The sequence below is a fragment of the Melanaphis sacchari genome, unplaced genomic scaffold (assembly GCF_002803265.2).
Source record: "Melanaphis sacchari strain LSU unplaced genomic scaffold, SCAv2.0 Contig22_pilon_pilon, whole genome shotgun sequence".
NCBI classification, from domain to species: domain Eukaryota; kingdom Metazoa; phylum Arthropoda; class Insecta; order Hemiptera; family Aphididae; genus Melanaphis; species Melanaphis sacchari.
Window position 1 is genome coordinate 2,459,372 of NW_020271107.1, and position 72,089 is coordinate 2,531,460.

At 27.6% G+C, this 72,089-nt stretch overlaps 1 protein-coding gene across 3 annotated transcripts; it reads right to left on the reverse strand.

The window, feature by feature from the left end:
- Nucleotides 1–2,778: 2,778 nt before the first annotated feature.
- On the reverse strand, nt 2,779–27,724 carry LOC112594299. Of its 3 annotated transcripts, none has more exons than XM_025339009.1 (7): nt 23,061–23,183; nt 17,151–17,741; nt 16,259–16,437; nt 16,003–16,169; nt 14,373–14,664; nt 14,172–14,299; nt 2,779–3,790 (listed from the first exon to the last, which is right to left on the reverse strand). In XM_025339009.1, the coding sequence occupies exons 2-7, from the start codon at nt 17,548–17,550 to the stop codon at nt 3,553–3,555; spliced, it is 1,404 nt and encodes a 467-aa protein (XP_025194794.1). In that variant the 5' UTR covers nt 17,551–17,741; nt 23,061–23,183; the 3' UTR covers nt 2,779–3,552. The 3 variants fall into 3 exon arrangements, with proteins under 3 accessions (XP_025194794.1, XP_025194795.1, XP_025194796.1); XM_025339010.1 differs by having other exon boundaries at nt 22,680–23,183; XM_025339011.1 differs by lacking the exons at nt 17,151–17,741; nt 23,061–23,183 and adding an exon at nt 27,202–27,724.
- Nucleotides 27,725–72,089: the final 44,365 nt, after the last annotated feature.

The window sequence follows — 72,089 nt, forward strand, 5'->3', positions numbered from 1 at the left end:
AATCGTTTATCAAAACAATATTGTTTTTTTTTCTTTTTTTAATTTAGAAGTATTTAGTTATTAGCGAAAGATAAAATGTTAACGTACACTTTTGAAGTTTACTTGATTCCGGAACAAGTGGCCGTCCTAAAAAATTTTGTCGGGACAATGGGACGCTGTATTCGAAACCGACACGCAGGGATATAACCCCACGACTTCAGAGTTAATAATATTTTATGATTATTGCGCCACTAATAACTCTGATCAATAACTATAATCGTCGTATCCGCGAGGTTAGGTTTAAACGTTTAATTAAATACCAATAATTGCAGTAAATGTTTATGGTCACACCACAAGCTATGATGATTGGTCATTTCATCCAATTCGTGGTTATATTATTCGCAATGCACGACTTTTAATATTATTTCGTATTTTCGTGTAAATTTCACGTAGGAGATATGAGTTTAGGAGGCATTTATTACAATCACTATATAACCGCGATAGAATACACGATTTATCACTCCCAAGTACAGTGTTTCAATATTATTAATATATTTTTTAATCAACTGTCCAATGGCATAAAAGTCGTGTCTTATTAACATTCATTCTTACTATCATATTATCCATTTCTCATAAATTTACAATAATTTACATCGTGTTATACAGAGTAGATTATCTAGTAATAGACACTCGGCATATTAAATAAGTGATGTAACTACACAACATTTAATATAACACATAGGCATCTAAAAAAGTACGAAACTATTGAAATTTACATGCATTAAATAATTGCACCTAAATTAAATTAAATTTATCAGCTGTTTTTATTGTTTAGTCACTGGTTTGTGTAATAATTAAAACCAAGGGTATCTAATTGTCGATAACGTCAATTATAAATTAATTTCAATTAATGTTGGATTAAATCAATAAGAAAATACAACTAATAATGACAGACGAGTAAAATACGGTCCCAGAAAAACATATTTGATAGGTCCTCAAATATGTTTTTTGTTTTAAATACTCGATATATTAAGTGATTTCTTTTTTTATGGTATTAATGTATAGGTATTAATTTTACAGTTTTATAGAACATAATATTGTTTTGCTATCAAGTTAGTTTTTATGAAACAAAAATTGTATATTGTTTTATCTAATAAATCACCTTTTTTTTTTTTTAACGTCTTTGTCTTCACATCAATATTAATTATTCAATGCATTTTTCTCTACGTCCATAAAAAATATGATATAGTCATAATATGGATGACATACGTAACTACATAAGTAACGATATGTATTAAAAAATATTCTCGATCAATATTGATTAGGACTGCAATACTCGAGGTTTTCCGAATAGCGGGTTTTAGTTTCTGCGAAAAAAAAAACAGTAATATTTGTGTAAAACAACTGTTTTATTTTATTGATGAATTACATTGTAAGTAAAATAAAAAAAATCCCTTTACTCAAACGCCAATATCGTTCAATATTCATAGTACGTAAAACGATTTTGATATTATTTATTTATATAATATTTAAGTACAAGTATTATACGGACAACTGACATGTGTCACAACGTCACGACTATATACTTATATTTACGTATGCTTGATTTACGCGTTGCGAAATTACAATAATAAATTAGTCAAAATATGATAATTATTACAATATTATTCAAAAATACAGTTAATAATAATAAATTCAGTTACAAATAATATTATTTTATGTTACCGTCGCTGCAGTGCGCGACTAAAAAAATGCAGTATACCTTATTATACACATTACACATAGAAAAAACTTAGGTTTAGACATTAAAATATATCTATTCATTAACATATATGATATTTATTCATAAATGCTATCTGCGCCCACAAATATATTATATAATATATATTTGCAATTTCGATATAGTCAATAATATTGCACTATAATAGCTCTTGGCTAAACGTTACAATAACAGGCGGTTTAATATTGTACTAAATCGATTAAATATTATATATTTAATTTTGATATATTATATATCTATTTAATTGTACATGTTATATGCTGTATACGCGATGGTGTCCGTTCTTACGGATGAACGTTGTTGTAACGAGGTGTATAATAAAATGTATATAACAAAACAAAAAATTAAAATAATGAGACTAGAAAAATCATAAAAAAATTGAGATAAAAATATCGCCATCGATAAATAATAATAAAATAATATATATTCATGATATATTGTGGGAGTAGAAAGAGTGAATAATATTATTTAATAATCATAATACATATACACGTCATAGCACTGACGAAAAAATGGTTTTACTCTAGAGTACATATAAAATATTGTATTAATATTTATTCAGTTTAATAACTATATTATACTCATATATAATATTATTAATATTAACTACTCACGCGTATTATATTATACATAAATACTACGAAATAATGTTCTTGTTCATTCCCAATAAATATTTAGGTACAATAATATTATATTCAACTTGATTCTTCAATCGTAAACTTACGTCTAAAATAAAAAATATGATCACCGAATAAGATTGTCATCGAATTATTGTGTTACATCTTATATAGAATGTATTTTGACAGAAACGATTATGCGTCGATCCGTGTTGTGGAAGACATAAACATTTTAAATCACTATTTAAACAAATCAAATTGGGTGAAAAAAACAATCTCGTTTCGACAAGAATATTATTATTAGGATTTTAACTTTGTACTCTGAATATAATGTTAAAGTGGTAACATGCGGCGTACATAAAAAAAAAACAATGGATAACTATAATAAATGGTAATTAAAAAAAATAACATTCGGAAAACTACATCCTCATACTTTAACAGCGACGACGGAGTGGATTGGAAACCTCAGTGTGTTCCACACACGATACTAAAAAAATGTTTTGACTTGATAATAAGTACTATCGAGTGCGTAAGATTGAAATTTTAAGTATAATATATACAGATATAAATAGATTTTTTTTACAAGAATTCTCATACTTAAAAAAAAAAAAAAAACATCAGTATATAGTAAAATCAATCGATCGTCACAACAAAGTAATATTGGTCTGGATAAAAAAAACCAAAATAAACTATAAAAACAAATTGAAACTATCGAATAACTGTTGACCTCATTTGACAAATAACCTATGTAAATAGGTATATTATTATATGATGATAAAAATAAGCGCTTAAAGATTCGCATTAATTGCAAATATTCGTTCTAAACGATATCCAATAAAAAACAGTAATATCATTCAAAATATACATTAGAATAATAATTTAAAAAAAAAAAAGAAAAAAATATTTAATTTTTTAATATATATGTATATATAGTTAAGGTAAATTATAATTGTTAGGAATGTTGTTGATTTTGATGAGAGGACATGTAATATGGTGGGTCGGATGAGAGTGAAAACATCGTATAGCGCGTGCGCTATACTATCCTCTCAAACGATCAATTACCGAACCGTCGTCCCCGCTTTTGACGGCGATGATGAAATAACAAATAATATTTATAGGTAATTATGTACAAAAACAATTCGGAAGGAGTGATGTCGAATTTCGGTGTTCCGAGAATCACGTTGGCGGCGGACCGTTCATGTACCGGAGACCTAACGCGAACGACCACTTGTAGTTGTTCTGTAGGTCACAGCACTGAGGTTCCAGCCAGCCGATCGAGCACAAGATCATGACTGCCAGGTAGAACGGCACAGCAATCCGAAGCGTGCGCCAGAGTAGTGCGGTGTTGTCTTTGATCTTCTTATTGAGAGGCGTTTCCGCAATTGTTTCCTCCGCCGCTACGTCCGCGTCGACACTGCAAAAAAACAAAACATAAGAATACGTCAGTTAGTTGACATGGGAAAATTCAAATAATGCCTACATTTTTAGAGTATAAGTAATTAACTATAGGTACATATAATTTTCTACATGGATATAGTGAATGTTTTAACAACTTTTCATCACAGCATTGTTTTCTAGATTTTTAAGAATTAAAATGTACTTCCTATAAAAAGTTATAATAGGTATATCATATAATATATATATTATCACAACATATATATGTTACATTGAGATATTGTAGATCCAAATTAAATATTTCTATAATAAAATAATTAACAATAAACATATGCTATTTTATGGATTAATGCTATTGAATGACGTAATATTATTATCACATTTGTAGAATATAATGACTAATGAGTATACACAGCACTATTTCGTTAGTAAAAAAAATTATAATTATAATAAGATAATAATTTATTCTAAAGGGCATACAATTCGTTTTCATGATTTTAAAATATATGAATTTGTATAATGAGGACATTTTATGGTAAATTTAATCGTATACATATTATACTATTATATATATACATTGTACATACGTAATACAATAAGTGTTCTAAAAATACGCACGAGTTGTATACTTTACGTTGACTTTGCTTACCACACGGTAGTGTCTAATTATTAATTTTCTGCGCGTTTCATAACTGTACCACTAAAATACGGCGGGAGCATAAAAAATTAAAAGACTGATTAAACGCAATTCGTATATATAAGTACTCAAAATACGATATGAAAACGTCGGTTTCTGTTCGTGAAAATATTGAATAGGAGCAATAATAATATTAAATAAATGAAATTTCGGAAACATAGCATACTAGTAACACTATATAAACGCCGTTTGTTTTATTATTTAACTGTACACATTTTCTTGATGTGGTTGTAATATGTGCGTTTCGTATTTGCATATTACATTTATTTACATATATTCGTACCATATGATTGAAATCCAAGACCACACAGTATGTATAGCTTTTTAACGATTCAACGAATTTCACAAAAGTATGTTTATAAATTCAGGGCTTTAAAATAAATACATTCGGTTTTTGTTACATAATTAAATAAAATCAAAATGTATTTTTGAATACTTATAATAAACTGCATATATTTTAAACTATTTTACAGTATTTTAATAATTTATAAAGAAAAATAATTGCTTGTGTTTTAAATTCGTAACCCTAGTCTTAGAAATGGATTTATTCGTAGTCTTGACGTTAAAAAATATGTCGCGTAACATACTTACTCCCGTCATACAATGCTGTGTTAAACTAGGTGCAGCATCACTGTAATTAATAGAAGTAATGGCTAATAATAACTAATGAGTTATTAAAGAAGACATTTATTACACGAGGAAGGTTTTTATAGCATGAAAACAGATTTAATTTTGATCTGAAAAAATGTTGATGGTTTTATTTGACAAATTTCAAAATTAGGAAAATCGACCGATCAAGTATGCATTATGAAATAATTCTTCTGTATATTAAATTCTATGTAATATAGAAGCATTATGAGTAATGAGTATTATTATAATTGAAATTATAATGTAGGTTAGTGTTTATAGTTTGAGCGATTAGATTAGAACTATTAACAGAATATTCCAGGCCTTTTTATAACAGAGTACCTAGTAATTTATTAACTAGATAAAATACAGTTTATTGGCGATAGTTTTTATATTATAATTAATTACAATAATAACATAAATAATAAATTCGTTTCAGATACTCTAATAATACGTCAATTATTAACGTTATATACGTATACAAACTGAAGTATCAATATATTTAATAAAACGATAGTGCTATGCGATGACATAAATGAATGAAAACAATATACCTACAATAGTTAATAGTTATATAAATATTATTTTCTTTCACGTAGACGGTTCACGGTCATCCGAAACGACGATTTTTAAGGTCGACGAGTTTATGTAGGTGTATAGGCCGTGACGTTGTGAAAAAACGACACGACTGAATTACTGAAGAGATAAAACGAATTATACGATTGTAGTTGGTAGGATTAATTCCCTAAAGAGAAATGGTAAGAAAAATAGTAAATACATATATAAGACTTAATCTAACCTACCGAGATGTTTAAAATATTGAGAATTTACTACAAGAAATTAGCTTCAATATTGAAGTATATTTTCTATTTCAAGACGTGACATCAGACAAAAAAAAAAAAAGCCAATATATTGACTTAAATTCATAAGTATGTTATAAATATTGACAGAAGTAACAAGTGATATGATACTTCTATAAATTTAATTAAATAAATTGTTAACAAATAGCATAATATTAATCATTATCTAATTTTGATATATCGTTAACAAAGTTCAAAATTTTTAGCGAGGGGATCGTCAAGGGTAAATGGAAAATAAGGGTGAGTAAAGATTGGTCAATTCCCTTTATAAAATCGTCTTATCTAGACTAATATTATATTATACAGTATTTGCAGATTACAAATTTTCAAAAAAATCCACGGATACTTGTGTTTAAATTTTTTATAATTCCGGTAATATACTAGTTTCAAATATTGTTCATCCCCATTATTGGAGTTTAATGATTATATATAATATTTAATTATTTTCATATACGCAGTATACATAAAACATACGGACAACGGTCTCAAAAACAAACCCAAGGTTAATGTGGGACGAGCATAACATGTGATAATACATAAGTATGTTTAATATTATGAACACGAAGGTCTTCACGTAGGTTTTTGTCTTAGATTACGGGTATAATTGATTAAGGTCACGAACACAGAGAAATGACACCCATACTGGTCTTCTTCGCGGAGTGTATTACACACACACACACACACACACATATTAAATAACTGAATGTAGTATTATACTTATTAGTTATTACCCTGAAATAATAATTATTGAATGGATGATATTATATAGTATAAAGACTGTCTTAAGATTGTATATACTTAAAATTTATTAAATAAGTATGGACTATGCACAAAAACTCTTAAATATGCAAAAAAAAAAAATAATAATAAGTAATTTAAAATGAAAAAATACGAAAATGTTTTCTAAAAAAAACATATAAAAAAAAAATATTTTGTAGATGATAATGCAATGGTATCTAAAAGTGATGTAATATAAATTTTGAATTAACTAGATAACAAGTAGCAAAAAGAAAAAACATGCAAATGCTTTAAGAGCTTTAGCACAAATTATAGTATTGTTATAAAATGTTCATTAAGATATTCTAAATGAGATAAAAGACCTCACCCTTTAGTTTTTATATAAAAATTGCAGTATCATTACTGACTACGGATAGTCATATCATGAAATTGTTAGTTCGGTTGTCGTCAATTTTTACAGGACGAACCCAATTGTCGTAGACGAACTGTAATTACTTGAAGTAATAATACAGAGAACAGTTGGGAGGCAACACAGAAGTGGGCTGTGTGCAGTACAGTCGTGGTTCATATAATGTATTATATTATGTAGGAACCTGTTTGATATATATATATATATTATTATTAATAATAATATTATTACATGATAAACAACCAATATTGTCGCACATTCTAATGTCATGACCTACATCGTCCGGAGTAAGAGAACGGGTTATGATCGAATATTAATATTAAAATAAAAAATAACTAATTAATCAATTAAAAATATAGATATTCTAAATATTATAATTTTTAAAAATGTTTAAACTGTGAAATAATGATAAAATATGAAAATTAATTAATTTCAGCTGTCTTTTTATGTTCTACAAAATGGTTATTTTTGTTCCCAATGTGAAAATCCTAAAAATCTCTCGATAATAAAACTCTTTACTTGATTTTGTAACTTTAGTAGATACCAAAAATAAGACGTTTTAATAAGACGGTACTTTCGATTTATTACCTAAATGTGACTACTTAGTCATTTTTTTTTAAAAACAAAATATGTATTATAATTTATAATACATTGATTTACAAACATATTGATAATTTACTTAAAATATTCATACATGCTTGTACACTAATTAATAATAAATAATAATATTAACTATAATAAACAAACTGAAAATAAATCAAAATAAAATTTGAAATTTAACTGCATGTTAAAATCGTTTTTAGAGAAAAGCTACCTACTAACCGAAAGCATAATAAAATAACGTTTTTATCAGATAAAAATGTATTAACTCCTTTCAATTAAGGTTAACATATTATTTCTATAATATTATTAGTTTTATTTTATAACGGAGTAAGGACATCGTGGTTTTTTGATAACTATTTAAAAGAGTAAGAACGAGACGATAGTATAACAATAACAATAATAAATCAGTAGAATATAGAAATGTATGATATATACACATAAGATATAACCAAGTAATATAACCACCAACTCCTTTTACTGATGAAAACTTTAACACATACAGCCACTATTAAGCATTAGAATCATAGATAATATATATCATCTATGATTAGAATATATTTGCAATGTACGTCATTATCGCGTATACAATGTACTTGGTATAGGAGATAAGACACATTTTAAGGTATTTCACTGCGATAAAAATATTACTGATTATTATGATAAGAATTGTATGGCGTATAACTAATAGGTATTATAGCATGTCTCTAAACGCTAAAATACATTTGAGTGTAACACAATTACATTTTTACGATTACAGATTGTTGATTATAATTATTTAAATATAATATTCATTATTAAATTGACATTTGATAAAAATACATACAGAGTGTGAATATTATGCAGGAGGGTTTAATTTAATGACTCTATACACAGACATCTATATGTATTTTTTATAAGTAAATTTTCATATTTATGAAAAAAATATTAATAAATTATTTTAATAACTTTAAAGATTAATTCTGATTAGTTAATAATTTCATAATCAAAGCGAAATTAACGTTTATAGGTACACATTTTTAAAATAAAATACCTAATTTTTGTTTATAAATAATCACTGAAACGCAAAAATAGTCAGGATACCTTGCGAATTTTTTGTTAATATTAATATGTCATTTAACTTAAAATATTATGGTAAAAAAAAAATAATAATAATAATAATATTTTATGCATCATCAGCTGTAGGAAAATAATTTGCCTCTGTTTATATGAAATTAAAAGAATTAGAACCATTTTAATAAAAATTATTTTGTTTATAAAAACGTTGATTTGTGCCTATATTGTAACATTTAAAATCTTCTTTTTTTCCCATTAACATATTAAAATTGTCTTGAAAATAAGTGTAGTCGTTTACATAAATTACTTGTATCTATATTAAATAGTGTATTTTCTAGTAATCGAGTAATATAAGTTTTAAACTTTAATTCCTGAGACTATATAGAAATTACATAGGTACATAATAAAACTATAAGTGAGAGTGATAATAATGCATGCGATATCGACGTATTTTCATTTAAAGCGGAACCTATAGTTTTGCATAATTTTTTAAACCAACATATACTAGTTACTACTACAATGATTCATTCAACCTGTAATCCACGCATTTTAAATAGGTGTTTATAAAGAATACCAACTGTAGCATGTGTTAACAGTATACGCATCTATAATTATGCAAATGCAGGTGGCATATATATAATAAATTAGCAAACAAAATTAGGCAAAAAAATTTTTTTTTTTAATGTGTCTGGACAAAAACTAAGGACATAATATGCCAAGAGAAACCAAATTCAAAATGCAATTACAAAAGGTTTTCATACGGAAATATACATGTAACGCCAGTGGTGAAAACCTCATTTAATTTTAATGCAATCGGAAGAAAAATTGGTCGACTTAAAAGTTATGTTGACTAAGTTTTCAAGAACTTAAAAAAAAAGAATATTTCTCATGTATAGTACCTTTATCAACATGTTGGGAGTTAAGAAAAAAACATGCCACCTTGCAGGTCCAAATAGAAGTAGACAGACAGCAAAAAGTACAGGACGTTAGTGATTATGGTTTTGGAGTAGTGTAAAGGGCTTCGAACGACGAGCAGCGAGTCTGGTTGGTCGGTGATCATTATAGGAAACGATTCGTCAATCACGAGCGACATTTCAGTCTGCATATCAACGAAATACTTAAGTACGAAAATAGTACTCAACGGTTAATGGAGAAATCCAAAAAAAAAATAAAATAAAAATAAAGGTCAAAAAATCGGAAATGTTTAAAACTGCTTAGAAACGCGAATAACGATAGAACAGTCTCTAAGCGCAGAGGCGATACGACTACGGCGGCGAATAGAAATATACTGAACAGTAAATACTAAAGTACTAAACTGTTAGTCAGACGGACGACAGCGCGCGAGAATTACGCCTGAGCATGCCGCCCGCGCGTTACATCATAATTTATTATAATATAATACTATATATATACTATTATTATACATAATACGTCTCCACACACTCAACACGGATAACTGGTTTAAATTTCTTCTCACGGAGGACACAACTCAGTAGTGTAATAATCCAATAAACGCTCTCCCACCCCCTAATAAATGCGATTGACTAGGTTTTTTAACGCTTTCTATATTCTTCCAATGAGATAGACAAAAAATATACTATAAGTAATAATATAATACATATATAAGAGAACAAGCAATGTCTGAACAGCTAAAACAGCTTAAATATTAATTTTATTTCATTTAAAAAACCATATTATCTATATAGAATAATGTACAAACAATATTTTACAACCGAATCGTTATGAGGTATTCAAATTAACTAATTACAATTATGTATTAACTAAGTAAGCTCAGTTCTATAGAATTATATCCATTATCGATATATTATTTTAAACTCAGGTCAACAACTTATTAAGTAGTTTCGATATATATACTGAAGTCCAACTGGTCCAAGAATGTATAAAGGGTATATTTGGTAGATTTTAAAATTACTTAATAAGCTAGATAACCTTTCAGGTACACCCAGTTTAAGTGTAAAACGATCCACATCTACTACTATAATTAACTGGTTCATATTTTGGAGCATACAGATATTATTTTTAATTGTTCAATATAATATTAGATTGACGACGGCGTAGAATATACTTGAGCATTTAAATATTTTGTATTTGAAAAACGAAATTAACAAAAATATATAGTCTATTTTAAATAATAATTAAAAGTGTAAGTTAAATGGGCCAAATAGAAATAAACTAGGTATAAACCTAGCTAGACACATTATTTAAATTTATGTCGACACAATAAAAAAAAATATTAAGCAGTTTATCAATTAAAAGCACGTACAAAAAAGAAAATAATAATAGGTGCATAGTGTAACTTATCAAGCCGTATAGACACGTAAACCTAAAGGTGATGATTGCCAAAGAACGACGGCCGTTTCAACGTGAAAACAATGTCGAAGATTGTTGCAAAACAATTCTCGCACACCTGACAGGAAAAAAATAATAATAACAAGCCTACTTATATTCTTGTTTTTAGTATCTAATAAGCAGTAATGTAGTATCATAGTATGTATGAAAAAATATCATAGGATTATTTTATTAAGTATTTACCAAGCTAACGTGCTAATCAATATCATAATTTTCATGTTAAAAAGTAATTAGTAATGCCTATTATTATTATTATATATTCGTACAATAAAAAAACTAAAGGACAATAATATATATAATACCTTAAGAGTATTATAACAGAATATTTAAAATCTTATAGCAATATATACTGTATAAATATAAGATATTAAAAAACAATAATACATGGCATGCACAACATATTTTTAAAGTTAAAATTTTGGTGATAAATTAAACTTAGTACCTATCTATTTATATTATTTAAGGTTAAGACCAAAATAATTTTGTACTTTATAAGTGATACACATTACACATCAAAATTTTTCATAGAATAACCTTAAGTTGTAAAATTTATTTAATGTGAAATAATTAATAATTGTGAGTAAAAATAAAATGTTTATTCAGAAGACAAATGATAACTATTATGTTAACATTGTTAACAAGTAACAACTATATTGTAAACGTAATTCATAATTAATTAAAAATATATTATAGTTACTATTAATATTAAAAAACCATTATAAATATACCAATAGGTAACAAATTGTAATGATATGATAAAAATATTATAAAATTCAATAAATATTTAATGTATGAATAGAGAATAAAATATATTATTTTATTAGCACATTGTATTGTATTCACTATATAGGCTGTCAAAATAACCTATTTAAATTGTATTACCTGACAATGTTTTAACTACAATTTTATGATTAATAGACCAATCATCTGCATTAGTGATACATGCAAAATTAAAGCTCAAGGTTGTGACAGTTGAATACTAAATTTTACAATTCAGAGAACATTTTTAATGTTTAACTTTTTATATTGGGATTTTGGAAACTCGGTAAAAAAAAATATTAATTTAAAAACATTGAAATAGAATAAGAGAATTGAAAAATAAGCAAAATATAATCAAGACTTTTTCAGTATTTAATCTGTATTCGTATACAGTACCTCATCAATGTTGTAGAAGATTGAAGGTCGATCTGTGTTAAGGGTTAACATGCAGAAAATAAATATTTTCAGCTTACCTGGAGACCCAGGACAGCATGAAATACAGAACATATGATAAAATATTTAATTAAAACACAGAATAAATATTTGTTGGCATAAAAGGAACATAAGTTTATTCAAAATTGTATTAATTAGTAGTAATTAACCTAATCTATTAAAAATAATGTTCAAATTTAATTCTACCTATCTTCTTAATTTTATAAATAACAATACTCAATACAATATTTTAATCATAAATACATCAGATTAATTAATGAAATATTATTTTAAGTACCAGCATTTAATAGTTTCATTTAATACTAATAATAATACAAATATATTATGTAGACCATATAAAAATAGAATACCCAAAATACAATCTTTTAAATGTTAATTGAGAAGGTCATGTTTAAATATTGGTTTCAAAAAATAAAATATTTAACTTATTTTTAAACACCTATAAAACTAAGTATATTTTCTCATGAGTTATTTATGTATATTTTAATAAATCAGAGATAGTTGTAGCTTTTTAGCATTTAGGGGGAAAAATGTATGTTAACTACCAAAATACAAAAAAAATACAAAATATCATATTTATTAAGAATTGATAACCATGTCATTTCGTTCTTACAAATATACAACATAATGCTTTTTAAATCAAGCCGAATGAATTTTGTGTTGTTCATTTTAAAACTGCAAGAAATTGATATATTATTAAATTTAAAGTTGAGACTATTAAATGTGTTCTCTTATTAGTTATATTTTTAATATTTTAATTTAAAAGCAAGTTATGACATTTTAAATCTGAGCAATGAATGTGTTGATTTTATAAGATTTTTTTTGTGTACATATTTTATAGTAATTAAAAAAAAATCCTATGATTTTCAATATCGATATATTTGCTTTCGTGAAAATAAATCCAGTTATTACTTTTGAGATCAAAATTAAAAATCCTCAGAACTTTAAAAAATATAAGATTAATTTTGCAAAACTAATTGATAAAATAATATTCTTATTTTGTTGTAATTCAAATTAAAAAAAAAAAATAATACAAGATTCTTCATAAATTGTTATTATAGTTTGCTTATTTATATAACAAATCTATTTATACTATTCTATAGCAAAAAAGTAACTCAGAAGTTACAGATTTAAACATATATTTTAAATTTTTATAACAATCAAGAGAAATATTATTACTAATATACACTGGCATCCTTTACTTGGAGTTGTTTTTTAAATTATTAATTTATTTATTATTTAGTTAAAATATATAATGTACATTACAGTGATTTATTTAATGATGAAATACACTTATATAACCCATAGTAAAGTGGTCATTTACTTTATTAGGTATTTTTTTTTTTAATTTTAATATTTTACTTCCTTGCAAATTGCTTTGAAAATTAAAACATAAATAAAACCAATGTGAGAACACACGTCATTTTTCTTTATTTAAATTTGATAATAGATAATTTTATTATAATATTGAAATTAAAGAAAATGAATTCTACAGAATCTAAATTTGTTGTTGTATATTTTTAAACCACATTAAGTTTGGCTTTTTCATACTTAAATATTTAATTATATTACAGTATACTGTACGATCTACCCTATTTTAAGTATAATTTTTATTCAAATTTTATAACTTACACATGTATGTAATTAATTAATTTATGTTAGAATGGAAAAATAATAATTTTTCATATAAATATTATACCTATTATAAAACATTCACTATGCACTTTTGGGTTAAAAGTACAATGTTTAAGAGGTACGACTGATTGAATATAATATATTATTACTGCAATACACTATATTATTATTATTGTTTATGAGAGACCAAACTTACATATCGGTGTTAATGTGGCTTTCACAGCTATCCAATTTGTCATCATTACTACAAAGTTCTGATCTTCCTATGAGATCTTTGCAGGTTTGCTGTAGTTCTTTTAACTGTTTTTCATTATTCTCTATTCTCTATAAAATTGTAATAATATTATTTTATTATTGGACACAATTTTAAGCTCGAGTATATTTTATTTTATATTACAGCTAATATTGATGATAGTGCTTCACTGCCTGGAGTCATAATAGTCATCAAATTGTTAGCTAGTTGTTTTAGGTTAATTAATCTTTTTTCATGCTCATTAAGCTCATGCTCTGAACCTGAATCTGACATGCCACTGTCAGAAGTTGATCCAAAACATCCAGATTTTTGGTTTCCACCAACAACGCCATCATCACTAAAACCTTTGAATTTCATCTCAAGTTCCATTAACTGTTTGTCACATTCAGCCCATGTGATCAATGCATTCTGATATCTTAATATCTCACTTTCTAATCTGTAACCATGAACACAAATGTAAATACAATTGTTTATAAGGTAAAGCATAGTAATATTAGTATTTAATCAAGTATTAGCATAATGATTCTAATTATGTTTTATTATAGCATAATATTAATTAGTTTTAATTTAAGTTATTGCATACTAGAAAATATGAGAAGTCATAAACTATTATCAAATACACCAACAACTAAATATTGCCCATTGGATTTGAAAAATATATATAGAGTTTATGAAAAACATCCTGATCTACCAGAAATATCAATTTGTTGTGCGAGTCGAATAAGTAACAGATTTATGTTGACTGAGAAAGTTTGCATAAAAAAATTTAATCCACAATTTATCAAAGTAAATGCATTTAAAATAGTTTTATAATAGGAATGTTATACATATAAATTGGATAATAGGTAAACATCTTTTATTATTAATTAAAAAATATTGTTTATACTTTTTATCCAATGCATATCATATATAATTTTAAAAATCATAACATAAATGTGGATAAAAAGAAATAAATCACAACAAATAATATTAAGGTTCAAAGTTGCAATAAAATAATAAAATATCGAGTGCAAGCCTTATATACACCACAATTTGAAAATGAAATCAATGGAGTGTTATTGATTGAAGTAATTTACTTAGATTTCAAACATTATAAATAAAAATATATTAATGGTTTGATAAAAATCTTATGTAGGTAAACGGAATTCCTAATACGTTCTTTAATGAAACAACAAATTATTACAACAATTTTTTTATTGAAAATAATAACTATCTTTGGGACAAAAAACAATGTACAATTTACGGCACGAGTATAAAATCATCAAACAGGATGGCAATTAATTACTATGAAAAATGGATAACAATATCAAACAATACTATTACTATTAATAGAAAATGTCAAGAATTAGCCAAGTATATAATAAATGCATACAAAAATATTGTTCAGAATACATTTTAAAAACACTAATGACGTTAACAGTGGAAATAAATGGTTGTGTCCAATAAGACAAGATGTGCAATTTTGTGAAGAAGATATAGGTTGTCCAATGATGTGTAACAACCAATTAATTGGAATTGCCAGTCAAAGATATAATTGGAGGACTTGGGCAATGAAAATGGATTGTGGAAATTTAGATGTGGAATTCAGATATTTGTTTTTAAATTGGAAATATGTAAATTGGATAAAACAAGTCATTGGGACAAATCCTTAAAATTTACAATATTGAGATTTTTTTAGTTTTTAGTTTTACTAACAACAACAATTTTTTAAGATTATTTATTTTAAATGCTTGAAAAATACCTTTAAAGTCTAATATTATATAGATGGACTAACCTTTGTTTAGTGTTAGTATAAATAGAATATAAATCTGCGACTTCTTTGTTCATATGATTCAAAATATTATTTGAATCGTTCAACTCATTGAAGTGTCTGTTTAACTCTTCGGTAATGCCCACTATGTTGCGACTATTCCAATAAGTATCCAAATTTGATAATTCAGTCTAAAAGTATTTAGTATAAATTTATAACATGTTAGCCCACATTTGTATTGTTATAAAATCAAAGTAGATAGATTATAATATTAACATACCTTAGCTGTGTGGATTAAAGCTTGAAGTTCATTTTTGTTTTGTACATTAGCATCCAATCGATCATTACGCAAAAATGACAACAAACGACTTTTTATTGCAGCTATGTCAGTTTTTAGCAATTGGATTTTCTCTTGTTTTGAGATATCCAATTCCAAACGTTCACACTTTTTGACCATACCTAAAAATAAATATGGTTAATACAATAAGTATTAAGTTAACAATAAAATAGTGATTAACTGCAAAATAATAATGAGTATGAGAACAACTATATTATATTAATACAAGATACTAGGCAATATTTCCATTTAACTTTAAATACGATAATTTTCTTATTTACAAAAATAAAAGTGCATTGGAGCTTGATTAAATTTGTATCAAAATGGTTTTACTTTTATATAGTTTAAGTACTTCTTACAACACTAAATTTCTATGAAAAATATTTGTTTAATAATTATCCAACACACATCGCAATGTTTAGAAAAGAGTGTTTCTAAAATCTATTACTTATATACTAGGTATAAAAAATTTAACTTAGAAATCAATTAAATCGGTTTTTTTTTTTTTTTTTTTTATTTACATACAACAATAACTTAGAATATGATTATAATATTGTATTTCAATTTTTAAAGGGCAAAAATTTCCATACATAAATAAGTAGGCTGTGATTGGGAGATGCTTGGGGGAGGGACTTGCCCCCCAAAATTATTAAACATTTTTCAAAGTATTAAATAGGTAGGTATATACTTTGCAACAATGCAAAGAAAGATTTAACCACTTAAAATTCAATCAAATATCCGCCTGTGTATAGTTATATTGACAGGATATAACAGAAAATAAACATCAAATGCGCATAACAAGGTAATTTTTTTTTCTTACATACACGTTTTTTACCTTCGTTGTCTGTTACGCAAGCTATAGTGTTATTTAGTTCGATGATGCATCGTCTCAATGTTTCCGTCTCTTTAGATCGATAATTTCTAACCCTGTCTTTCATTATATCAAACCTCTGGTCGATATCAATTTCGGGAAACTCGTCATCAACGACAGCGGACGATTCATTAGGACAAGCTGACGCGGGTCGATGAAAATTCATCTTTTTCGGGGTCGATCGGTGAAGTCGTTCTAGGTCATTCTTAATCTGTTGAAAACTTTCGTCTAAGCTACAGTCAAAAACACTTGAAGAATCCGTTTCGTCCGCGCTTGTGTCGAATTCTAACCGCTGTGACTCTAGGTCGAAAAACGGAATTTCGAAATCGGACGTACCGCCGTCGTTGTCCGGTTTGCGGTCCATTTGGAATTATTATTATACTTGACGATTTGCATGCGGTTATTCTTTTTTTATGAGCCCGCCAACACCGTGGAATAGTTGTTTATAAATAGAATTGAATATACCATAAATATCTTTTCTAACGGTTCTAGGCCAACGTATTCTAGGTTATTTTGTCATCATTTGCACGAAGTAACCAGTAAATTGACATTTTTCTGTAAGAAACATTATTATTTATATAACCATATGGATGTTATGAAAACACCTGCATTTTTATAACACAGTACGGTCCATTTTGTGTTTTTTTTTTTGTATTTAAGTTTTTATTATTTAAACGACTGATTTACCGAAATTTGTAATTTTATAAATCATTATTTAATTTCTCCTTTAAAATTATAACAACTAATAGGCGACAACAATTTTGAGGGTTAATAAGTACAAAAAAAAAAAATATATATATATAATGACAATTCACGAAACGTTTGAAATGTATAAAATTGGAGTTGTACAATAGATTTCAGTACACAATTATTAACCATCAAGTTTAGTGAAAGTCTGTCAACTGTTGGTAGTATTTTATTTAAAAACTTAAAATTTATGATCAATATTTCTATGTTTTTCGATATTTATGAAAGTCAAATGCGTGATTTATTTATAGGAAATGGGAAAATACTGCTTCATTAAAACTAAAAATGTTAAATTATATTATTATCATGTTTGTATATTATTTTGCCATCTTTACAATATTACCTATTGTATGTGTATTGTGTAGTAGTGAAGTGCTGAGATAAATACACCTAATCTATCTCACAATCGTTATTTTAAATTTCGTTATAAACTATTTTAATGAGTTAACAGTAATAATAATATTGATTATAAGTTATAACATTGAATACTAGCTTTCAATTTGTACAAAATATCAAAAATGAATTGTGTAGCAGTGCTCAAAAAATGATCTTTAGGATATTGTTCTATTTTGTGCATTCATTTAAATAAATTATGAAATATTAATCATTATCTAAGTTTAATAGTAAACAATATATTACTGTTATTAAATCGTATTTCTAGGTTTTAACAAGAAATATAAAAAATATCAAATTAGTATAAAGGATGGTTACTATTTAATATTAATGGCTAGAATTAATATTTAATAGACCTTATCATATTCGCTTTTATTTATAATTGTTACTAGGATACATTTTTAAGAAAATTTGGTAAAGTATAACAATATCCAAAAGTATATATGGTTGGAGGTTTATAATTGTTGGTCGTGTTGGAGAAACATATGCATATTATAACAACTTCATACACATAACATGAAATAACACGACCATATGTAGCTCGTACGTTAAAAAACTTAATTTAATTAATATAATCATAAATAATTAAATTATTTATAAAAGTAGTGAGAAATACGAAGATCTTACTTTCTAAGATATGGGAAAAGGAAGTTTCGTATGTATAACAATTCTATAATATTATGTCTATTGAAGGAAAATTCTAAATAAACGTAAAAGAAATTGTATAACAATAATTCAAAAATTATACATTCAAAATTCAAGAGAATAATTAAGTTTGTTTACTGTTTCTAGTTTACACGCATTTTATAAATTTATAATACATAACTATATAAGATAATAATATATATAATATTGTGGAAAATACAAACAATGAAATTAATTATGTGTATTTTCGATAAAATCACATACATATGTGTTTACGTATACTTGTTTACAAAAAAAAAAAAAAAAAACAAACAAACAATTTCACAAAATATTATCTCAAGACGATTTCGATAAATTAAATACTGGTCACTTTTCTAAACAAAAAACGTGCGTTTTTATGCATAGTTTCAACAAAATACTTGGATGGTTTTTTAATAAACATAATAACTTAAGAAGATATTCTATACATTTTTAATAACTACAGATGATCGATAACAAAAACAGATGTGATTTTAATAATACGAAAGTACTTAATGAATATTAATTTAAAAAAGGATTTATACATATAGGTGTTCTAAGGATTAAGTGAAAAACATTTTTAGAAAAATCCATTTATTACCTATTAATATGTATAATATCCACTTAGCGATTAAAACATATAGGACTAAGGGCTTTATTTACTAAAGATATATCAAAAAACACGTTTCCTGCAAGGCGATGATTGTGTTTTTATACATGATGAGGACCCTTGAAATGTTTACATTTTATAAACGGGTCTTGAATAGTCGATTTATTATGTAATATTAAGAGCACAGGAAGTGACCTTATAATACATTTGTCGGTTAAATATAAATATAACATTACATTTTTTATAATACATAACGTATAGGATAACCGAAAGAACAAAAAGTTAAATAACGGAATTTGAAATAATAAGTTATCAAGTTCATAAGTTAAACTGCATATTAAAGTTTTTAATAAAATATAATTAAAAAAATTAACAAAAGAAGTAGGCGCAGTTTAGTACGAGAAAAATATAGTACTTTACGTGATTATTAATGGGTTATCGATTATATTGTGTGTTCTATTTAATTATTTCGTTTTACTAAAGGATGTCGTATTTAAAAACGATTTAATTGAAGTTAGATTACGAAGGGGCGTTAATTATCAATTTTAGTTATTGGACTTTGACAGCTGATGTCCAATATTTATTTATTGTTTATATTAAAAGTACATGAAAGACTGAGGGCGGAAGTTTACACCGCATGGAGTACAAAATAAGAATTTTGTCAAATTATGAAATGTATCATTATTTATAGCTGAGATATTAAATAATTTTTCAATCCAGTATTGGGTATTGGTATTTGGAAAAATAATTGCGTTAAACTATGAATATTTTATGAGTTTTGACGACGTACAGAGTTATTTATGTTATGTACTATGATTTAATGACAATTAAACATTGATATAATATTAAACACAAACATACTATCGAAATAAATATAAAATTGTAGGTATCATTGGATTCATAGTATTAACATTTATTATAGAGTGGAGATACTGTTACTTTGCAGAATATCCGCTTATGTCCAATATTTCAAATAAATACAAATTTTTAACACATAAGTCAAAGCATTAGTAACGTGTTCTATGCGTGAAAACTTGACTAAGAAAATTTTGGATTTATATTTTATTTAATTCTTAATAGATGATTATATAATCATACCATACTAGGTGATTATAAAATTATTTTTACAGTACCTGATAAGCTCATAGGATAATAACTACATACAAGTATTGATCTTAATAACAATTAAAAACGCGAATAATACCCAATAATATTTTAAAAACGGTAATAATAAAGTATAACTAACAATAGGCACTCTCAAAAAAGTTTACCTCAGAAAGTCAAAATTGAATAGCAATATGATAGACCAAATACGTGAATCATATTATAGAAATAATTATTTATGTTACCATTAATAGTGGTTTAAAAAAATAAAAATCACTGTCTGTATCCGATTCAATGGTGGAACTGCGAGAAAATCTATCACAATATACTAGTATGATGTTAAAATATTTTGAAATTTTTATGAATGCATACCTACCAAATAATAATAATAGTGCTCAATCACAAAGCAACTAAACAAACTACAAAGAACGATTTGTTAAGCATGCATGATTAAGATTCTTAGCATTACATAAGTATATTAACAACATTTTGAGTATATTTTGTAACGACAATTTATTTTTTTATTCGAAAAAGTATGGAAAACGTCAAAATTTAAACTAGATTGTGATCTTTTTTAATGTGTTAAGAACAAACTATGTCCTCAGGTTAAGGACTATTGCTAGTGAACATTCATTCAATGCTTCAAAGTTCTTAAAAATATAATCTGTTCAAAAATTTAAAAAATTAAGTACTTATTTGGATTAATGCCAGGATTTGTATCTAGTTTGAAATAAATCAATGTCTGTTATTATAATACAACTAAATAATATCATAATATTGTAAAGCTAAATGTTTAGATTTTCATGCGTCGAACGGTACAAACTGGTGCAGTGTTATCACGGGTCAGAAGTTGTTCAGAGCCTGTTGATTCCAGCGGCTCCAGGTGGTAGGTATATCCCCACGTTTCTATGATACTGACGAGACAACACGTGGTGCCCGCCGGCCGCCGGACTACTACAAACGAGCGCTGTTCGTCAAGAATAACGTTAGCGCGTGACGAGATTTCAAAACGCAATTATAATTTCTATTATTAATCTGTCGTAGCAAAAGTTGTTGACATACATAATAATAATAACTGTTATAGTATCATATCGTGTACATTGTATATGTATTATTATATTATTATGTATGTTGTCGATGACCGTTTAGAAAAATAAAAATACAAAACGTATCAAAATGGACCGCACTGATTAACATGCGGTTTTTTTATGATTGTAAAGCTTTATTTTTATGTATACGTCGACCGCCGGCACAAATATATTCTATTGTCGCGTGCGTACGTTTACAAATAATAATAATTAATAACCATAATAAAAAACCACATCTCGAAGATGACGACTGTGCCAAGCCCCGACGAAACCACACAAGTGTGTAACACATTATTTAAAAAATTATTATTATTATTATAACTACTGTAATATTAACCCTTCGTGTGTGAAAAAAAGGTCCCCGTCGACTCTTTAACGACGCGTCAATGAAATGGTGGAGATGTTTAAAAAGGGGGGACTGAATATTCAATAAAATGGTTACCGAATACGTAAACAAAATTCTGAGGTCTGCGAGGTCATAGTCTACAAGATAACGTGTTGCAATGTGTCCCGAACATGGTTAATAAATTATAACATGTTTATACGGTACATTAGAATATTGTTTTTACAGTGTACGAAGTTGTGAACAATGACCGTGAAATACGAAGGAGGGAAAATTCCCAGAATGCATGGCGATGTGAGTCGTTTACTAAATTGTTTAGGTATCAAAAATTCAAAAATATTGCGCTAACGGAAAAACGGAAGATTTTAAAAATCGGCAAGGATTCGAATGCTTTCTTGTAGGATCTCTTTGTCAATGTTCGTCACTTCAGTTTTAAACAAACTTCTGATAAAAGTCCTCGACGACAAAATTATAGGAACACGCCGTTTCGTGAATTTTGTTCGTTATCCCCTGATTGATTTTGATGACGCTTGTACTGTACTTACCATATTATACCATGGTACTCGCATAGTTGCACACTCATAATAATTAATAATAATAATGGCCGTCGTCGACGTAACAACATTATAATATGATAATTACGTTCTGTCGGAATAGACAAGGTAAGACGATAGGCAAAACCCCGCGACGTAAAACCGGGTTTCCACAACAGTATCGTATTGTTTTCTGTTTATTTCGTATAATAATGTTGTAAGTAAAAAAATTTCGGTAATACATTACCTACAAGTCAAACATAATATAATTCTATTTATACTCAACATTACGCGACGCATTATAGTGGAAACCCGGCTTAAAATTTACAATTTATAAGAGTGATGCCGACGGTCGTTGTTGACTAGGACGCTTAAGTGATAACATTTACAAACTTGAATGTAACACGACAACTGCGTGACGCGAGAACACAAATAGACGTGCATGATGAAAAACGAAAAAAAAAACAATTATTATTCACAAGCACTAGGGAAAAAACAATAATATATTAAAATATTACGAACGTTAATCGCGAGATGCAAGTTGCACGCGGAACAAATTGCAAAGCGATTAGCAGCACGACAACAAGAACACTTCGGCAGCTGCTGATTGACTGAATCTGATATCTGAATTACCGAGAGTAGCCCGACGGCAAGGCGGCGGCGAGTTGCGACGGCGAACGAAACACGACGGCGGCTCATAAAGCACGCGTGCGTTCTGTCGAAACTGCGGTTCGGATAAGCCTACCAACTTCAACCGTGGTCGAAACACGCGTACACGGGAAGGGTCCACGAGAACAATATTAATTCATCTCGGCGACGATTCCGTCGTCGCGTTTGAATACGTTGTTATCAAACGGAAACGTGTAAGAGGGGTAGAGCGTGCGGGATATGCGTTTTATTAGCGGACAGTACCGTCAGTGGTCCCCAAAATGGTCAAACTGCAGGTTCCCGGTTCAGTGGTTATAACACATTTGCAATTTATTATGGTTGACGAGTGGTACGGCAAAATTATATAATTCTTTTGTTAAAAATATTAAAACGTTTGCACAAGCACTATTAAAATACCTTTTACTCGATTCTCTACAAAAAATTGATTAATAGATTAGTATATTATTCACTATAAACCAATAACATAGTGAATGTTTTTGAATTTAAGTTTGTAAAAGATGCGACTCTATTCGGTTCGATTTAAATGATAAAGACGATAAGTTTAACATTTTTTTATAGGTCCTCATTTGGTATACCTACCGACATATTTAGAATCCACAGATGTCATAGCCACGTGAATTTATAGTTATTCACAGGGCTATTTTAAGATTTAAAGTTAGACATACTTTATTCTATATCATCTACCCTTTTTGGTGACTTGTTCATAATATGTTACATTTTGAAACAATTAAGTAACCAGATTCTGTGCCCCTTTCTTATTTTATTCCTTTACGTACTTAATTACCTACACGGCTACACCTAATAATAAAATTACATTTACAGAAACCAATTCATTTATACTTGTACTTACACAGATAAGTTGGTTAGAAAATATAAGAATAAAAATAAACCTAGGTATCTATAGCAGTATTTTTTACGCGAAAAAATGTAAGTATTTCATTAAAAGCTGTAATGATTTATCAGTTTAAGGGGAAGACTATCAAAATTAAAAATCATAAACTTTTTATTACAATTTAATTTATTTAATTTAGTTATTTTACATTTATATAATCTATACAGATCGCATATATTATTATAATAAAGTATGGAAATAATAGATACATAGAGATCAGATACTTAAAATATTAAATTATAAAGCGTTAAATAAATAGCAACTACTAATACAGCTAATACAATCGTGTTTATGGCAATACATAGATTATAAACATACATATTTAATATTAATATTATGCTGATATACTTTATTATACTCGATATAAATTCTGATAAAACGTTTACGATTGAATGTTTAGTAAATAGCAATACGATAGTACGATACCATGATTTAAATGAATATGCAGCGTAATATATTCATGCTGCATTAATGTTCGATCAAAATATGTATTTCATAAATGTACTCGTATAATATAAAAATATAGTAAATACTTCAATTTATACATTTTTATATGTATTGAAGAAAGTATAATGGATGCCAACTATGTAACATGTATATTATATAAACATTATATTGTAAATTACATTATTATTATTGAGAAAAATACATATTACACGATAATGATGAAACATGAATATTTAATTAAAAATTATACTTGATTAGCTTAACATAATAAGATCCTATAATTTGTATACAATTAAAATATATTGTGGGTAATTTTGTTTTATTGTTTTTCTCTCGTTTTTCTCTATTGTAACTTTATAAACAATTGAGAAAACGAAGTCTACCTGGCTTATACTTATTATTCAGTAGAATTTATTATTTCTAATTTTAAGTTTTTGTTTCTGTAGTATTAATGAAGAGAATGCATAAATACCATTTAATCAATTTAATCTAATACACAATCAGTCATTAAAAGATAAACAATAGTAATTTATAAAGTTTAATTAAATTGCATAAATCGTTATACAGGTAATTACCAATTAACATGAAATTTAATATCATTTAGATTTGTCATCTTTTTTACGTGAAGGCAAAGCCAACAATTATTCTTGTGATGTGGTTAAATAATGTAAATGTGAAGTTTTAAATTTCAAGTACAGGAGTACCTATTATTTAAAATGTATTCTGTCATGGGTATTTAATTAACAAGAGTAAATTATATAAAAGTTTAAGATTTAGGGGCTTTAAGGTCGTGGTATTTATGTCAAAAGTAGTAATAACGTATAATTATGTACTAGCAATATTATTCTATATAAGTATAATGTATTAAATATATTATAATTTATATTTTTAAAAATCGTTTACTGATGTCTTAAACAATTTTTGTAATAATGACCAATGAGTAATGACTAATGAGCATTAAAAAAAATATTTATTATTTATGTAATACATAATGATCAAATTTAATTGGACCAACATAATTATTAGTGCAACCAAGCGTTAAGACTTATTTTTTTAGTAAAAAAACGTACAAACTTATGAGGTATAATTATATTTTTAGCACTCATTTACAGAGCCAACGTTCCGAGGTAACAGTTATTATTGTTTATAATACAATTTTTCTTACTATTCTATTGTTATGTACAATTCTCTATGTCCCTATATATCACGCTCTAATGACCACGGTGAGGTGTAACGTTGGGTAGACAACATGATAGTAATAATACGGGCTTATCATACATCAAAAAGCATGAATCCAAATCATAAATCAATAAAAATCGTTTACTGTGAAATGATCAAAGAATTGTAGTATTGTACGAATAGTTCAGTAGTTCGTCCCCGCATAGTTAATAACCATACTGTATAACTATAGCTATAACCATATTATATTTACACTATTATAGAACCTAAATGTATAAATGTATTTAAATTTTCAAAAATGTACAAAAAAAAAAAAAAATGTATTCAAAAATTCAAATACACGAATAAATGTTTTGAAATTTTTACATTAAATTAGCACAAAAAAAAAATTAATATGATTTATGAAGAAAAAAAGAATTTTAAATTAAACATGATACTCAAAAATAAGTCTTAGTTATCCGATCTTTTTTAATTATAACAATTGGTTCAGAACAGTGTATATGCAATATAATAGGGCGTACCTACAAAGTATCTATTTAGAAATATGGAAATCGACGATTAAATATAAACAACAAATATAAAATAAAAGTTTGAACACTATGTATAGCATACATAATTGGAAATTTGGAACTTAGTATTAAATAAGTTGTATTTATATGTCACAGTTTCGTTAATATTTAGAAAAAAAAAATTACAATATAGGTATTTAAAATTAAAATTAGAATATTTATTTAAAACCTATCATGATATTTATGCACATATTTTTATTTATAAAGATATAAGTATATTTTCAATAAAAAGTATCAATTATGGTATCTACTTAATTTTTATAAAAACTAAAAACAAGAAATATTATGTTTACCCACGCCTATTTATACATGCGTACAACTATAAATGGCATAGTTCCTAATACCTACGTATATATTATATACGCTGAATTACAACACTATAACTGATCATACTCGTATAGTCACCTCATCGACTGGATAGCGTATTTTATTATAGCATTAGAATTCAAAACTATTCCGTAGGTTCAAAGGTGGGCGGTAGCTCGAGGTCGAAATTAAGGTACAGAAAAACGAGATTGACAGTTGGCATATTATCTATTTATGTTTTTTCGAAAGTTGAGATTTGTTCGTTTTTCCCGGTCATTCACTTACTGCTGCTGCTGATGCTGTAGGGGTGACGAATGATGGCGAAATAACGAAAGAATGTAATAATATCGATAGTTTTGTATTCAGGAGTTCGGGACACGGTATTATAATTCATACTCATGTCATACGATGTGACAATGGATTCGGATTGACAAAAAAAAAAAAAAAATGATACATAATGACTATAATTTACCTTTGATCATGGTTTGCGTGGCTGCGTGCGCCACTTCCAAGCGGATAGCCATTTATGGACTGTCGTCGGTTAACACCACGGGTAGACAAGAAGTATTGCAAAATAACAATTATAACGACGAATGTTTGATTTTTTAATAGAAAAGTTTTACACAAATCGCAGGCGAAAACTATACACGGATATACGGTAGCATTCGGTCGTCGTACCACACTGCGCTGGCGCAATGGATGGACTGGTTCATGATAGCATATATTGTTATATTTATTAGTGCGAAACGGTAGCGACAATAATATGAGCCAGGCAATAACGAACGGAGAATGGACGTAGAAACATTTACGAAAAGCGATTAGAAGATATATATTATTAGGTGTAGCCGTGTAGGTACATCAACGCACGATTAAAATTATTACCAATATAATATTATTACTGAAAGCTATCGCGAATCATAAAACTGTATACGATTATAATAATATGTAAATAGTGTAAGCGGCGAACATGCGATCACCAAACAGGTGATTGCTGTACTACACAGAGCGCGCAAAACGCGTGCGCCACGATACGTTCTTGAGCGAACACCACACGCGAGTATTAAAAATCATAATACAAGCAGGCGCGACGTCATTCAGAGCAGGTGGGGCGCAACCGTTGCTCGCCCGCGACCCGACGAGTTAATACCATTTTATATTATGTATAGACGTATAGTGTATTCCTATATTACTTGGCGGCTGGAACTTGGGTGAGTAATATTGTCGAGATATATTTATTATATATACATCGCCGTCACGATGATAATACGATATTATATACTAGACAGGTAATACCCGTACAGCGTAATTACAGTCGGTAACTCTTTTCACAAATACGCCCACCCACCCATATCTCTATTTCTATATGCACAAATTATGCATTCATTCGAGTTATGATTTTTGGAATCTTTATATGCAAATGTATTCAATGACCTCATTTTCAATCGTGAACTTCCCTTTTCTCAGCAAAAAATATTTTTAAGTGTCGAAATCGACAAGTACAGAGTAGTTTCCTTAATATTCGAATACTTTACGTCAGGGTCGTCCAAACTTTTGTAGTTGGAGAATGGAGGGCCAATTTATACTTTTATAAAAACATCGGGGGCCATCAGAAAAAAAAAATTATATTATTTATATTTTATTTTATTACAAACATATTATATAATATACAAATTATTAAATCACAGATTGATACTAACATACAATTATGATGATTAGGGACCACCTTGCTTTATGTAATACGTATATTAGATATATAAACCGAGAAAAACTATAGTCAAGTCAAAGTTTTAATAATGAATAATGTAATAAATAGGTCGATAAAGAATAATTTAATAAGAATATAGTTTTTAATAATTATTAATGACAAACGTCTATTTAATGAATTTTGTGTTTATATTATCATACCTATTATTTAAATTTAAATACTTTCGTCAGTTGATAGTAGAAAAATTCTGAAACTATTGATTCAGATTTCGATTTCAGTACATGACATTTTTATAATTTTTTTGCAACCCACAGGAAGTTATATAAAAATAGTTTGAAATGCATAGTCATAGAACAATGTTAATATATAAAAATACGAGTATTCATTTAGATATAATGTTAACGTGACGAAAACTCTAGATACGATCTGATCGATTTTCGCATTCAGTTGAGAGGGGAAAAATCGAGATATGTTTACAGTGGTCACCATGGTGACTAGCTCGTTTTGTTCGCAGACGTCTATCGTCTGCGAAAACTGCTTAGTAGATTTTGTTGTAATTTATAATATATCATATAATCTTGTTAAAATAACAGAAATAGGACACTAAAAAAATTGTTTTTATATCGTTTGGATTCGCGGGATATATCGTTTTTAACCTAGGAATAGTGAATATTTGAATTACACACGTACGAAATAATTATAAGAATCTGACGCACAATAACATTAAGATTAAGTTCATAAACTAATAAACAATTAATCGCATTTTTCATAGCGATACAATACAATAATTTGTTACCATCGAGTATAACTGTAATAAAATGAAACGGACTGAAGTACCCCGCAGGCGAAGTGGTACTGTCAATATCTATCCCAAAGCCCCCGTCGTATGTAGGCTTGGTCTTCAATTTAGTTCACCTAAATTCGTCAGAACTGGGTTTCTTTCGAATGATATGCCGGGGGCGGTATTTAAAGATTTCACTTTTTTTCTTTGTAAATATATTAAACGATATAATATACTTTTATAACTATTATTATTACTTTTATTTAAAAAAATAATTTGACTATCAAGTACCCACAATTATCGAGTGAACGACTGATAATTTATGAATTTACAATTCGAGATAATTAAAATATCTACGCTCATTACTTTAAAACAAAAATGAAATAATTATGAAATAAATATATTTTAAGACATTAACAATGAATTATTGACCAAGGTCACATATTTAAAAATTATTTACTAAAACATGTTAAATTGTTTAACACAACATAAAATACTACTTAATTAATATTTGAGTTTAATAATAAATAATAATTACAACATTTTTTAAAAGAGAAGATTGAGAGGCAGTATGTTTTAATTAAATTTTTATACGTAGATCTAAGGTGTAAAGTAAAACTAAAAAATATTTTTGATTACATGCACTTCTTTTATCTCAGAAATAAATATTTTGTTAATTGTTAAATAAAATTTGAATATCATTTCTCCTATGAATTTGATATCCTGTCATTTTTATAATAATACAATAAAATCAAATACTTACTTTCGATTTCTGCTATGTCATTGACTGAAACAAACGTTTGGCTATCTTTGATTCCCTCTAAACAAAAACGGAGACAATATTCATTTTCTCTGCATCGTTGTTTTAACTGACCCTGTAAATAAATACAAATTATAAAATGCCAATAAATTAAGTTTATATTAGTTGTCCACTTACAATTTCTGTTATCGTAATATTTGAATTCGGATACTCGATGAGTTTAGATAGTACCTGATCCAAGTAGTTCAATTGCAATCGACTTCTAAGGATGAGTTTACGAACTGAATCTGATGAATCTTGTTCAAAAGTTTCATCATCAAGCTGGAATAATATAGTAACAAAAATTAAAATCTCTATAAAATACACACACACACATATATTTATAACACTTAACAGTACTCACAAAACTTGGTCTACCAATGCTGGAAGCGCAGTCAGATTGACTATCAAAGCATTTTCTGTAATCGTCACCAAAGTCCAAAAGACGTCTAACCGATTCTGGGTCTGGCGGGTCCTCGCTATACGGTTCACTCAAATATTTTTCCTGATAGCTGTCCCAAGCCTGTTCAGAAAATGAACTGAAATCTGTGGTCGTACCCGATGGCAGTTGAGCGGTTAATGGAAAACGTTTTTCTCTCGGAGTGACGGCACCGAATTCGCCAAGACGGAATACTGGCATTTTCATCGGACGCTTACGCATAGCTGGGCGTTTAGACTCTTTAGTAACTTCTTCTTCGGTTTCCGAATCTACTCGTTGTGAATCAATTTGAGTAATGCCACACAAAGAGCCAGAAAATGAACCAGAATTGTTCATTTCATTGTAGGCAACAGAATTAACTACAGACGATAGACTATCAGCTGATCCACTTTTACTTTTTCTTTCCTGGGTTTACAAAATTAAATAAATTAATACAATTCGTTTTGAATTTTGATATAATTATCAGCCATTTCTTACCATGGTACTCTTTCTTCTGTGTTTAAGTTTACGTCGTCTCAGTGAATTGGTGTTGTAAGATCCACAACAGTCTTGCGTTTGAGTTGCAGTAGATTCCTCAATAGTAGATGAGTCTCTGCCGTTTACAGATACTTGTTCATGAGAAATATGGTTGAGGGCTGATTCGGAAACTGACAACTGACAGGACTCAGTCAGAAGTCTAGTCTTGGGACTACTTTGAGGAAGACCAGACATGCTGACCGGTCTCAATGTATTTCCAATATTTGTTTTCGATCTTAACACAACCTGTAAATTTAAATCGATTTATTAACAATAATAATAATCATACAACAACGTTATGGTATTGCGGTTAAGTGATTACCTTTGGGGAACTGCATTCGTTTATATTTCCCGGGTTTGAAGAAAAATCTAGTTCCTGAGTTTGTACTACGGTTATATCACAAGACCGCGAAGAATGCGAATGATTATCTAAGATGAAATGCTGATCATCGTCTTCTGTAGTGTATTCACCACTGGCATCACAACTATCACCGATGAATTCTTCGTTCTAAAAAAATACATTGACATGAAACCTTTATCTACATATATTGTATCGGTAGAAAAAAACTATTTATATTACTTCAGGATCAACCATTTCGTGTGGAAAAATTCTCCTTTTCACGCTATTGTTCGACATCCAAAGTTTTTCAGAGTGTTTGTTTTTGGTAACAGACCAATTGACATTTTCAACCAAAGCTTTAATTTGTTCCATGTTGGCTCGTTCTGCCAAAGATATGGGCACTTCTGGTTTCTTAACTTCCTTCGTCGTGTTAGAACTATATGTCCATTCTTCTTCTGACGATTCTGAAGTTTTTACTTCAGTTTCTACAATACATTTCTTTTGAGATTCTTGTTCCGAATCTGTATCTAAATGTCTGTAGTAGAAAGTTGCCAAATTTGGTCCTTTTCTATCCGACCTGTACAAAATAAAATGTTGGGAACTCAAAGCAATCAACTTTGTAAAATTTGATTTACCTGTGAAAATTGGCCGTATCGTCGAATGACATTCGTTCAGATTGGAGAACTGGCGATGGTGAAGTCTCAGTTTCCATTTCACTATTACCTTGTTTATCCTAAATCAACGATTTCAATTAAGTATTTCTCTCTCAAAAAAAAAAAAAAAAATATATATACAGCGATCACTTACGTTTGAAGAATTTGACAACTTATGATCGATTAACCGTGGACATTTGTGAACCGGTTCTTCGTCGCAATCTGAAGAACTAATGCTGTCCTATGTTAAAAATACGTGTACATTTAAAAATTACATACATAAATAGTAACAGAGAACGACGTAAATATTATATTACGTATGTCTGTATACGTATGTAACGTTACATTAAATCGATTTGAATGGATTACTTTAAAACTTTAATGGTCATTCTGTATAATTAATTTTACATACCTTTCGACATTTTTTCACGTTCAGACTTTCGATGAAACAGATCCACTCTAACGATCTTATATACAACAACTGCCAGCGATGTTCGAAATTCTTCGATTTTTTGGTTAGCAGCGGCACTGTTTGCACCAACTCTTTATGTACTGGAGTAGTGGGTTGATGATTTTCGTCAGCTAGCCACTTGCAGTATTTCAATACTAACCGGATACACTTGCCTTTTGTTTCAATGTCACTGTGAATACACTAAAAATAAAATTAAACAATAATTATGTTGATTGAATATATATACTCCTTAAATCAGATAACATTATTTTAATGACAGATACACGAATATAACCTACCAAATTTAACCAAATACTATGCAGGTGGATATTTTTCAACATGATCTTAATTTGTTTTGTTTATATATTTATTACGCCTGCATACGTTTCATTAGAATCAATATATTATTATTGTTTAACCACGAACGTAATCGCTTTTAAGAGTAGTTGTAGATACTTAATATAGGTAATAATTAGGTACCTACTTTATAACAACAAAACAGGAAATTCGTTGAAAATGTTATTTTAAACATTTATATACCCTTGTAATTTAATATTGTATTAGTTAAATAAATATTTCGATAAATATCGCGCAGTTAGTTAATATTAGGTAATATTTTTATTATTTAATGTCAGATTGTGGTTTACCAATTTAAATAATACTTTTCTTGGTGCGAAGTCACTATTAGTATTAAGTTATCATTTTTTTATAATAGACTTTAATTATGTATATAATATATAATTCTATCACCATTGTCTATTGTTTTAAAGACCCACTCAAAATGAAACAAGTTATAAAAATATATCATTTATGTCAGGATTTGAATTAATATCATGATGTAGTATACCTATAATATTTTATTAGAAAATATTATGAATACAATAAAACAATATTGTACATTCATGTTACACCGATTTTGATTAATATAAACAAACAATATTATTCTGATGTGAAAAAAAGTCGTGATGAATGTTGTGGAACTCACATACTAGATATAAAATAAATTAAAAACATGGTTTCGGATATCCGTTCAATTATAAAATCTACATTTTTTTTTAAATAACACAGTGTTAATTGTATTATTTTCATTAGACAGTGCGGATTATTATATGATGTATTTATTGTTTGAATTTCGTTACAATATTATACATATAATAAAATTATACTTTAGTTTTAAATCGTAACCAACATTTTAAGGACCACTGGATTAGCTTGTCATAAATATGATATAAAACGTGGCGGAATATACTATACACAAAAAGAGATGGCCCAGATATATTTAAATCCAGCATGCCTTTCACGCTGCACGTAGACATTATATTATTGCCGCTGCCGACGACATCATCACGTGGCCCAACTATACAGGGAAAGGATATTTCATTAAACGCGATTAAGTGTTAGGTATATACTTATATATATAAATATGCGTGTGAGCGTGCGTGTTTTTTAAAATAACAAAACTCGACAAAACGTCCGACGGACGCCATAAAAAGGAAATGACAACAAAAAATAAACTCCGACAATTTTCTCGAGTGGTCATGGTCCGTACGATGAGTTCTACGACCGCCATTGCAACATTGTTATACATATATATATTCTTATTATTACCGTTGGAGTGTAACCATATAGTAATTTAATATAATAATGTAATATTTAGCTGTATTGTATCACAATACTGAAGAGATCGCACAGTTATTTAACGTTAAAAACAAAAAAATATGGTAGCCATCCGTTAACGTGATCGTTTAAGTGTTTTATTGTTTTATATGACTTATGGTTTTCCGGTGTAATATTTGATTTTTTTTTTGATAGTTATGAGTTACCAAGTTAATAATTCAAATGATTATTCTTGATATATTGTTAACTATTAAGTTAGATTTAGATTTTTCTTGGCAAACAGTAAATGCCAACATTTTTTTTTTTTTAATAAAATATATAGATAGTTAAAATAAAATTTCTACCAACTATAAATATATTATACATTTATAATATATAATTATAACAGCTCAAGTCCTGTATAAATGATGGATAAACAAAAAATTAAAATTAAAATTGTATGAATATTTATTGTTATTTACATACTATATTAACGCTATTGAAATTTCATTAAAAATTGTCTATGTTTATATTATTATAATTTATTATCAATTGTAGTCAATGTTAATCAGAGTAGTATTTTTTTCTCGTAATAATAAAAAAGTTTTTCGAAGTCCAACTATCGTCAATAACTTCTGTGTGAGTGTGTATTAAATTATCTACTATGCGCTATAAGTATACTTCCGGTCTAAGGTCTCTCATTGTTAGTATTTGCAAATTACAACGACTCAATAAAAACCTCTCGTTTATGGCAATTTATGTAAATAATTAATGCCTAAGTAAACTCACACGACTCGATGCGTATTATTTCTAAATACGATCGAAAGCAAAACATTTAAGTTGATACGTTTCAAACACGTACCTATTTTTAACGATAATATTCCAAACCAGCACGAGTGAATACGCCGCCAGGTTCTTAATTTCTAGTTTTTAAAAGGTGAGAACTAATTTTGTTGTCATATTTATTCCATCGTGATCTAACCGCGTAGATATGTAAAACAATCGATATAGCATGATATAATACAACGATAATTAGCGATTTGGACGATGATTGACGTTATTATTTCTTTATTTATTACAAGTGGTATAAATGGATGTGAGATATGTCACACGTACCCACGTACTTGCGGAAGAAATAGAAAGCGTAGATATACCTTTTCTAGACCTAACTGTAATTACGTGGTTCATCAAACGAGTTTTTTTTTGTTTTGCCGACGAAAACGCCGAAATAAACACGCGAGCCAGAGAATATAAATATTATATTATGCATTAGGCGCAGAAATGATCATATAATTTTCGTGTTCAATTTAAAAAAAAGTTATACCTACGCAATAATATTCACTTTCGTGCCCGGCAGTTGTAAAATATTATAATACAAGGGTGCAGGACGTGAAAAAATAGTAGGCATGGCCCTCCCCTTTCCAATTGTACGCAATTAACGTGCCCGCCGTTGTCATTTCCTGCTACGTGTCCTATAGGTCCATTGGTCCATTGCGCATTAATCGATATTAATTTCCAAAACACGTGTAGTCATGCCGGGGGACTTAAACGAAGTCTGCGACTTATATACTACACAGGGTGTTCTTTTAATAATTGTGTACAGAATGTTTATGTTTTAAGCAAATAAATATTGTTATTTTTTTTTATAAAAAATTGTTTTTAATAATAACCTTTTTTTAGAATTTCTTGATGATATAAATATTAAATCATATAAGAACAACAATCTTAATACATAGTTTTGTGTAACCAGCTATAACATATAATATGAGATGAATATGTAATCATAACTTTTAACGGCATACTTTACTCATTGAAATTAACATATTATTATACTTATTGACAAACAAAAACTACTTTTTCAATACTTTAAATATAAAAATCTAAATAAGTAAATAAAATAAGTTAAAACTAGATTTTTTGTACAGAAGTACCAATGGTTATAAATACAGCAGAAAATGAGTGTAGTCATTAGTTAAATGAATCACTCCGTATAAAAGTAGTCGATTAAGTTTAGTTGCTGCGGTAACATTTCAATGACAGCTCCGAAAAGCTTCTGCGTACCCCATGCTCGACACACGTGTAATATTTAAAATAATTTTTGAATACGTATTTATTTCTGTTTTTTGTTGGCTCTTGAAACCGACTACATTACAATAATATACATATGTATGTCGTAATTATATTATTGTATATTTCTAATGGAAATAATATACATCCACAACCGCTCGGAAACGTAAAAATGTTAACATATTAAAAACATCACGTGTGTAAATGATTTTCGACACGCGACCATAATGGTACTATTATTTTTAACACGAGTAAAAAGCGATTTTTACAGTAGGTCACATCATTCAACAATCACGATTAACGTCTCAACGAAAATATGACCGAGACAAATTAATTTTAGTCTTTACATGAGATTCAAAAAAAAAAATGATACGATTAAACAACCAGCGTGTGATTTCTCTATTGCTGCTGAGTCTGAGTATAGTATTTATTTTTTTAAACATTTATGTACACTTTAAGATGATTTATGGAGTTTATGCATAGGTTTTTGATGAAAAAATATTGTGTTCAATAGTTTTATATGATTTATACGCAAGCGCACATACGACGGTAAACATAATATTAACTCAGGAATATTATTATTTATCGTTAATCGTTTCCCATTCAATAATACTATACTCGTATTATTTTTACTGTACTAAATACTATGGGCCAAGTAAATACATTGCACTGGAATATAAAGTTTTTTTTTATATTGGTATATTCACTTAATTTTTACACTCACGGCAAAAGTATTCGTACCGTAGATTTTTAAAATGTATTAGTGTTTTAAACTTATTTAACTGATCGATCGTTCATTGCTCGTATGATTTGACTTGTCACCTTAGAGCGACAAAATTGAGCTACTTCTTATGAAAAATCACTGAATTCATACTAAATTTTTATCTAATTTATACATGTTAAGTATGAGATCTAACTCTAAATTGTGGTCTAAAGATTTAAATTTAACTCTATTTCCCCTATAGTCTGATCGGTAACGAAAGTTATCGGAGACTAACGTTCCTGCTCGTTGTTCTTTACGTACCACTTTGTTGTCAACACTTTTACCCATTACGAGTAGTTTCAAATTTCAGCATTTAAATTTTTAAAATGAAATTCCGTTAAATAGCCAATTTAAAAACAGTCAATGATTATGAATACAACAAAGTCGAAAGCAGTCAGATCGTTTCAGATTATACATATTGTAATATAACTTTAAAATAGAAAATATACCTTAAAATATCTATATATGATGCATTTTGCTCGCAAGAGTCCTCATTACTACGCTGGTATATTTAATAAATATAATGAATAATAAGACCAGGTTCACACAACTATACGTCGTTTGTCATGTCGTGTCGTGCCGTATCCAAAAATTGAACACGAAACTGTGAACCCGACTTTACACCTATACACGTAACAGCATAAATAATATAATCTTACATATATACATTATTATATATGGTATTATAATTACTATATCGGTGATTTCTCTCAATAATTCGAAAAAAACTAGAAGAAATTTAGTATTTATTAAATATAAAAAAAATTTAAACATGTTGCGAAATAAGAGGTATTATAATATATCCTTAACCATTATTTTCATAGATAAGTAAACAATTGTTATCATGCATTCATAAGACAATCGAACACGTTATGAAGATTCACATATCAAAGAGATTAGACGATTATATTTTAGTGCGTGATAATTTTCAGCATATACATTACAACTGTTCATCTCTTACATTATATGAATACGTATAATACGCCTAAAAATAAAAATTATATATGTATATATACAAAGTACCCACGTGGTAAACCATTTGAGTATTTAGGGCAGGTGGTTCGTAGCAGGCGGTATTTATAAAGATTATACGCATAAAACGTGCCTATAATAATAAAATATTATTGTAAGCGCAGCGGCAGGTCTTTTTAATGCGTATTTATAACAGCTGAAGAGACTGAATGGGCCAACCCAATCACCCTAAAAGTTTCATGTGAATTTTATTTGAAACAGGTACCTATAAATTATTTAAAAAATATGTTTATAAGTAAATCATGACTTGTTGAGATAATTACTTTATTATATATTATATATATTTTTAAGTATTTTCAATTTCGATGTTTCCTATTTTTAATAAACTCTTCAATATCTTACTCAATGTACATTTTACTCAGTTTCTAAGATATTTTTTATGCCCTTATACGGTACACTGATACCTGAATTTTAGAGTGGTGACTTTCTACCAAAATTTTTGAAATCCATTTAGGCATAGGTAATAGGTATATTTAGCGGCATATATACATGAATAAAATTATATTCATTGGCGTTCTGTCGAGTATAGATAGGCACTCGCACACGATCTCGGACTCGCAACGTTGACGTGTGAGTAGAGGTCGTGAGCACGTGACACCGGCGATCTCACAATATGAAAACGAAAGCGTAAAAAAATGTAAAAACACACAAAAATTATATTATAAGAAGTGACTGTACTGTATATTGTCTTATCCAAAGCCATATACAGGTAGGTAGATAGTAGATATTAGGTAAAGGACGAGTAAGGTTTGGTTAGTATAGTATATACAAGCCCTCAGGTGCAATATAATAAAAGAACAAAGACCACACACTGGTTTATGTACATATACACACATATACACATACAAGTTAAAAATGTACGCATGTACCAGTATGGGGTTAAATCTCTAATATGATTTATAATACAATATTAAATGGAGTTTATAAATCCCGTTTAGGTTTTGGTTGGAGGTTTATCTGATTACTACCGTCACCTATATGATCTGAAAAACTTCAAATGATTTTTCGCTTTACGCTTTATTGACAATTTGTATATGTACCTATGTATAAATGTAACATAAAAATGAGCATATTTTTTTTAAATCTATAAAAATATGTTAAAATATTTAACGTTGGGATATATGTATCGACCAAGTTTTTATTGATTTTATCTTTATGTGCTTTTTATGTCAAGAATTCTAATTTATTTCCTTTTTCTTTCTCTAGCTCGTTGGTTTATTTAGTTAGTAAATTTTTTTTTCAAGTATATAGTTGCAGACATGTTGAGATATTACATACCTATTGATTATTAGTAATTACTTATATTACGTTTATACGAGATTATTCTTCCGCTTAACGAGCAAGATAACTTATGCAAGTATCAATTTATATACCATGCAGTGAGAAAAAAACATTCAAATTATAGTATATATACCTATATATTTTCTTTAATCATAATTCATAACATTTACATTTTTGTGCTGAAATATTTTAAATCATCATTCGTAATATATATATATATTTATCACATCGGTTAAAACGTCGGTAATTTAACTAAAAGTTCTACTTTTAAATGTTAAATAACTGGTAAATGTTAATGGATTTAAATTTTCGGCGGGAAAATTCTATATTTATATATGTGTGTGTGTGTGTGTTCTCTAGTAATTAAATGCACGCGATGTATATATAGGTGCTGCAGCAGTTAGTTTAATGACACATATTATTATTATATACGTTGGCAAATAATAACATTGAACATATACCTACATTATATTATATATATTATATAAGCAATGTAGTAATGTAGTAAAATCAAAAAAAATGCATAACGCGAGTACTGAGTAGTGACATAATAATAATTAATAAAATATAATATCGAATAATGAAGAAAGGTTTTTTTTTTTTTTTTTAAATGTAGAATTTATCTACAATTTTACGACTAAAAAAAACCTTTCGATAAGCTTTTTTATAAAATGATTTACACCACGCATGATTTTCAAAATTGAAAACGGTTTTACCACGGACGATGATGTATACGTATTTTTTATTGGGGTCGTGACACGGTTGATGCCAGATATTCTCGTCGAGGTTTTCTGTAAGCCATCTCGTTGCTGCATGTGTAAACAAAACGTTAAATATTTTTTTCGTTGGCCACACGTGATGTATAAACACCGATTAAGTTATAAGTTTATTAGTTGAAATATAAATAGAAAAATTCGATTTGTAAACATAATGATATATTTATAATATATGTAGGTATGATATGATTTTTTGAGTGTATTACTTAATTTTCTACTTAATACTTATTCAAATATTCCATATTCAAGCTTTAACTTATACTTTTTATGAATAATATTTTATAAGAATAATAGGTATAGCACCTGCATGTTAAATAAAAAGATTTTTTAAAGTATATTTTAATATCATGTTTATTTACAAGTTTAAAAATTATTTAATTTATAGTTATATTATTAATAGTTTTTAATCGAATTTATTCATATTTTTCCAATATACTCGTACATACGATGAAAGTGATCTTGGGTCTTGGAATATACTAGAACTTCCAAAAATCAGAATTTGTATAAAAATATATTTGTTTATAAAAGTACAAGGGTAAGCGCATATTAAAAATCATTATGTACGCATGTACATAGAATACCATTGCATCGTACGATACGTGTAGTTCGAAGAGCGTGGGACGTGTATCGTCGCGGACGCGCACCATATGGTAAGTATATACACGCAAGCGACTGAGCGGAAACTCGCATAGTATATATACTATATACCGTACGCATCAATTATATTATCTTCTACGGCTCGTAAAAAAATAAATCAGACAAAAAAATTATGGTTTCGGCGATCAGTAAATTCGATTTAGAGTACATAATATTATTTCATTATCTATGTATACATGTTATAATAATAATAAAGAACCGTGCGGACAACAAAAAACGATATCGCCGAATTATGGCCATCGCACGAAGAACGTTCGGTTTGCAATGACTTAACCTTTTCTTACGCTATCTCTCTCTCTTGCACACACACACATGCATATACATGCCTGAAAACTCGAGTACAATGAACTGATATTATTATTATTATTATTGTCACTGTCGTTATTATTATTATACTGCACGTCTGCACGTGTATTTAAAATATATATATATAATATATTTATATAGTCCGGCAGTCTGCACAGGCAGGGTTGAGTGATTTACAAAGATGGTTTTTTTAATAAATTTAGTATAGTTATAGAGTCTTAGAGTAATAGAGTACTTTCAATATTATAAGACGTGTAAGTACAAACTATTCCATAACATAAAACACTATTTAATATCTCTTCTTCTCGCCTATCGTTTGTTATATTATTCTGTATTGTAGGCCACAAGGATATTTCCGAATCGCCCGAAGAAAATAGAATGTTGTTATATTGACGTAAAATACTGCAGCATATATTATGAGCGAAGAGGTGGTATAAAGACTTAAATCTATCAAATTCTTAGTTAATTATCTGTTTTAGTTTTAAGGCAGTGGCACAATGTTTAAATTATTTATAATACTGAAATAGGTATTTAGGGTTGATGGTTAAATTTCATCCCACCCATTAAACATTTCTAAATACGCCTATGAGTCGAATGTATACAACTGCTAAAATAGAAGTTCTATGATTCGGCTTGAACGGCGATGACTCCACCATGAATGGATTTCAATAACTAATAACAATACTAATATGATATATTATAATACATTACAATAATACATACGACGTACCCTGTGTCTGACTACGTCACGACGTCTCAAACTACTATACACTATTAGTCTATTTCCGTACGCGGCTCCCGCGACGCGCGTTGCCAAATCGTCGCCGGGCGGTTCAGCAAACGAAATTAAAAACCGTCGCGAGATGATGATGACGACAACAGTTACAACTATAGGAGAGTCACCAACGTGAAGCTGTGAGTAATACTGAACGCGCGTATTATTAGTGTCGTTATAGTTATTATTATTATTATGCGATATTGCGTGTCATATTCCGCCGTGAGTGACATAATAATAACACGCGGTGAGCGGACAATATTTTAGTTTTTCAGACCACGCGGTAGAAATACGACCTCAACTCCCACACGGCCCCTGGTCGTACGCGCAGGCTATTATAAAATAATAAGACTGCGAATTAAATCGTTATTGCGGCACGAAATGTTGAATACACGTCTGTTATTATATATACCGTGGTTCTGATTGTTCTCAAACATTGTGTAACCACCAATAATTGCAGACTGCAATCACCACGGTCGGAGTACTTATTTTCTTACGGCCATACCAAATTATTATTAAATTCACATTTGTTTGCATAAATGTTGTGCATTAAAACGTAAATTTGTTAATGTTCAGCTATATTTATGAAGTTTTGTAGCGATGAGTATGTGTATACGAGTACATATCTTAAAAATTGAAAAAATAAAACATACTTATTCAAATAGGAATCATTAAGTATATATATATTTTTCTTTAGGACTTATTGAAATTGAAATATGAACTAGCATAGTTTCTGAGTTATTCTACTCTTTTTATATTGTATATATGTATTAAGGATAATAATAATTGCTATTTTTAACATAGGAATATGGTATATTATTATAAATATAATATATAGGTAAGACTGAATTTTGTCCACAATAAACGTTATTGAATTAATAGCGCTATAGTGCTAAGGATGTTTTACAAAGTTTTTATAATGTAAAAGTTGTATTATTGTTTTTATAATATTTAGTTATGTCCAAAAATATCATCAAATATATTAAAAAAAACTAATTATAACTTATGGCGTGTAGCGAAAAGAACGGGCTGTATTCTTTGTTTCTATTTTAGTAATATTTTTATTTCGTATTTAGTACTATATCGACTTTAAAACTTAACCACGACAACGGTAGTCAATTACTATAAACTAGTTTAAAAATAACATAATGTAACACTTAATTAAATACTATCATTATACACCGCTTACTTGACGGTTTCATTGTAACTTTGACCTAAATTAAAATGATAACAAAAAATTATATTCACCTAATCATATTATGTAATTTATGTTTAAATTTGTGAGATTGGAAATAAATATTTTTCAAAAAACTGAAAAGTGTTGAAAGTGAAGCTTATAAATTACTTGAGTTACCAAGCAAGTTGTAGATTAATGATAATAATTTCTTATATCTTTTGATATATAATGATTTCTTTTAAACGGTAAATGAAAAAATAGACTTTGTAATTTACAACTTCAATAATTAATTTTTAAACATAACAATTATTTATTCAATTAAATATATTATGTATAATAACTTTGAATACATGAGTAACGTAAATGAAATAATTTTTAACGAATGATAATTGATAAGTAGGTATGCAATGAATATATCAACTATGATGTATATTTTGTAAAGAACCAATCATTGTCTCGAAGACTAATTTATAAATCTCATTATTAATAAGTATTTGTGGTTTGAAACATTTTAAATACTAATTCCAGTACTACTTATATTCTATATTGTACGGATTCTTAAGTAATTGAGTTATATTAATAGTTCTATTAAACGTCACACATTAAGTACTAATGACCGAGCAGAGTAGAGATACCTACAAGACTTAATTACATATTTTATGTAACTACTATAAAAGGTTCAAATAAAAATTTTTTTACGATAATTATTACAATAGTGACGATTTTTACAAAAATGTTCTCTTTTTATGTAAATATCGCAGTTAAGACTAGTGTAAAAATAGACAATGAATCTAATTTATAAATTATATGTAAATATATAGTTACTATAAAAAAAATTACAGTGTCTATTTTGTCACTCCGCATATTTGCCTCAACATTATTTTCTATTAAATACAGATCATTGTGAACATTTTCGACACGGTTGTCGTATTATAACTTATTAAAACTCTGACCTATAGTGTATAACTTGAGGATATCGTGCAGAAATATACTTAGCATTACTGTGCAAGATTAAAATGATAAATAATAAATAAGAACAAGTCATTTCCAATTTCCATATAAAGCCAACGAAATATGATCTATGTATAAATCCAAACTATGATCTATAGGTCCATGAACAGTAAAATTCTGCTCGGGGCGTAAATACGTCACAATATAATCGCTCAGTTTGCTAAATCTTTAGCTATATACTTAAAGACGTTGAGGCCAATAACCCCGATATTAACAATTTTATTGTTAGCTGCAGAATATGCATACTTATTATTTGATCGTAATACATTTTTTTTACGTTTAATGTTTAACTAGTACCTACATACTTACTATTTACGCAATTTTTTCGTAAAACACTACGATATGTGTTAAAAAAACTATAAAAATCGATATTAGAATATTAGATCACAGTTATAATATGAAGTCGTCAATAACGGTGTCTATTTAGTTTAAATATTTTCTATCTAAACAAACAAGCTGCACATGATCAGAATCAAAACTGTTTATTTGGGCCGGATGAAATCTCAAAATCATAATAAAATTATAATTTTAAATTCAGTTATTTATATTTTTATCGAAAATGTGAGTATATACTTCCATACAAAAACCTTTTAAGAAAAAGGGTCTGCACTTCATTAATTGAGACTTACGCTGAATTTGATTAGGTATACTAACTATACAATAAAGTACATAAACTTTGTTATAAATTATAATGTTTGTAAACCAATAACTAATAAGTAATAAATAACTATAGATAATTATTTTAGAGACCCGAAAATCATAGCATAATATAGGTGCAAATATGCGAAATATCGCATACAATATACATTTTATTTTTAAGCGTCACGAGATAATACGATATCGTGAAATCTTCCAAAAGATTTTGCATATTATAATATACTTCAACGCTTACTAATAGATAAGTTAAACTAAAATATTAAATAGAAGGTTGAATGTCCTATAGTCTATACGACTACTTCAATATATTATTATTATAATGTTTTGCTGAAATTAGCTTTTTTATTAGTTTTGGAATAAACCTTATCAAAAATAACATTATAAGATATTTCGAGAATATTTTATGGTTGGTACTTTTTATATTTAATTCATTTCTCTGTGGTAGCTATAAGCTATAAATATTTATCCAATGTCGAATTTTAGTTAAAATAAGGAATCTGTTTTCAGAAAGAAAAAACCATTTTGTCATGATACAACAATTATTGGAAAAACAAGCGTCACTAAAAAAGTTTAAACTACGAAAAAAAAATGATTAAAATTATAATACCGGTTCTTTTTTTATATTTTACATGTTTTATCAAATTTGTGTATTCATTGATATGACCTGAACTAAAATATACACTGCAAATACATATAAAAAAAAATCACTTTCTAAAAATATGATATGTATTACATTAATTATTATATTATAAGACATAATTAAATTTAAAATCTACTGAAACATATATATATATATTATATACCTATGGTATCTTATACATGCATACATATTCCAGGGTACCACTGTCCACTAATATTACGCGGCACCTTGAATCAATTGAAAAACAAACGCATAGATCATAATATGAAAAACTAGAGTAATTTTTATAAAGGAGACTTCAATTTATAAATAATTATAGATACATATATCAGCCCAAAATATGTTCAAATGTCCTTATTATATAATAATTCACAAGTCATCAAATCATTTAACCGAGGTATGGATTATTATAAAATAATACAATAATTAATTAATTTCGAATTGATTTTTTTTTATATACCTAAATATTTAATATGATTATAAAAGTCAATTTTATAAAATTTTTCTTAATACAGTTTAAATGTTGAAAATATTTGTTTGATAATGATATAATTTCTTTTAATTAAATATAATGTAATGAAATGTAGGATACACATCCAACTATCCTAGTGAAAAACATATTATCCGAGACTGCAATAATACGATAATACGAGTAAAACAGTATTTCTCTCACATACAAAATGGCAAATACGTACATGGTGTATAGGTATAATAATATTATATAGATTGCTGATACCACACATGCATATCACCGAAGTAAATGACATTTGATGCATTTTTTTTCACCCGGACATAGGAGAGTTATTTACGTTCATATACAGGTATATAGTATAGATGTATTGTATGTTTACTGTATTATATTTATATCAATAATAAAATACGCATATGACGGTGGCAGCTCACGAACGGAGGCCGCGCGCAAAAATAAATCGTCGCTGCCACATAGTCGAATTCCATTCGTTACGCTCTTTCCACGACAAGCGTTGACCAATCTATGTACACTTATGTAACACACATATATATATTATATATTATACTATACAGGTACCATTTACCAATTTTTAGGTATAATTATACTAAATACAATACAATATATATTGTATACACATATTCAAGTAAATATTCACTGTCTAACTTACCACTCACCACTCACCAGCTGCCCTGTGCTTGGCATATGTACATACAATCTATATTATACGTGATATATTTTATATAGAATACATAACTCACACTGCGTATTGTGAATATATTATTATATAATGTAGTTCGACGTAGCGATAAATCGAGATTAATTTCACTGTGTGAATATAAGAACACATCGCGAAAATCTAAAGAAAACGCATGAAACCTGCATCTGTATAATAATACGTATTATTATTGCTTCATTTCGAGAACGCTAAATCAAGGGAACCAAACCAATGAGAATTACGAATACAAAAACTGAAAACAAACGTCGAAAATCGAAATCTTATTTTAAAATAATAAAATTTTTAGTAATTATTTTAGGATTAAATTTGATTTATATATATTATTTTGACTTCGTCTCCGACTACATCTCTATACAAGGACGGTTTAACCTTTGGGTATATACATATTTACGAGTGAGATTGTAAGTCGCATTTATATCGTATTATTATGTAGTTACAGTCATCGAAATAAGCATAAATAGAAATAATATGATGAATTTTGGAATTTTGACTAAAAATTAGAAATCTGTAGAGAAGACTGCGGCCAATTTTTACAATGGCACAGTAGTTTATAGCAGACAGACCTAAGGAAAAGACATAATCATGGTAGTATGAAATTACGTGTTTACGATGGTCATCGCCTTTACTGCATAATCAAGCGTCCCCATTCGTCTCGCGTCAAAAAATTATTGCTTTGATTACTCACGATGAAATTACTATTTGTGTTAACTGAAAATAGGCATTTATAGTCGTTGCCAGTCACAGTTTTATATAAAATCACAAATTTTACTAAAGAAAACGTAGCGTTAAAAATATGCTAGCGTTTATAATTTTTACATTAACAATTAAGCGCATCTATGATTCTCACATTTACGTCTATATTGTATTATTTTACGAGAAGCATGATAATAGTGCCAAATGTCAGTAATTGTTTATGTACCTATCAACTTTCAGATTATACAATTATTCAAAAACTATTCATAAGATTTTCGATTTCATTCAAATAATTTCGATTAAAAATTGCATAATTTAAGTAAAATATTAGTATAGGGATACTTAAAAAACACCTAAGCAATTATGATGAACATACGCTACGTAGTCAAACACATATAATATAGTTGGTATAGTACAATAATGTAGCCGATATGCAAGACATTGGAGATGTTTATTTGAAACTAAACATCTTCTATACCTGCAGAGAAACACTAGTTTTCAAATTATCGACTAAATTTTTTCACAGGTATTAATGTATCGAAACCAAGCCACTCATGAAATCAAGGTCGAGAGAAACCATTAGGGACTTAATAATAATTAGGACACTTAGAGACCCATATTTTTAAATTATCAATTTAAACAGTTAAAAGTGGAAGAAAAATGGATACTTAATTTCTGTATATTTTTCATTCACAGTTAAATTACTCATACTAAGTTTTGTTGTATAGACTAACGACAATGTCTTTAATTTCAAATAATGGTTAATCTGGCCCTGAAGCATGACACGTATTTACTTAATAATTAAGTTAGTTTAAAACCATTTTAATTTTCACATAATTTGCTTTTATGAACGTAGACCTATAGTAACGACGAGCGTGTATAATCTGGATTATCTACTTTATATCTTCTGTATATTACACTATACTATACTATGTACTGTACACTTTGTGTTACCGTAACAGGAAAATTCGCATAGCGACAAAACCCGCGTAGGTATATTAGGCGTGCGTATATCCGTCCAACGAATAGATGGAATCAACTACACAATAATAATATTATATGCATAGTAAACGTGCGTGCGTTTTATACAAAAGAATAGTGTCTTCGTTTGTACACTTATATAGCAATGAGATTGCAGTGTGGCGACAGTCATTGTCAATATATATAATATCGTATAACAACGAAAGACACCAATCGCGCGAGTAAATAGCCTATAGGCTATAAGTTATAACATAACGGAATATACGAACGGAGCGTATACCTTCAGGTATACAACATTAACATGGCACCTCGGGCAATAAGATTTTATCCATAAAATTATTTCTTATCAGGTATAACACGACAACGAAAAAACCGTTTCGAATAAAATACAAGACTAGACGACAATCGAGATAAAGGCCACCGCTCTCTAATCTCAGATCCAACAAGTTTATATTATACTTTCGTGTTTTTTTCGAGTAAACTTATTTGCTTGTACGATTGAAATAAGATATTATTATAATATACATATTAATTATACAAAAAATAAATGGAATTTAGGTGTAAATGAGTAGGTAACGTAAATTACTTGGTCATTCTAATAATTTGTCGTGCATCCATACTGTATATATACCAATGCCACATCAACCACCGTAGTTGACTGCGAAAGTATATATTATTCAATCAGTACAGAATTGGTTTTCGGATAGAGAAAAACGTCACGTCAGGTGGCGAACTGTAATGATATGATGATATAATCAGCCGTAATATTACGATTAATAAATTTACTGCAATGCGATTATGCGACTGTGGCTTTACGATATTAAATTTCGGTCTGTTAGATATACTGTTGTTGTGGATGGCATATAGTTAACTGTGCACAATATAGAAGGTGGTTCATAAGTGTCTGCACTTATTATTTAAAATATTATTTTTTTACATAAATTAAATTTTGTAATTTTATATCGTTACAACACAACAGAAATTTTTATCGTTATAATTTATAAATTTTTACTATTTTAAATAATAATATATGCTTTTTATTTAACAACTACTAACTGAGATTACCATGAGTTGTGCTATAGTGTCTAAAAAATTGTTCTATATATTATACATGGATGTATAGACGATGAATTTATTCATGATATCGTCTATCTGCCACAGTGCCACTGGATTATACAAAATTTATCTATTGACTTTGAGAAGGTGAACTGCTTCAGAAGATAGGGTGAGTGTATTTAATGTACGAGGACGTGAATATAAGTATATTCACAGCCTGATTTCCAACAGAAGGTTTTATAATTATTTGTGTGAAGTAAGAGGAAAAACTAGAGAAGAAGACTAAAAAAATAAACAGGAACTACCTGCAGTTCAGATCTGAGAATATATATATATATATGCACTATATTATATGCAGCTTGATGAAAAATGATTTATTTATATTGTGATTGAAATTTTTATTAAACTTACAATTAGTTTTGTTTTAATTTTATAAGATTTAAAGGAACTTCACACACGTAACAAATATACTTGTCACTCCTCAACACTAGTGCTTTACTAGTTATAATTATCCCAATCATTCTCTGAAATCAGACGTATACATACCTATTATATGTATATATTATATAGTTTATATCTACACGATTGTATTGTTTCGTGGGCACGGAGCATTACGCCATTACCTATAGAACTTTTGTCGCGTACCTGGTTATTAAATACCAATTTAACTTGTATTCACGTACTTATACACCTATAATACCTTCCCTTTGCGGGGCGGTTTCCCTTGATGCTTTGGGCGTCTCTATATCACGTAGATTTATATCTCGATTTCGTATATTATACCTCAATGGGTATTATTACCAATGGTCAACCACGCGCCGTCCGCCGATATCGCATCCGGTATATTTTTTTTTATTATACTATTATATTGTATTATATCGAATGATATATAAAAAGTGTATTATTCCGCATCATAAAAATGACATGCATCGTTGGTTATTTTATTTCGCCAAGTGTCCAGAACGCATACAATATATTTTTTTAAATTATTCATTAATTTCGAGTGCCGACTGCAGTGTGCGCGATTTTCTAAAATAAAATAAAATATTTCTCCTAGGTTAGGTAATAATAATAACATAGTTAATGGAAAATATAAAAGCTATAAGTAATATTTTACGATTGTTACGATAGATGGCAATCGTTATACGATATCGTGCGATAGTGACGAATGCTAGATTTACGCATGAACATAAAACACATATTATAATATTAAATTATATACACCATAATTATGATTTGAAAAAAAATAAAAATATGCAACATTCGTGTCGATAAAATATGAGTTTAGAATTTTATTTCATAGCAAGTATATTATATCATTTAACGTTAAAGGAAAAAGAAAAAGAAAATATTTTATTGATTATTAACGTGTCTGTCTAATTACATTCCGGTTGAGAATTTTTACCTTAGCTTTGCGTCTTATACTATAATATGGATACTTATATATGATGGTCAAATATGATAAAAGTTAAAATGAAGAAATCAAATCTATAAGAGTACATACGACATACCAACATATCGACGGATTTCAGTATAATAAACTAATCTATTTATGTCAATACAACACTGTAAATCACACACAGGTAATGAATAATAATTAAAAAATTATCATCGTTGGTTCCGCTTTCACACGTTATCATACTCGTTTTCGGTTTTGAACAAAAAATACTATACAAAATTATAAAACTGAAGAATGCCGTTTACGACTGCAGAATGATTCCCCGAAGACATTTTAGGAAAACTGGTTGCCGGTTGGGGAGGTGTTTTGCTTTTAAGGTTAAGTCGTCTTGCAACAGTCACACACAGCGTTTCACTATATAGCCACTTCACAATGATATTTATACAGTATATTGAAAGAAAAGTAAACTTCAATACTCTGACGAGTTCATGCATTAAATGAATAATACAGTATATTATTTTATATAAAAACAAATTTTGATATCAATACTTTCTCCCCGTTAGGCATCTAATAATAAATCAAACATAATATTGACCACATATTGACCCCATCCCATTCATATCGCAATAGGAAGAAAAAATAAAATCGTGAACTTTTCTGGGAAATATGATATCATATTATATTAAGTCACGCAAATTTCTAAATCAAGCAATCTGCATCTAAATATTATTATTTATTCATGTTTTAATATTTATGTTACAAATATAATAGCTTAAATTATCTATAGTACCAGATTTAGTATAATTTATATTTTATGTAACTATTCAAGACAAATCTTAAAATTGAACTTACCTATATGTAAAAGAATACAATTTAATATGATAATTCATGAAAAAAGAGTTAATATTTACCAAACAATAGTTCATTTTAAATCAAATAATAATTTGCAAATAAATACTGCATATATTATTTTATATACAATGTAAATATATATTTTATTTTATTGAAGCTTTGAAAATGTAAGTATGATATTATAAACTTTCAAGAATAAGTATTATAATTATGACGTATAATAGATAAAATTAAATTCTTAAAAAATAATAAAATATAGTGATATTATAGATATATGATAGAGAAGTTATTAATATTAAAATCTATATGAAAAAACTGACACTATTGCAAGCAACACAATATTAGCACAAACGTAGAATACTATTGTAAAAACAGACGAGAAAATATTATGTATAGAGGTTAAAAAATTAGTAGATGAAAATATTATTTATACATAAATAAGAAATTTTATTCAATTATTTAAAAAATGTGATTTCTTAAAAAAAAAATTCAGAATGGAAACCTTTTCAAATTTTTAATATATTATACTCAATGACTAGCCTTAGTAAAATTCATAATCGTATTAAAAATGGATTATGCAATGTGGAACCTACACTTTGTTATTATACGGTTTAACTTATTACTAGGTAAAATATTTGTTTTAGGGCTTTGAGAACATTTCCACTAACTTCATTGTTAATTGGCAATTACATTAAATGAAGAATTGTATAAAGTACCTAGCATTCATTTAAACTTTTAAGAACCATTTTTTGTAAACCATTGAAAATCGAACGTCTCAAGTGAAAAAATATATTATGTGTTATATCTTTCACTGTAGTACTTGGCTTTAAAATATTATTAATTTTTAATATGTACATTGTATATTTTAGTTTACTCAATTTCATACATAATGCGTAAGAATGTAAAATACACAAATACACAATACGTGTATACATAATATAATATGCAGCAGACTCTATTTATTTCAAATACTTTTAAGGTTATTTATCATCATTGTACTAAATATGTATATTATATACTGATAACACATTGAAACAACAAATCATAATCAATAATTATTATATTATTGTTTGCTACTACTTCATTGCAATGCGGCTATTTATGTGTAAATGTTGAGAACCAATGACTTTTCCAACAATACATACTAAATAATATGTTCCTCGGTTCCTTTTAATAGTCGTCGTCGCGACGGCAGTATTCTATATTTCTATCGGCCGTTTACAACCCCTCCGCCACAAACCAGGCCTGCAGCTTAATTAAATTTAAATTATGCGGTTGTATATTTAATATAACCCAATGAATGCCTCAACAACAAGTGATAAACCGTTTGAACAAAAACTTAAGTGGACACCAAAAATGGAGAAAAACGTATATAGTAAGCGCGCCGCGTAGTCTGTTATGTTAATATAATATTAACCGAAATGATAAAAACAAGGTTATTACGCATGTATATTATAATATGATTAAAAGTTAATCAATTATTAAATTTTCAGTTGGTAAATGTTTAAATAATCAACAATTTTTTATACGAGTACAAACAACAAAAACGTTATATTGTTATTATTACCCGGTTAATGACAAATTACCCTCATTTAGCGGTTTAGCTATAACTAGAGATGTACCATATAAGAAAATATATAAGTAAATATGTTAAATAGAATTATACAAGATTTTACCTACCAATAATTTGTGTAAATAGTTCTTTTTTAAATTTTTCATACTAAAAATATAAATAGTTACCTACCTACAAGTAATAAGTAATTGTAGCTTAAACTGAAAAATGAAATTTTAACCTAGTATTGAAAAATAAATAAAGAATATTATTAATATATTAATTTTAGGGTAAGGTTTATTTAGATTCTATCAATAATCTACTCAAAAACTTAAATTTTATTAAACATTTTAGTTCAAACTTTCAAAGTACTTATTTATAATTAATTAATATTCTTTTCATTTTTTAAAAAATCTAAGTCGTTGAAATTTTATGAAACTTGAAACAAAATAGTGTAGAAAGTCAAACAGAAAATATTAAATTATATTATTATATTAATACTTCTCTAAATACTAATACAGTTGTAATATAAATACTATTCGAGATACTATTTTAAAGCCTCAATTAAAACTCACAGGTTCTTAAAATCAAAATTACAAAAATACTAATTCTATCCAAAAATTGTATTTTAAAACTATTAAGCTATTCATGTATAGATTTTGCGCTTTCCTCAAAATTCATAACACTATCGCATAATCTTGTTCGTAAATGTACGCATTAAATATTGATAGAATATTATGCATGTATCAGTATATAAATAAATAGATTTTAAAAGATTGATTTACATGTAATTTTGTCAACAAACAAAATATTAAAATTTATAAAAAAAACCCACTAAGATAATACCGCATGTACCGGTGATTATAAAAAAATATATTATACTTTTAAAATAAGTCTATTAACCATTATTTATTCTTTAAGTTCTTGTTTTGAAGAAGACATTAAACTTAAAATAAAAAAAATAAATATTTTAAATATGCAATAAAAATTAAAAAAAAAGAAAAATATTTGAAATAAATCAAAAACATTGAAATATTATGTAAAAAATAAAATACAATATACTATATAATCACTACATTATTCTTTAAGTGAAGCTAACTAACATATTAGATACCTAAATCTCGGGGAAACAAAAAAGCAAAATTATGATCCTTGAGTATCACATTATAATAAGCAAATAATAATTTTCGATTCGCTCGTATGATATTCAATTTTTTTTCTACTATAAAATGATAAATTTAAACCAGTGTACATAATATTTTGATATTGCTTACATTTTCATGCAGGCAATGTACCCATGCTTATCATAATGCGATATGCACGAAAACGCCTATTTTAGATAAGTTCTAAAAAACCTATTCGTTTTATGATTGTCTTCGACTACGACAAAATCGCGGGAATAAAGTCGTATATATCTTCAGACAGTATATAAAACATGTTTATTGATATAAAGTACTACACAATATACCGCGGTATGTCGGTGCCCGGTATAGAACGTATCATAAGGCGCGTGCGCACAAAAACGTCTCGAGAACGACGTGCGTTTGGACTAAACGATGAAAACATTAAATAATGAAAAAATATCCGAGACAAAACGTAGAATTAATAATTTTTATTTCACTAGTAGTGTGTGAAAACTATTCCATGTATATACATAACATAGCATAGATAATAGTATTGTACTACAATAAATATCGGTACTGTCTTTAGATGGTCTACAAGATAAATGTTATGAGAAACTCACCCGAGTCGAAAACGGGCAGGTGTGGGTGGTGGACCGTTAGCTTCAGAAATCTTTTGGCGTCAACGTCAGACTGCAATCCCAGAACTCACGGATCGAAAACGTAAAATACATAGGTAAACGTGAAACTGGTTTTCGACGTGAACGCGTATTGCCGGACAGAGTTCAAACTATAGGATAAAATGACGCGTCGGTAGATCTCAACAAAGGCACTCAATCGATTCCCCGTTCGGGCGGTGAAGTATTTTTGTAAATATATATTATATTATATGCACTATCACAAAAACCGTATAACGTATAAAATAATAATATATATACTACACGAAGCGAACGTCCCACCGGCGCCGCACCGCACACTAGACTGAAAACCGACCGCATAGCGCGCGCCGGTGTGGAGCGGCGCCCCCTCGCGTGACTGCCGCGCCGATCCCTCCGCGCACCTACGCCGATGCTGGACCGGATCCACGGTAACGATGGTACGAACCTTACACGCTGAAATCGTCATTAAACCATTGCCGGACCGTCTTCGCGGGAGCGATGTATGCTATACTTTTCTAACAAACGCGTTATGACCGATATGATCAGACCGATTATTACATGTGATTGTAATACTATTGCAAAAACACTAAGTACAATAATGCAATTGATTGAATAAATAAAAAATATTAAACGAAGATGTTTAAACAAATCCTTCGTGGATTAAATTAAATAGTTAAAAAAAAAAAATAAAAACAAAAAAACCGCAAGTAGATATTAAAATTTTTTGTACGCCATTCAATGTATACCTTTAAATAATACTAAAATATATTATGTATTCAACAAGTTTACATTTAAATATAATGTTAATATGAAGATTGATTTTAAGTTTAAAATACGGTGTTTTTTAAAACAACGTTATTAATTTGTTCACTGCAAAATTTCATAGATTATCTACAGACTACTGTTGAATTATATTTAGGCAATAAGGCATAGCATATTAATAACTATAATAATATACTGTCTAACAGTATACGATAAACAGCTAGTATAACTATAACTCATCCATAATACACATTTAAAGTCTTCACATTATACTATATAGTTAAATAATAAAAGCATAGTTAATAAACAATTAAATAAACATTATTTTCTTAAAATATTACTTGTAAAATAATTATGTAAACCCGAGAACCAAATATTGTTTTAATGATATTTCTTGTTACAAGTAGGCAATAGGCATGTGAAAATTTAGGGTTTCATCATTAGACGTTAAAATACGTTTTGTAAATATTATCAACGAAATAATGATGGGAACAAAATATATTGGTTTAATAGACTTAAATACTTAGCATTTACTTAGCATTTATCTTTATTTTTTTAAACTAAGTTTTTATATTACATATTGTTTTATGTTAGATATGAATAAATAAATTATACCTAATTGTAGGGAAAAAAATAATTCTACATAAAAAATGAAATTTTAACGCTTCAAAATACGATGGTATATATATATATATATGATATGACATTTCATTTATATTTAAGTGTTACATTATATAGATTAGTTATAATAGATATTACTAATATTAGATAACAATTTAACATAACTTTATGTGAACGAAAAAATAATTGATGAAAATCTTATTACGAATAGCAGCATTAAGTGTTAACAATACAATATGTTTATATCTCTATCGATTGTTGAACAAATTAAATTAAGTTCAACATTATTTAAAGTAGGAGTGTCAACTGGTAATATGCACTTTACACTGTACTTATATACCTCTATAATAGTGTATATATAATATATATTATACAATACCATGTTTTCAACAGGCAATTGATTATTGATGTTAATCCTATATTATGTTGTAATACGTATTGAAAGTTATGGTTAGTAATAACCAAAACCTAATGACTAATAAATCTTATATATATATAATATACATTATAATTTTAATGACAAAACATGCATAAAATCGCATAGCAAAAAGTTTTAAAGTGTGACAATACTCGTTAAGTTTATTAAAACGGTAATATTTTCGTAGTAATAAATAATAATATAATATTATAAAACATTATTTTCAAAGGCAATAAATCATATTGACGGGAAAAAAAAAATTGTAGTGAATAAATAAATACATTAAATAGGGTACAGGTAGGTGGGTCGTATAGTTATCGAAGTGATGATGATAATAATCATAAATAGGTACCTATCCGGTTCGGTCTTACGAAGATTAGCAACATCCGATATGTCTACCTAAATACGGTATAGATGGTATTGTCGTAGGTACTATACAATAAACAAACGTGGGCGGCCAATACTCGTGTTTACAAGACGTTGCAGGTCTCTCGGCAATAGCTGTTTGATTAACCTTAGAATTACACATTGTAATATGGTTGTAACCATTACGATGTCCATACGATGATTTAATAACGTATGGTTATACTGCACAATCGTACACAGGTATATGCACTATTACTATTATAGCTGATGCTGCAGCAGCTGGCGACCATACAAACGACTGAATTGCTTCTCAGAAAACAGAAGGCAGTTGTTTGCAAGAAGGTTTTCGATTTTATCGTGCATATATTTGCATATTTATACACAATTCGTTCGTGTCCATCGTCGGATTCATTGGTTCACAAATATCGTATAACACATCAAGCAATGGTTAGGTATTATTATAAGTATCAATAACGTTAGGTTAAGCTAAGTAAAATGTTGTATCTAGTATTGATGTATTTAACATTTTAGTTGTCAAAAAGTGTGAATTGTACTTATACGTGATATTGCTATAATACGTTACCATTTTCAATAATTCGATTATTATTATAATCTCCTTCAAAACCGTAATATTATATAATTTATATATTGTTATAACTTATAACAAACAAAATAATGTGTATAAAAACTTATAGTTAATTATAAACTTAAGTTAAGTTTAAATAAACTAATAACATTGAAAATTTATCATGTTTATAAATAGCTCGAAAAGAGTTAATATTTTTTAAAAAATTTACTGTAAATAAAAAACAATAATTTAAATATTTGGTGAAAATTTCAAGTATTTATGAAAAAAAAAAAAATTATTTTATCAGAAACTGATTTCATGTAATAATCCCGTTTTCCTCCATTTTTTGTTTCTTTTTTCTGATTATAAAAATAAGTATTAGGAATTTTTAAGCGTGACCAGTCGAAAGTACAAACTAGATCAAAAACCGTTTCTATTTTCGAAAATTGAAGTATTTTATCCATAACTTATCGTTTGTTTATTCACAAAAAAAAAAAAACAAATAAATAAATAAATACCTATCATAATAATAAATTAATATATTAATTGCTCCACTTAGAATTTTAAAAGGTATAAAGTTAGATGATATTGTAAATCTTTAATAAAGTAAATTAACACCATAAAAATCTATAGGTTTATGTACATACAGAGTAGTTAAATTTATAAAGTGAAACAATTGAAGTAGATAATGATACAAACCAGAGAGCATTTTTTCTATAGTGGTTATGTTTACGTATTATTATTATGGTAACTATATAATATATAATACGTAATTATGATATTTTTGTTGTACATCAATATCGTAAAAAAAAAAATAAAAAAATAATATCCACCCATGCGATAAACCAGACATAACCAAACTTATAGATATTACCTTTATCGCCAAGGCTTTATAATGCATAACTATAAAAAGGAGCTACATAGAATTCCACATATTATAATACCGTGTTACGATGACACGAAACCAATGTCAATCATCCAGAAGACAACCTTAAGATATTCGACGTACAGGTACAATACGGAGGTATATACTTACGCCTATACTTGATATAATAATAAATGAGACAAAAAATAAAACCACTTTTATATAGATGACACGGCGCGTCTTAGAAACGCGTTAATATTATTTTTTTTTATCGTTTATGTACAATTTCGGGTCTGCGTCCGAGTTCAGTGGTTCTCATTTCACAAGAACAGGTGAATGTGAAGTGAGTAGGATACATATCAAAGTATACTCTACACATCAGTCACTGTTGTGCTGCATGTGTAAACGTACCGTATATTATGTACACATGATTGACAAAACTGAGCAAGGTCAAGACTGTATGTAACAGTAGGACGTAAGTACGGGTACGTATAGTGATGTACCGAATATAATGTATTTACAGGGTGTATCTGTGTGTGTCCTCGTACTACATGTATACCTACACACCGATGTTACACGATTCTACTCATACAGTCATTCTGTCTGACTAAATTTTAAAACTTCTATTACAACTTATTTATTATCTAAATATTAAAATGAACTCAATAGACATTATAGAACTTTTTTACCTATGTGTGGCATTGCGATATAACTTATTGCGTATGTATATCGTTCTTCGTGATTACTGCTGTCAAATGCTATTTTAAATCATAAAAAAATATTTAGTTCAACCATCAAAATAATTACACATAGACATATAGATTATTATTATAAATAACTTTAGATCTTCAAGAAATACGAAAACAAAAGTTTTAATTTCCTCGTACATACAACAGTTAACTAACAGAATGTTTTATATGGACTATATAAAACCAGATAATATTATGCTCTACAATAGAGTAATAATAATGCTCTTCAACAAGATTTTAAAAATGTGGTAGACATTCTGTACATATAATGTTTTTATCTGTGTATAGCACATTACGTTAGAGATTTTCGAAGGAAAATAATATTTGAACTCTAAATTTCGAGATGCTTTAATACATATATATATTTTTATCATATATCCTAAGTCTGGAATGTCATACGCAAAAATAATAAATTATAGTCGATTTACTAGGTGGAAATATTAAATAACTACATACAATCGTGTTTACTAACTTTTTGATTAAACGTTATAAATATTATAAACATAAAATAGTTATAGTGTTCAAGTACTGGGCGGATCTATATAATATACTGTATAAGATAAATGTCTACCATGGCCTCTTGGCCGGTCGGTTATTATTGCAGTTGTATAGGTGTATTACTTATATGCGTACGACTTTTTTTGTCGGTTTCATTACATGAAAGTGAAAGTTCGATCGAGTTTTCAGAAAATTTATCAAAGAGATCATTACGACACAAAAGTTCTCTGTATGCTTACTGGACAGATGTCGTTGTCATTATTATAATATACGTATTATAGGTGTACACACGTGCTCAAGCGCGTCAGTTATCATCACCAAACACATCTAGCATCTATAACGCATAACGTATTAGATATAGTAAAATTTTATAATGTACAATATCATCACACGATAGTTTAATGAAGAATATAATAAACATTTATTCATTTATAAATAGTATGTAGGTACGGTTAACGATGTAGTGCTTATTATAATATACAAATGGTCACGTTGTTAATGAACGATAATAATATTACGGTTTGTGATATTATTATATTTTTAATATATACATAATATACGCGCGGAAGAATCGTTAAGACACAAACACGCATAATGTACATAATAAGTATACGCGTAGCAGGTATTCGGTGATTTAGACGTATATATTCCTATACATTTATATAGTACTTATATAGCACTAGAGAGAGCGGAGAGAGACTAGCAAGCTTGTTCATAATACATATGATAATGCTCGCCTTACATTTCAATACTAAATATATATATATACGCGGATGATTATAATACCATATTATATATTATTAAATTATGTATATGAAGTATATAATATAGACTAAAAAAGAACTATTTCGATATAATACATACGTGCGGTAGCGTGAAAGTTGGACATCTAGATTATTATTATATTAACGTGCATTATTATAATACTTGCTAAATAAGTAGACATATAAAATATATCTATAATAAGTATATCGTTTGAAAAGTTTGAAATGATTTGCATATATGAATACAGAATAACACGATTTTTTTCTTACACTCGGTTATTCAGTTGATTTTAAAGAAAAAGAAATTTCTTTATAGCTACCGGTGCATACTTAAAAGTGGTTATACAAACGTATGCAAGTTTTAACTTCTAACACACATTTTTAATTTCATCACAATAATACACGTATACTCTCGGGAAAAATATTTTTATGGTATGGATTTACGATAAATATTGAATTGTTTATTGTTTAAACGAGTGGAGTAGGGTCAACCCATTTTGTGGAATTTCCTATCACTTATTTTATCTTAATTTGAAATAAATAACTTAGCATGGGCAACTACAATTGATTGATAGTTCTAATTATCAATAGAATTTAACGAAAAAAATAAAAATTCAAATATTTACATACAATTTACTTCTATCATTATATAAAATATACTAAATGGTAATTGATTTTGCTGTTATTAAAACTAAATTAAAAATATTTCATAAAAAGAGGTAAACAAATTCTGTCAAAAATACACTATATAATATACAGATATTGTCGAAAAACACACAAACATCACTCTTTAATCTTAACCGTTGTTATTTGTTATGCATTGATATATTGTAACTATATGGATTTTATGACAAACTTGTCAGACATGTAAACTATTTAGTTCATATCATTCGCAAGTAGTAATTTAACATTATCGCGATATCGGCATTGTAACTGTTACGTAGTAGATATATAATACCAGCTATATTCTATACCACGCAAGATGTTGTTTTGAAGATTCTGATAAAATATAGCAAAGAAAACAAGTTTTGCTCGTGTTCAGAATACAACTCTCGTCTCTCTGTGACTTATCGGATAATTATATCAAAAAAAAAAAAAGTTGAGCACAGAATCTACTTATCTTATATAATCACGTATAAATAAGACAGATTTTCTGTTTAATTAAATTTATAGTTTGAAAAAAATCGAATTAATTTTAAAAATTTTGTGGTTATTTTTAAATGGACTTTGGTAACAAAACGATGGGTACCTTACTTGTAGCCACTCGTATAGGTATACTCGTATACTCGTATTATAAATAATTAAACAATGTATAATTATTAAAACATCTATAGTTATCTACTTGTTCATTGAAGTTTTAGTATTTTTTAAAAATTAATTGTTAGCTATTTTAACACACTTGTATGACTTTAACGATTATTATTTATTATATACCCACGTCGTACTAACGTGGTTTATAAATTTTATCAAGTCGTTTTCTCCGGAAACAAAATAATGACTACTCGAAATCTACGATACGTGACCGCCAATCTCGCGTGTGACTGATAGAGATTAAACACACTCACACACACACAATAATAATAATAATAATAATAAAGATAATATTTATCCTACGTATACAGTGTATACATTATAGATACCTAGACACCGATTGCCAAATGCCAGTTCATTAAACATTATATAGAATTTCTAAAATGCGACCTTCGGCAAATAATAATTGATCGTGGTGAATTAAAAAAAAATAATAATAATAAACCAATACTACGCAAGATTGTAAATCATAGAAAGCGTGAATACAATATAGTTTCCATTACAAAAATTAAAATTGAGAAAAGTATACTTATATATCTATCAATTATTTATAATATAGAACTATTTATTTGACGGTGAGAAAATTAAATACCTGTTAAAGGTCTACAAAGGCTGACAATCTGCAATCCGTTCAGGTTTGTTAATTTATTTTTTTGATAGCATGGCCAGGTCTAAATACAACTATTTTTAGTAAACTCGGTCCGGATAAGTTTAAAAAAAAAAAAATAGAATTTGTTAAAAGCTCGTATTAATATCACCCATCACACTGGTCCTGTTGAAACATGTCGAAAAATCCTAACCAGAGCAGGCGAGTTTTAAACAAATATATAATAAAATGTCTATGGTTTTAAATAAACGAGAAGCCAGATGAAAATAATCAAATTACATTATTTCATAGTCGTCAAATAATTGAATTTTTAAAGGACCATTTAAAATAATATCCAAACATATGTGACTAGGTAACTTCCAAAAAACGCCGTAGTCATCGAATAATGTAAATGACCTTATATTGTTTTTACAATATTTAACAGCTTTTTCACAATCAAAAATTGCAAAAGTTTCAACTATCGAGATATGTTGTTGATATACCTTGCTATAGGCACATCTCTCTTGAGTGAAGAAATTACGTGGCACTTTAACCATAGTATTTGAAAAATTATATTTTTTTTTTATTATTTTAACACAATAACATTATAACATTATATGTTTTAATTATTTTTTAAATTAATTAACTTATAATAATATTATATCCCAATCCCATAAAAACAGTTCGGAAACGACTTTGTACTATAGTTAGCTAACTGATTATAACTATATTACATAGCAGTTGTAAAATTTTCAAAGTTGTGGTGTTTTTATTCAAAATTATATCTTTAAGACAAGATGATTCGGATATGTAAGATAGAGTAAGTATACTGTAGTATTTATTAGACTCTAATAACTAGAGATTTTAAATGTGACCATTTATTATAATATGTGTAACAGCAGTGATAACTAAAACGTTATTGTTTCATAACAATTTCCGTATTTTCATTATACATTCGTATAATCGTTTATTATTTTCTCCACGAGAAAATACTTTAATAATAATAATAAATAAAAAACACATAAATAATACAATAAACCAACCGGATAAATCGTTCACGTCATTTTGACTTGCACTATATCAGATTCGAACATGCATCGTTACTTCGCGCGAGAAAGTCTTATGCAATTATATGTATATATAGTTTTATACTGCTGCCATGGTGAAAAACCTACGACTGTTCCTTATCACACGGTTATCATATATTACACAGTGTTTATACACTTGAACATATTTTCTAATAACAGTTTTTTCAGTCTTTAAAATAGTATCAATTAATAATGCACGGTTTTTGTTTTATGTATACCTACTCATTTATTATAACATAAACATTTTTTTAACACAATGCTTCATTTATAAATCTGTTATAATTTGAAAAATAAGCTTAATTTATCTAATAGTATACAGCACAAGAATAACACATTGAAGAGATCTCTCAGTGGAGAAACTTCGTCGAGAGATACAATATACTAGCTATCCTTATGCACTTCGCTGCCAGTACAAAATGCGTCCATGATAAATTTGGTTGCCTGGTGAAATAATGAAAAATTTTTGTACTGTTATACTTCATCAACTATTCAATAAAATACTAATTTCTAATAATAACTAATAATTAGTAATGGGGATGAAAAAATAATCTTTATATGCGCATTTTTTGATTGTTAAAAAAATTGATTACCTACTCGATTTTTCATTAACTTATAGGAACAGATAGTTTTATAACCTGATCCGGGATGTACTCTTTCATTTCTTAATCAAGATAATTGGGCGAGTGCCGAGTAGTCTCAGAGAATATGCGTAATGAAGATTTCTATTTTCACATCTATATACATAGATATAATTGGATTTTTTTCCATACACACAGTTGTGGAACACAAGATAATATTTGATAAATATATATATATATATAAACTCTGTTGAAACTAAGGTATAATAAAAAAAAAAAACACTTAATTCAATATGTAGATTGTAGTTACATGCATTACCTCTGCAGGGGATTCGCTAAAAATGTTAATCTTTCGGTTTTATATAATTCTGAAATGACCTCTATTAATTATCTAGTAAATATCCTTAAAAATAATAATTTATTACGAATAAAATAATAATAAATATAGCATTGATGCATAAACATTATTCGGCGAATATTTACTAAAATAGCACGCATAAACATATTTATAATACTCACGATTCGTTATAAAATATATATAATTTATATTATTATATTATAGTATGTAATTGCTTAACTTTTCGAAAGAACTTGAAAACAGAATATATATATTTATATAAATATATACATGAATATAACTTTAACGAGGCTTACGGGGTTTTCAGTAACAGTTACTAGACAGCAAGTACGTAAGATAAAGTTTTTATCGCCAAGTGACCAATCGACACCACTGCTGAATAAACAGCAAACAGATCGAAGCTAGAGATACATATTATATAATTTCTGTAATTATTATTATTATTATTGTTAAAAGTGTATTTAGTTTTTATTTTATTAATAGAAATACATACCCAAAAGTTGAGCTCAGGACACTAGTTATTGTAAAATATAAAAACCAAAATACATATTATTTAGGTATATTAGAATCGTTTTAAAAGAAATCAAAATTATTTATTAAAACCTAAAGCATTCAATTGATTGAAGTAAATAAACTTTAATTTTGGCGATAGACAGATACACCAATCGTATGAGTGACATATGTTTGATTGGTAATTCAGAACATTCAATTTAGAGTTAAGTAATTTATAAAGCAAAGACATATCATTCAATATTCTTCTTATGTCTATCTATACTAAGTATAATTCCATAAATACAACCGTTTATAAAATTAATACTGGATAGCTAAGTATCATAATTAACCACATTTAATTTTATACATATCCACATAATATATTCTACGATATAAACGAATAATAAAGAAAAACTACTGTAAATATAAGTTTAGGTAATTAAAAATATTATTATTGTAAATAGTTAATTTAATTATTAGTTATTACTTTCACACAATGGAAACATATTTAAATAATTTTTAGTCAATTGTATTTAATTATGTAACATTCAATAATAATATAATTTTCTAGAATATTTAAAAAAGACATTATACATGTGGGAACTCTTAACATTTTAATTTGTATTTAAGAGTGACAAGTACAAAAAATTATCAAAATAATATTAATTAAGTATACGATCTACAGTGTAGATCCTACACACAACCATAATCCTAACAATCCAAACAAATAAATTAATATTATGTAATTATAATATTTATAGTATATTTGTTTGTTTTGTGCCAAAATTCGTGATAAAATTCTTTCATACTATAAGTCCATTGTACTTATTTAATTTTATATTATCATGTCTTTGTACATGTGTATATTTAATGGAAGAAATTGATATTACGCACTCAATATGTTTTAACTGTATTTTTTTATAAACTGATTTTATAATCTATGATATTATTTATATTTTACTGTACTTATGTCTTCGGGCATTTAATGAATAAATATTATTATTGTATGCATGTGTTGTATTGTTTACAATTTACTACTAATTGTCAAGAATAATTAACATCAAAACATACTTCTCAAGTAAAGAAAAAATGGCAACAAGTCGAAAATGTCCAATTATTACATACATAAAATATTGATGTGTAGATATTTATTATAAATTATAAACGTGACCCATTATCATAGACTGAAGTAATACACAATAACGAATGGTTATATATTTTGATTCAAGAAATCACTGCTATTAAAATAATGTAGACATATAACATAACTACCATTTATTTTAAATTCATTATCCTATAGTGAAACATAATATATAATATAAATGTATAATTATATATTACGTAATTTCGCAAAATTAAATGTGCTGCCGTAGTAGACTGTATAATAATTTCATAATATTAATCACGAATCATTCAATTTGAGACTGTAAGCACAATATTTATGTATAAACACATTGTATACTGTACAGAATGAGCATTTAAGCATGTTCTATACTCGTTAAATATCCGTGATACAATAGTTATTGTAAATTAATTCTAATGTTTGGAATTTTCTAGTAAATTGTATTGATATCATCATTTTTTAAAATTTTTTTTTTTTTGGTAAAAAAGCTTCAACTACATAGATTATTATATCCTAGATTAATTTGATATAAGAAAAAAAATATAATATATATCATGCTTTGACACAAATAGTTACACGTTTTAGATAACTTACATTTTTTGACAAAGGTTTATATCGTGAAAAAATGTACTAATACCATTATTCTCTAATGAGAATATATTTTTGACCAAATACTGTTAGGCACAAGGTTTTTTTAAATTATTAAATTATTGTTTATTTTTTTGATAATTATTCCACTCTTTTTTGTGCAATTACGAGTATAGTATTATCACTATTATCAGTAATTACTTAGAATATTTCAATTGAATATTTAAATTGGTATACTAATATAAAATAATTAACAAATTTAAAAACTTTATAGTAAGGAAGGCCAAACTTTTTTTGGCTTAGATCTACTAAAAAATATACTTAATTTTTGAGGATCGACTTCGATAAAAAAGTTTTTTTTATTATTAAGTTACTATACCACCATAATTAATTTTCGTGTGCATAGCCTAAAAATAAATTCTAAGACGATCGACTTTGAAATCATTTTTCAATTTGTTATCGACTGTTTGGCCGCTCCTGGTAAATAGGATAGATAATCTGAGTTTTTGAAAGTATGGTATTTAAGAGAACACCTCATCCATCACCCACAATATGAGCTGTATTGTGTTGTTCCTGCGGTCTTACAAGCATCAACATTCTACACGCTACAGAACTAATGTTTAGTATTGTTTGCATAGTAGGTTTAGTTTAGTTTCATACTTTTACCCAACATAAAGATAAGAACATTATATCTATGATTGCACATTTATTTTTTACGAAATTATAGTTTTTAAAAAAGTTATCTACTTGTTTATTACTAAGCTGTAATTTTTTTTTATATTCAGCACTCACTTAAAAATTTTGCTGTTGCAAAAAGCCGAAAAATAAACACAGACACCATTTATACCTTTAAGGTTGATAAGAGATTAATTAACAGTAATATTAGAACATATTATAGGACAAAAATGTTTCTGGTTAACGGAAATTCTTCATGTTGTACTGTTGTAATTAGACAGAGACAAATTGACAACACACATGGTTAAGAAATCCTCTTAAATACAAATATAATTTTTATATAAATTCGCATAAAGTATTCCTGAAAATTCATTCCGCGTTGTAGATAGTAGAGCAATATAGAACGGAAGTACCTACGAATACCCTGCAACCGCTAAAACCATTCCAATGTCTCGGCCAAAAAAATACAAACATATAAAACAACTACAGCAGAATCTCGGTAATCCGACACATATCAGACCACGCTACTGCCGGATTAACAAAAACGCCCGATTAGCGGGGAGTTCACAAAAAAAACGCATTTTTACTTATTGAATTTTACATTTTTACTCGTATTAAAAAATGATTTAAAAATCTTTTAGGTTGAGTGCAGTTTTCTTTTTGTTTATTAGGATTTAATCTGTTATTACTTAGTTTTATCTAACGGTTTATCGTTTACGGTAGTAAATTTATATATAAATACATATTGGTACATATAGGTTAATACAGCCGGATTACTGGACGTATCGGATTATCGAACGGTCGGATTACCGAGATTCTACTGTATATATAATATATTATTGTTGTTGTTATTATTATTATTATAGTTGTTGTACAGATGTGCAGTCTAATAAAAACGTTTGCAGTCTGTTGCGCAACTGTAGACTGCAGAAGTACGCTACCTGTACCTACTAAAACGCTAAACGCTACCACTACTACGGTCTGATGCCTAAATCAATTATACACGCAATATACGCTTTTATATATTTATAATGTAGGTAAAAACATTTACCGCGGGTCTCTATGGATCGGAAAGTGGGCAGAGTATGAAATAATAATTAATAAAAACACGGTGGTGTTGATTAAAAAGATCTATTAAACAAGAAAAAACAATGGCCTATTGTTTGTCCGCAACGACTTATTCGATTCGATTGCTAGTTATTATATAATAATGTATATATTATACGCAGTCACTATTAAAAACAGGTATGCTTATAATCATCAACGCGTATAATATTATTATATCGTCATTGGATATAATGATGAGAAAATCTCTAGTTTTACGACCTCAGCACATCGAAAAAACAATTTGCAGGTGAGTTGTGCAGAAAAGCGGAAAAACGTTCCGCGTCGCTGTATAAAATGCTATTTTTTGTTTATATCCGCAATTTCCACATTATACAACAATAAAAATAAAAACAATAATGAGTAGCTACGCGAAACAAATGTAAAACTGTAAACTAAAACCGAAAAATGGCAATTATAACTGTGTATGTCTAACTCTAAGGCTCTGGCGTAGAAGTCTTGGAACCTTTATAAATTATAGTTTTTAGTTCTGATTCTAGTTTATAATTAAAAATTAGATTCTGATTTTAGTTTTACAGCGATGTTACAGTACAAAACTTTATTTAAAGGAACAAAATTGGTTTTGAAAAATAAATAAAGTTAACAATATACGAGTATTCCTTAACAAGAAGAAGACATCAGCGAGACGCCCTGCATAGTACATAGTGCAATGTACTTGCGCGTATTATTTTTAGTGAAATGCATAATCTTATTGAATCAGATGTACATGCGAAAACGTAATAAACGAAAACAACAAAACCCGAGGAGACTCTGAGGCAGGTACTAAGTATCTATATAATGTGAAAGTTTAAGAAAACCGTTTTCCTCTTGTGAAGTTATCCCGACACACATATATGTTATACATATACGCAGTCGCGTGGGTGCGTGAACACGAACAATTATCATTAAGTCAAAGTCGTTTACAACTGCGACGACGATGGTCGCTGCACATTTGCATGTTCTGTTCTATATTTCTTTTTTTTTTATATATATACGCCAATACTTATCTATATATATATATAAATATATACACAGTGCATATATACATAATGTCGGGACGGTGATCGTGAGAATTCAAAAGATTAAAAATAAAAAAAATTAAAAATAAAAGCACAGATGAAAGGTGTACGCGATTGTGATAAGCCAATATACATGCCGTATTAAATATATTAATAAATTAAGGTAACCAGTGCACAGGTGTATAATAAAGACTTAAAAATGTTATAAGTTACTGTAAAACGTTCTGATATATCAAAATCAACAAAAAAAAAATATGTATAAATTATTAAAAGTTCATCTCCTAGTTATTCCAGAAATGAAGAAGGAACGCTAATGGAAATCAGATTATCGCATATAATATGTGTACGTATATAAAGCTGCCTATACCACATTTCGTAAGTATATACGTATAAGTTCTATAAAGTAAACATATATACTGTATATAATACACATATAATAATTTAATTAAAACCCATCATAATAAAAAATAATAATAATAGAAGTTTTATAAAAATCTAATTTTCTATATATATTATATTAAACTTATACACATATAAAAATTATTTATTTTTAATACAAAAATGAAAAAAAAAATCAGGTTAGCTTGTTAAATGTAATACTAAACATTCGGAAAACAATGAAAAAATCAAAATGAAAAAAAAAAAAATCAGGTAATATAAATTATAAATAATAACATATAATTATAATATTACTGTAATACTCGTATATTGTGTCCAGTGCTATTATATAAACAAAGTTCTTGTTCATTTTTTTTTTTTTTTTTTACTCTTAGTTGAAAATCTTAATAAACTTTCAAGACTGTCGGCACTTTTTACAATATTTTACACATGTATTTATTGTTACATTACAAAGAACTGATTATTCAAAGATAATTTTTTTTTTTAAGTGTTCAGTTGATATAGGATGAATTGTTAAAACGTATTTATAACACGATTCGGGATATTATATTCGAACAGTATTGTGACACATTATAAACGATTTTATAATATTATAGTAATGATGTAAATTTCTATAATGTCTACCATACGTTATTTATTATGGTAAAATAATACATACTTAAATATTAAATAAAGCCTTCCGAGTTAAAATAAATCGTTATATTTTATTATGTAAATTAAGGTTAAATATTCGATGAATGAAAAACAATCGAAAGTTTACAAAAACAGAATTTTAAAACAATACAATAATTTATTATTATTTATTATAATATGATATAAAATCACGTTTTATATCCTCATGATACTTTATAGTAATACAATATGAGTTCATGGGATCGATTGAAAATTGTATTTGTAATATTATATATTATTATTTTATAAAACTGTGTATAACATTTTAATAAAATCATGAAATTTCAAAAGGTAAATAAATAGTAAAATGATAAATTTACAAAAATCTTTTGTCTTCGACAAAAAAATGTTCAATAACAAATAGGTATAATAGTACCTATTTGTTATTGAATATTTTTTCTAAACAGGGAAAAGAACGCGTGGTTAAAAAAAGTTAATCAATATTCAATCGAATATGAATAATTTACATACTTATAAACAAATCAATGTTTCCTATTATTTCCAGTTAAACAAACAAAATTTCGACCAACACCATTGAAAAGTATTTTACAAATTGTCTATTGATTAATTTAATAAACGATATAATTAAAGTGCGCGTGTCAAACAATATAATATATATGTACGCTTTGTCATATCAAAATTTAAAAAAAAAATGTATACTTATATACTATATTGACAATGAAAATATTATGCGTAGAACGTGGTTTAACAAAACATAGCATTTTTTAGATGTTTTTAAAACCGTATAAAGGTGTATTGAGAGATGTTTGTCACTGCTTACCATTTAGCTTTAAGAGGACGCTACACTCGCATGCGGTATCTCCGTTTTACAAACGCATAGAATAATACATTATTTGTTCTGAATAATCCATATTTAACTCTGACATGTTTAATATAATTATGAATGTTAATTTTATCTAGTGAATCTCGTAGGCTTTCTTTTATATTTTTGTTTTAAAATGAGTTATGAGCGTTTTAAAATATATAAACAAATTAAATACTTAAAACAATCATAACTCATTTTAAAGTAAAAATATAAAAAAAGTCTATTTAATATTCTAAATTTGATAATAGTAATCACTTAACCACTAATAATTAATAACTATAATACAAAGCGAAGACCCCGCATCATGTGGGTGTAACGTATCTACTCTTAGAACTACTTTAAATGCAATTTATATGAACAACTTAAATTTGTTTGAATTTAATCTGTTAACGAAAGTTAGCTCGTTTTTGTATAAAAAAATGATATAACAAATAATTATATATACGATAAAATCATGTACAAAATAAACATTTTTGATAATTAGTACCGTTATTTTTTACAAAGAAAAAAGAAAATTTTAGATTTGTCCAATAGGTAACGATATTTATAAATATATATAATACAACAATATATTATGTTTATTTGTAACCGACTATGCATGTCGAGGAATGTGCTCAAACTATATAGTACTTATATGATGTGAATGGCGCTGTCTGTTGACGAACAATAGAAAGAATTTTTATCGTCCAAAAAAATAATAACAAAAAAAGCAATCAAAATTACAAAAAACAAACCTAGTAAAATTGCTTACATAATAGTATCTATTTTAGTGCAATAAATATCAAGTAAAACGAAATAAAAATTATAACGTGTTTTAAATTGTAAGTACTCATCCCCCATAATATGAACTCGAAAATCCAGTAATAAAAATATCTATTGGTATTTAAAATATATTGTGAATAGACATTCAAAGATGAAAAAAACCTAGTACCAAAATTAATTAATTTTATTACTCAAACGACTGCAGTTTATATTATACGAAAATTA

Bases quoted from the DNA above. Each gene is read 5' to 3' on its own strand.
- LOC112594299 (XM_025339009.1), bottom strand. From the start codon at position 17,550: ATGGACCGCAAACCGGACAACGACGGCGGTACGTCCGATTTCGAAATT. The intron at 16,438-17,150 runs GTAAAAAACGTG...ATTTATTTTTAG, and splicing joins TTGCGTAACAGACAACGAAG to GTATGGTCAAAAAGTGTGAA. The intron at 16,170-16,258 runs GTATGTTAATAT...AAATACTTTTAG, and splicing joins CTTTAATCCACACAGCTAAG to ACTGAATTATCAAATTTGGA.